Source organism: Equus asinus, chromosome 10, assembly GCF_041296235.1.
Source record: "Equus asinus isolate D_3611 breed Donkey chromosome 10, EquAss-T2T_v2, whole genome shotgun sequence".
Classification (NCBI taxonomy): Eukaryota; Metazoa; Chordata; class Mammalia; order Perissodactyla; family Equidae; genus Equus; species Equus asinus.
The window spans coordinates 72,153,505-72,225,593 of NC_091799.1; the positions used below are offsets into that span (position 1 = coordinate 72,153,505).

Below are 72,089 nucleotides of genomic sequence, written 5' to 3' on the forward strand. Positions count from 1 at the left end.
GGGCCGCCTGCAGCGGAGCACGCGAACTTAACCACTGGGCCACGGGGCCAGCCCCTGAAAGTGATTTATTTTGTTTCCTATTTTAATTGGAATTCCTACAATAATCTTCTGCTAATTATATTTTGTTGCTGACAGATACCCATAATTATACAAGCTTCCTTTTATTCCTAGTTTACTAAAAGTTTGTTGTTGTTTTAATAAAACTTGGATGTTGAATTTTTATCAAATAATTTGAGCATATATACAGATAATTGTATATCTTCTTCATGAATATCAAATAGTAAATTACATAAGTAGACTTGCTAATGTTGATTTATTCTTGTATTTCAAAATATACCCCATTTGACCTGTGGTCTTATTGCTAAATCCATATTCAATGTTTACTTTATTAGGCCTCTGTAAGTATATTTCACAGCCAATAGTTTTAGTGTATTATGAATATTTTTGTTTTCTCTCCTCTTTTTGTTTTTCGTTTGTGTGTGTGTGTATATCCATTGGTATTTTCCTCCACCACCTCTCAGTAGCCTCTAAGTACGATTTTCAACAAGGTCGATCACATCAGGTAAACTTAGACATTTCACTTATTTTCCTGAAACAGCCTTCCTCAAGACTCTCTTGTTCCTCTCTGGGCTGGTTGAACTCTGGGCTTGAAGTACAATGGTCATCCTAGGACTTCCCTTTTCCTTCATACTTTGAATTCCCTTTGCCTATCTTCTGGCTTGGCTCTATTGCTTATGATCCCTGTCTTCCTCTTACTTGAGTTATTACAGATGCATGGGGATGAGAGCCCTCAACAAATCCTACTTCTCCAGCCTGAGCTGATTGTGCTCTATGCTGGCACCTGTTTATCATCCTAGCATCTCCCTTCAACATCATCCTGATGATTACCTTTCCCCTTTAATTTGATTTACTCTGTTGATTTTGAGGAAGACTTTCTTCGGTTGCTTGCTGAGAAAAAGTAGGCAAGGGAGATAAACTTTTTGAGATAGTTCATACTTTAACATGAGTTTATTCCATCCTCATATTTAATTGACATTTTAACAGGGCCTAGAATTCTAGGTTTGAAATATTTTCCTTCAGAACTTTGGAGGTGTTTCTCTTCTGTTAAGAACATCAAAGCCATTCTATTTTCTGACCAGTTCTATATGCCTTCCCCTTTCTATCAAACCTATAGGATTTTGCTATTGTCCACAGTGTTCTGAAATTTCACAATGATGCACCTTGGTGTCAGTCTATTTTCATTCATTTGACTGGGAACTTGGTGGAACATGTCAGCTTGCATTTCCTTCAGAATTAGTTAATTTTTAAATAATTTCATTGTTTATTTTATTCCTCTGTTCTCTCTGTTCTTTCTTTCTGTTACTTGGATGTTAGGCCTCCTGGACCAACCATTTAATATTATCTTTTTTTTTTCCTTCTTACAGCCATCTCTTTGTCCTTCTGCTCTACTTCTGTGAGGCTTTTCTCAACTTTATTTTCCAAAACTTCTTTCACTTCTTCTATCATGTTTTTAGATCTGATCTCCCTTTCTTACCTGTTTCTTTTCATAGTAGCTTTTTTTCATAGATACAGTATTTTCTGTTAATCTGAGGATTTTTACAATAATTTTCTATTGAAATTTTTCCTGTCTGTATATTTTTTACTTATAAATCATGTTTCTTCTGTTATGGTTTCTCTTTCCACATTAAATCTTTTCCTTGGGTGTTTGGTGATCTTTAGCTGTTTATTCTTGTTTAAGATTGTGGGGATTGAAAATTTAATCATGGGAGCCGCCCTGTGGCTGAGTGGTTAAGTTTGCATGCTCCGCTTCGGCAGCCAGGGTTTCACCAGTTTGGATCCATGGTGAGGACACAGCACTGCTCATCAAGCCATGCTGAGGCTGCATCCCACATCGCACAACCAGAAGGACCTATAACTAGAATATACAACTGTGTTCTAGGGGTCTTTGGGGAGAAGAACTAAAAAAAATTAATCACTCTGAGCACATGTGTGGGATTTTTTGACCTTGAGCTTCACTTGAAGATTATCTTAAGCAGTACGTTTTTGGGGACTCTTGGCTTAGTCATAAACCTGAAAATATTCTTTCAATTGCCCATCTGGAGAATAAAGGCAACAGCTCATTAGTAAAGGGTCCTCAGCATTCAGCATTTGGTATGTTTATGGACACTGATCTTCCTATTTTCAGTAAAGTACCCATGTAGCCAGCAATATGGGGCAGACCCAACTTGTACAGTCACACTGAGCCCTGAGAAGGGCCCAGTGGTTTAATTCTCTATTGCAGTCATCTTGAAATTAGTAATTTTTGAACAATGGGCCTGCGTTTTAATTTTTCTCTGGGCCTCACGAATTATCTATGCAGTCCTGAGTACCCACACCCACAAATCTGCAGATCCAAGACCCTCTCTAGTTTTCTCTGAGGGTAGAAGAGGGGCATTTGCCCAAGAACGTGCAATTCAGGTGGGGATTTAGGGGTCTAACTGTTTCTAAATTGGACTTCATACAATTCTCTTTGTTCTAGCAGTGTCTTTCACTCTGCCTCCCTCTCTGTCAAAAAGTAGCTGTGCCTAAAGCTACTTTCCATGGGCACAACCTCACAGCATGCTGGCAGCTGCTTTTGTTTCTACCTCTTCTGTGTGTTGCTAGGCACTCAAATCCAGAGTGCCTGTTGGTAAGCAATCTTTTATTCCTCCACCAAAAACATTGCTTTTTATCAACACTGTGGTAGGGTCCTTCCCCCAAATGCTAAACCTACATTGTGTGTCCAGTAGAGTACTCTGGCCCTAGGATGCCTCTTTGTGTGGTGAGGGGAGGTGTTGAGGGCCCTGTGCCTTTCTTTCTGATGACTGCATACCTTAGAAGTTTTGCCAATGAAATCTGTTCCTTAATCCTTTAGAGTATTTGATCTGAGCCACAGTGCACAAGGCACAGTTCCAAATGGACGCATTTTGCACAAAACTGCCTCAAGAAAAACAATATTACTTTTGTGTAATCTATAATAATAAGTAGTAATAACAACAAAAATCACTACCACAAACATCCACATATTTTGTTTTATAGTTTGAGATGTTGTTGAAACTTTAATTTTCCTCTTTACAAGATTGGCAGATATGTATTATTTCCCTATTTTATAGGAAAGGAAACTGAAGCTTGGAGTAACTGGTTAAGTGGCTATTCCCAAGTTCACAAAAAGATTAAGTGGTAAAGTTGAATCTCAAAACTGTTGCCGCCAAACATCCTCTTAACCAGTGTGTGAATATGCAAGGTTGTCTCTTCCACAAACAGAGGTTTCTCTTTTTCACGTGACATCTCCATTTTCGCTAATTTTCTTCACTGAGGGAAGCTAATCCTTCTGCCCTTCCCTCTTGGTCAAGAGTTCTTCAGCAAACAATACTTAAGTTTATTAACCAAACACTTTCCTTAGCAACCATTATTCTTCCAGAATGAATGCAAAGCTGCTTTGTATCAAAGCCCAAACCAGAGTTGCTATTTACTTATTTATTTATTATGCCAAACCTTCAAAAAGATGTTTACAGAGAAGCTAAGAGATTGTTAAAACAAAGATAGAGTATGCTTTCTCTGTAACAGTTTAATGAAACAGAAACTAGGACATTGCTACAAATGGCCAGATATCTAGGTGTGAAGAGGAAATAACTTTATCCAACTTTTAAATCTTATTTTTTAGAATTTTAATAAAACAATTAAAGTTCATAGGAAATAATATATTGGCTCTATTTTGAGATAAAACTCTCTGCATAAAGTCAAACATTTGCATAAAAATTGAGACTTTTAAATCATTTATTGTGGAAAATTTCTTCCCTCACCACCTCCCCCACTCCCATGTAAAAGGTGAGATAAAATTTTATGGATCAGATCTTTGACAGTTTTGAATTTGCTGTAAATGTAAATTGCTTCATTTCTAAAATGTGAACATAAGCGGGATCCCTTGAGATTCAGTTCAGCTATGAAATCTTTATTTCCATCAGGTATATATTCAGATTACTAAGCATATTCAGATTATTTAATTTTCCTTTCTCACTGGAATGGATGTTAGCTCAGGGCCAATCTTCCTCATAAAAAAACCCCACAAAAAACACTGTAAGAAAACATAGGATATCTTTATTGTTTTTCTTAAAATAATGAAGGCTTTTCTAGGTATGACAAAAATGGAAGCCTTTTTTTTTAAAGACTGGTTAATCTGACTACATAATAAATAATTTTTAGTGATAATGTCACAAGACAAAAGGCAGACTTGGAAAAGTTATTACCAAAAACTAAATAAACAGTGACAAATGACCTAAGCAGGTTTGTTTGCTTCTGAGGGCTCTCTCCTTGGCCTGCAGATGGCCAATTTTTCTCTGTGTCCTCAAATGGCCTTTTCTCTGTGTACACGCACCCTTGATGTCTCCTCCTCATCTTATAAGGACACCATATAGGATTAGGTCCAAGTTTAGTCATATTAGATTCTGGGCCCACCCATACATATGACCTCATTTAACCTTAATTACCTCTTCAAAAGCCTGAATCCAAATACAGCCACATTCTAAGGTACTAGGGGTTAGAGCCTCAACATATGAATTTGGGGGAACACAATTCAGTCAAAAACACCTTTGACCCAGCAAATGCATTGTTTTCCCTCTCTATCAACTTACTTCTGGTGCCGAGTGACAATAGAGCATCAGGATCTGGTCTTTGACTCTTCACCTTTATGCTGGGATGCCCAGAGAGTCCACACAGTCACAATGCTAGGTGAGTTACACAGAGGGACGTGTGTATACTTTTAAGCCATTTCTAAACTGGGTGGCTAGCAATAACTTGTCTCTATACCAAAGGAACTGCAAAACACAAAACTATACTATAATAAATCCCTACTAAAGATATCCTTAACTCAACTTCCTCTTAGCAGGATCCCAAAAACGTTCAGAGTGTGCCATCTGACATGTGGGAAAGTGTGACACAAGAGAAGCTGGAGTAGAAATAAATGGTCATGTTAAGTATTTCCAATTAAAATGCTTATTTTAGCAAATTTTACAAAAACATGTGGAAAACGAACATATTCCTAGCTCCTGTCCTGACTTCCCCTTCTAATATCCCTTTCTGGGGTTCGATGGGGTGCCTAAATTTGAAATGAGTAGAAGGTATATTAAGTTGGGGGAGCATCTGCTTTTGTTTCAAAGAATAAGTATGAAGAAAAGTTGCCTGTCAGTAGTGGGGAGGACTGGAGTGAATATTTGACATATTCAGGGCTTCTAATCATATTTTGAAAGCCCTCTTATATCTGGGGAAATTTTCACATTATAGATCCTGCCTTCCCTCGCAGAGGTCAGAACTCACATACTCAGCCTCTCTTGCAGCTAGCACTCAGGCATGTGCCCTAGCCTTTGACACACCTGGGTGAGTAAGACTGATTTAGACATGAGCAGAGCAGTGCTCCCATTTATGCAGAGCCTCACTCCCATTTGGCTGGTGTAGGTGGCAGCAGGAACAGCAAGGTCAGGTTCCTGATGCCCAGGCAGTATCAGTGATGGAGGCAGGAGTGGATGCGGGGCATTGAGTCCCTGGCATTTCATATTTGATGGAGGAGACGTCAGTGGTATCCACTGTCAGGCCAGTTGACTGCGTGACTTTTGGTGTTCCTGAAAGTTTATCCTTCAATCTGCTTCTTCAATAATCCCAAGCAGTACCTAATAACCTTTAAGAGATTATTTTTCTGGTTGAACTAGCCAGACTGGATTTTGTTGTTTGTAACAACATTTGTACATCACATTTTAACATATAAAAATGCTCGCCGTGACTTATAACAAAAGAAATACAAATTAAACTGTAAAGGCACGCCGTTTTTCAACTGTGAGATTGACAAAGATCAAAAATTTGATTGTTTTCTGTTGATATAGGAAGAAAGGACCTCTCGTTGGTAAGAATGTAAACTAATACAATTTTGAAGGAAAACAATGTGGCAATATCTATCAAAGTTTAAAACACAAATATCTTTTGATGAAGAAATATTATTTCCATGATTATATTCTATATATATATTCTTGTATGAAAGACTAGAGAAATGTACAATGATATTAATTCTTGAATTGTTTGTAAATGGAAAGGATCAAAACAATATAAATGCAGTCAATGAGACCTGGTAAATACATGGCAGAACATCCACAGAATGGAAAAATATTTAGCTGTTTAAAGGGAGAAGCTCTATATGGAGGGAGGAGGCATATTGTTGAAGTAGAAAAGCCTGATGTGGGACATTGAGCACAGAATGCCACGATCTGTGTGAAAAGGCATACACATAAGCCCTTTGCACAGACTTGGAATATGCCTGGTAGAAGGCAGCAACTGATAATCACCATCTCTGGGGCTGGAGTAGGAGTGGGGGACACTCCAGGAGATGGTTACTTTTCAAAGAATATCTGTTTGTAGCTTTCGAGTTTCATCTTTTCATTCATCTCTGCAACAACTGTTTGCTGGGTATCATGGCACACAGGGCACAAAGGTAAAGCAGACCCTGTTTCAGCATTTAGTGTGTTCAATGACAGAAATAAAACATTGATACAGTGTAAGGCATTAAGATCTGGGGTAGGGTGTACACAAGATGCTGTGGGGACCAGAAAAGAAGCCTTTGAAGGGAAACAATCAAAGAGAATTTTCTGCAGAAGAGGGCACACAGAAATCGAAGTGAGAATTAGGCAGTAGAGCTTAGAGGCAAAGCTATGCCAAATATTAAAAAAAAGAAAAGAATCGGAGGTAAAGTCAATGAGGCATACAAGACAGCCAACTTTGGGGGAACTCAAGTATTTCAGGATGAGTTGGATTAGGGTGGGGGAAGATTTGGAGGGTGAGTTAAAGTTATTTAAGGACCAGATGACGCAAAGCCTTAGATATTGGATATTATCCTCGAATCCAAGATGAGTCATTAAAGCTAGAAGGTAGAAAGAGAATCCTGTGTGGAGACAGAATGGGAATTCCAAGGCAAAGTGTAAGGCTTTTTATTTAAAATAAGTCAAGCCACAGGAAGTCCTGGAACAGATAGGAATGCATTCAACTGCCATTAACCAAAAATCCAAAGGTGCTGTAACTAATAGTTATTATTATTTTACAGAGCTCTGGAGGTAGGCACCTCGGGGCTGGTGCAGGAGTTCAGTGACGTCACCAAGGAGCCAGGTTTCTTTTCCTTTCTTCTCTGCTACTCTTGGAAAAGTTGGCTGGTCACCACATGATTGCAAAGTTGCCACCACTGATCCTGGCATCAAGGATATAGTCAAGGCAGGAAGAATGAGTCAGAGAAAGGGGGTAAAAACCTTCCTCTATTTAAGGCTTTTTCTCTCTTTGATGAGGGAAGCCCTCCATAGCAGATTTACTCTCTTTTCTCATTAGCAATGTTCCCCCTTAGACACACCATTGCTAAGAGAATGAGATATACTCATTGGCTTAGACCAATTATGATTTATCCCCTGGGGTGTGTTAGAGGACTTCCATCCCTGAGATCAAAAGATCTCCATACCTTGCTTAAATAATTTGGTATTTTATATGTGTGTGTGTGTGTGTGTATTTTTTTTTTCCTCCTTCCCTTCCTTCCAGAGAAGGACAGCAAATGACTGTAAGTCGGTCATAGATCCCAATTTAGAAATGATACAACCTTCCAAGTAGCTCTGGAACATTTCATTCTTCTTAATATCCAGAGATGACTAAAGCACTTTCTTCTTTTTTCTTCCATATCCACCCCTGATCTTGTTCAAGAATAGAGTCATTTTCTTACAATGTAACTAGAATCACATCTGATGGGCTCCCCTGTATTTGTTTTCTACTGTTGCTTAATAAATTCACATAAACTTAGTGGTTTAACACAAATTTATGATCTCCTAGTTTCCATGGGTCAGAAGTTTAGGCGTAGTTAACTTGGTCCTCTGCTCAGGGTCTCATTAGGCTGTAAATAAGGTGTTGGTTGGGGCTATGACCTCATCTGAGGCTTTGGGGTTTCTTCCCAGCTCACTAGTTGTTAGCAGAATTCAATTTCCTCGGGTTGTAGGACTGAGGTGCTCAGCTCCTGGAGGTTGCTCCTCTCCATAGGTAGTTAGCTCACAATGTCGCTGTTTGCTTCTCCTAGACAAGGATGAGGGCACCTCTCTCACTAGGAATGTCTCCCTCCAGTCTGCTAAAATGGTGTCTTATCAAACGTAACCTAATCAAGGTAGTGACTACTCCAGCCTGCCCACATTCAAGGGGAGCCAGGGTCTGTGACCAGGGGAGCAGGAATCTTGGGGGCCACCACAGAATTTTGCCTATCACATCCCATGACTTGTACTGGTATTTTTGGCTTTTTGTTTGTTTATTTTCTACTAATGGTCAGTAGCAAATTCCCACCTTTATTTTTAGTACTTTACATATCACTGTCTGATATAGTGTTTTTCTCCCATAAAATTTTTTTAAATTAAATATTATTTTCAATAAGACGTAATCCATATCCACATTCCCATTCTCATTTTCACCCCTTCCCAGGACCCTGTCACACACTTTTCACTCAACAACAGCTTATATCCTAAAAGAAAAAAAGAATAAAGATTTTATAGTATTATTTTACAAACACATGCTTTAGGAAAAAAGAAATGTTTTCCCTATACTGATTCTCTCATAAGTAAAAAGCAGAGCACACTAAAAGGACTATTTTTTTATTGAGGCCTCCACAGGTCCCAACCTGTTCACAGTTTGGGGTTGTTATCAGCCTCATGAAGCAAAGTAGGGCATTTGTCTTCTAGGAAGACAAGGTTGTCTTCTCTGAAAACTCCTCCTACATAGTTGGCTTTAGGATCTTCCAGGAGTAGGAAGGCAGGTACTGAAGCCTCAAAGGTCTGGGCTTTCAGTTGAGGTAGAAAGAGGACAGTGGTTATTACTGGAAAGTCCAAAGGGGGTGTAGTTACCTCCAGAACTCATCACTGTTAACCCAGCCTGGGCTTCATGACACTCACAGAAGTGGATTCCTGAATAATAAAATGATGCAGTTTCCAAAAATAAAAATAAATAAATACTATTTTTTTTTAAGATACTGCAGGAAATATAAAGACTTAGAGAACTATTTCCAGGTACTGAAAAGACTTGTAATGTAGTTGGGAAAAAAGATACAATCACATAACGAGTTGAATACCGATAAAATATTTAAATGGAAATTGTAGCCAACAGGGAAGGTCAAGTCACAAGGCTGTAAATTATCCATTGTCAAATGAATCCTATGAACAATGTGAGTTCAGAAGAGAGTGTTTGGATAATTTATTGTGGTGACACAAGCTACTGTAAAATGTAGTGGCTGAAAACAACAATGGCGTTGCCTCACAATTGTGCTGGCAAGGACTTCAGGCAGTGCTGAGCTGGCAATTCTTCTGCTCCAAGGAGCATCAGCTGGAACCATTGCATGGCACTTGTCTGGGGCCTGGTCTTGTCTGAAGGCTCCAAGGAGGGTCCCCCACAAATCTTGCACCTACTGCTCCTCAGCTTCTCTCTTTCCCCATGGCATCTCATCATTCCAGGCCTTCCATGTAGTTTGGGCTTCTTACAGCAAGGTGCTCTCAAGGTAGTCATACTTCTTTGCTGGCAGCTGTCTTGTAAGAACAAGGAGGAAGGAAGTGGATGCTCTTGTGGTTTGGATCTGGAAAAACACAGTGTTACTTCAGCAATATTCACTAGGTCAGAGTCATCACAGAGACCACCCAGCTCGAGGAGAGGAAACACGGGATGCTCTGTCCCCCTCAACATACCTCATGATGAGGACAGTGTCAAAGCATTTGTGGCCATATTTAATTCACCATGGAGGGAAAGGTCAATTTGGAGCAGAAAGATCAGAAAAAGTTGTACAGGGAAGCGAGCATAGGAGCTGGTTTTAAAGGATATGGAGCATTTGAAAAAAATGAAGTGGAGTAGGATAAAGCCAAAAAATATTAAATAGCTAAATATAAAACAGTAACATTGGGGAAAAGACTTTCAAAATGCTTAGCAATGCAAGAATTATAGTTCTTTCTCACTTTATCTTGCTCTAACGACAAAGGAGACAGTGGGAATTGGCCTTAATTTGGGCAAGTCACTTTTTCCTGTTCATAAACATGTTGATTCAACTGAGAAGATACTTTTTCTTTAAATGGGGTCGGCTCATTTGATGAGAGGTGAATTTTTAGCTTAAGGACTTTCTAGAACGAATTGGCGAAGGTCAGTCAGAGTTCAGTTTGTTTTGAGAAGTGGTTACTGTTAAAACGCTCCAAAGGTATAGGAAAATATTTGTAGTTAGTCCTGAGACAGGATGCAGGGCAGAGAGGCGGGGAGTGTAACTTAGCAACCACAAACGAGGCAATTTGAGTTTAACAATTCTGGTCAAGGTCCTAAGAAGGTCATGATGTATAACGTTTAGTCCTCCACGGCCTCTCATAAGGCTTTGTTCAGAAAGGCTTAATCATTATAACCATAATTTTGTGACTGAGAGGAGGCTTTCCTTAGATTTGAGGTCATAGATAAGTAGCTCTTTAGATTAAATAACATGTGTGCCTGCGTGTGTGCATGCTCTTTGCAGTACATGCAGCCTGTTTTTAACACAGTGCCGGGCACTCGGTAGATATTTAATATTGCTTAATGAATTGTATTACTCATATTCTCTCAACTCCAATTTAAGCAATCTACATTCTTTTCGAAAGTTTTGCCTATATAATATTAAACTGGAAATAGAAGAACATTTTAGTAATACATACCAATTAAAAATTAACCATTCCTGGCTGAAGCGAGCATAGCTCTTGAGTAGCACTTCAAGTTTCAAAATTTATATCTAACATTTTCTTTCAATCACCTTTTTTTGACACTGATATATTTTGAATTTATGAATATCAAACCTGACATTCAAAAAAAGAGAGAGGGAACAAGCTCATGAGAAATACTTAATTTAAAAAATATCTTTTAATGTGTTATGACATCCTGGAGAATCATCAGATCTTACTACTCTTTTACATTTTAATGTAGATTTCTCCTCCCCTTTCCAATAAAGCAATGGCTTTCAGCTGTTTCATTTTATTTGGTGGGGAGCACTAGAAATTCCAGCCTACAGCCTCGCTGGGCACGCAGCAGCAATATCTTAGCGCTGGGGTTGGAGGAAGGTCCACACGCTTGCGCCGTTTACACAGTATCTGCTTTCAGTAGTCTTTGTTTCTTGAGCTCTAGGTGGCTCTTCAAAAACTGTTAGGCTAAGCAAACAAAAGGAAAAGAAAAACAGACATACTATGGGGCCTTGGGACTCTGAAACTTTCATCTAGAGAGAACCGGTTAAGCCTTCAGAGACTGGAGGGGAGGGTGTGTGCGATTGGTACGCAGAGCAAAGAAAGATCAGCCCAGGACGCAGGGCCGCTGGATAGCGCCTTCCACCAGCGCAAGGAAGTCTCCTTAACAATCCAGGGATGTACGGGGGGAGCAGAAAAGTGCTCTCCATCCTCTCATCTGTCCCATCTAAGTAAAAGTGAACCCTGTTTCAGATGAACTGCAAAGGATAGTCTGCAGACTTATCTTTATCCTATATATACACTGGGGAGTTTCAACCTCTCCCCCAGGTGATGGGCTAGACATCACCTGCCCAGCGTCTTCAGCCAGCTCCCTCCCAGACCCACCAGGGCCTAGAGGACGGAGGCGGGAGAGGATGCGGCGCCAAGGGAGCCACCGCACATCCGGGCTTGCCTGGAGCCGCCAGCGCGCTGCATAATTGATGGGGCGCCGGGCGCAGTTCTGGGTCAGCCTCGGGCGCGCCGAGAGCGACTCCTGGGAGGAGGGCAGGGCGGCCGGGCCCCTCCCACTCGCCTTTTCTCGCGTATCCTGCCCCCGGCACCGGCACTGGGCTCTGGTCCCTGGCGAGTGTGCGCAGGGACAGGGGCACCGACGGCCGTACGCGGAGAGAGCAGCCTCGGCGAGGACCTCGGCGGCCCGCCGGCCATGCGCGCCCTCCCCAGCCCGCGGGGGCCCCTGGCGCCGGCGCCCCTGCCGCTGCTTCTCCTGTGCCTCCTGGCCGCGGCGCGCCCGAGCTGGGAGGACGGCCATCCCTCAGGTGGGCTGGGTGCAGGGCCGGGGAGGGGGCGAGGGCGCGCGGCCGGGGGCGCGCGAGGCTCGGTCCCCGCGGGCGGAGGGCCCGGCGGCGCGCCGGGGCAGGGAAGATGGGAGGCGCAGGGATGCTGGCGCCGGCGAGGGGAGCGGCGGCGGCCTCTTCTCTGTGGCCGCGCTTGGGTTATCTCGGCTGAACGAGGGCACTGGGGCGGCTCGGGCTCCTCGGCTCCAGGGCGTGAATCTGGAACGCAGCTCGGGCGAGGCAGGGGCGTTGGTAGTAGGGCGGTGACGGGTGTTGCTAGGAAGAGGGCGTTCAGGTGTGAGGGTGAGGGCGGGAGCCAGGCAGCGACTTGGCCTCGGATGAAGTGGCAGGCTTTCCGAAACCCACGTCCCCTAAGGCCACTCCCCTTCACTTGAATCGATAGTAAGGCTTAAATCTCACCTCCTCTCTTCCTGGCAGGTGGATTGGCTTTGAGGATGTTTTTTAGGCTGAGCTGAAAAAACAACACGACAAGCAACCAACTAACCAACCAACCAGAGGCCCACAACTCCTGGGATAGCGTATCCTGTTTTACACGCTGGGCTTTGAAAACGAAGTTTTTTTGTGGTTGTTTTATTGTTTGTTTAAGACACTTTGAAAGAGGAATTTATGTGCAAAACATTAGGAAAACCAACACCAAAGTTGCCATTTTAGCTTCATCTGTTTATAAGTACTTTTTATGTTGAAAGTATTCCATCTAACCCTACTTTCTTTCTTTTTTTTGTTTTGAGGAAGATTAGCCCTGAGCTAACATCTGCTACCAATCTTCCTCTTTTTGCTGAGGCATACTGGCCCTGAGCTAACATCCGTGCCCACCTTCCTCTACTTTATATGTGGGATGCCTACCACAACATGCCTTGCCAAACGGTGCCCTGTCTGCACCCAGGATCCGAACCAGCGAACCCTGGGCCACCGAAGTGGAATGTGCACACTTAACCGCTGCGCCACCCGCTGGCCCCTAACCTACTTTCTTCTTTTTTTTTTTTTTGGAGGAAGTTTAGCCCTGAGCTAACTACTGCCAATCCTCCTCTTTTTGCTGAGGAAGACTGGCCCTGAGCTAACATCCATGCCCATCTTCCTCCAGTTTATATGCGGGACACCGACCACAGCATGGCTTGCCAAGCAGTGCCATGTCTGCACCCGGGAGCTGAACTGGGGAACCCCAGGCCACTGAAGCGGAACGTACCCAGTTAACTGCTGCACCACCTGGCCAGCCCCCCCCAACCTACTTTCTAAAGCAAGTTCCTGTGTTATAAATTTCAGTGTTAGCAGCTAATTAGGATAATAGACCATCTCTCAAATTGGCAAGAATTGTCCATCGGTAACTAAAATCGGGATATTATTCTACACAAGGTTTTCAACCTTTCATAGGGATTCATTTTTATGAGCTTATAGCATGTAGGTTTTTTTGTAACATGCCGTAAAAATGGAAAGATAGGCAAAAGATAAGATTCTTCATTTTTTAATAAATGTGCTTTATAAGGCCTAGTTGTTAACAACTTGGACAAAACATTTTGGGGTGCTTCAGTTTCTAAATTTCCTTGCCCCGCTTCCTGGCCACCTCTTTCTTTTTCACTCATAACACTTATAAAGAATGGTCAAGGCTGTGTTTTTCCCCTGGGCTATCCTGGATTTCCCTATCATTTACCCGAGAATATGGCGAGTCTAGGACCACTGCATTCTGGGTTCGTCGTGGAACTTTGGTTCTCTCCCTGGCTGTATGTTGGGATTACCAGGGAGCTTTAAAAGTACTGATGCATGGGTCCTGCCCTCAAAAATTTTGATTCCGTTGGCCTGGGATTCAGCCTGGACATCAGGGGTTGTAAAGCTCCTGTACGATTTTAATTATGTGATTCTAAGCAGGTGAAGACCACTGCTTTAAAATGATAATGGCCTAGAGAGTGCTCTCTCTTGAGAAGATATTCATTCTGTTGGCATCAAGGAGTAAGATTTAAACTGACATTCAGAACAGGCTTCTAAAGAGAAAAAAGTAGAAAACAAATGAAAGTGGAGTAAATTAACAAATAAAGTTGTAAATAAATGGGATGATGTGTGTATGTATGGCAGATGTGTATGTGTATAGTGTAAGTCCTGTCCTTTTAGCTCCGCTGAAGCTAAAAGTATGGAATAATGTGCCCTATAAAAGCCTTGAAGTTAGCATCTCATTTTAAGGCAGAATTAAAAATTGTCAGACAACCTCATCTCATTTTATAGAATTTGTATTGACCTTCATACGATTCATTTTCCTCCTTGCTAAAGGATGTTCTGAATTTTATTGGCTGTTTTTTTTCTGGGTGCTTTGAGCTATATGGAAATCAGGCTTCTATAAACCTAAGACTTAGGGCCAAATTTTAATAATAAAAATGGTTAAAATTTTTCGTATTTACTATATAACAACCATGTCCCAGGCATCGCATTATGCAGTTTATAGCCCTTGCGTTAGCTTTTCTTATCCCTGACTTTCAGATGAGAAAATTGGAATTGAGGGAGGTTAAATAATTGCCCGCATGCACCTAGTTAGTTAAGCAAAAGAGCAGGAAATTTAGCGTGGTTCACTCTGGCTCCCAAGCCTGTTTTTTTAAACACAATTCTCAATTGTCTTTCTGAGATAAGTGGGTATGTCTGTGGAAGTTTGGAATCGCTGACGGAGAGTACAATGTTTGATTTGAGCTGAAGGGCGTGCTGACACATTTTGAGTCCTGGAATAAAGTTAGGCACAGGGACTCACCTTAACTCTTTTAGGCTGTTTCAATTAAACAAGAATTGTAAAATACCTTTGTAAAGGAGAAATATTACATAAATGAGACTATTTAGATGTCACTGCTATTACTATTACGTGGAACAAATTGACAGAAGGGGTCATGTTTATCTTTTAAAAAATATTTGCAGGGGAGTCATTTGAAATGACCATTTTTAACTTCTCGAGTCACATGGCTTGTGTTTCCTTGATCAACCACCCCCCTTTCTAGACCCCTCTCTGCACCCAGAGGAACTGCTTGGTCCTAAGTATTTGTTGGCATGAATATTACTCAAGCACCTACAGTCTGACATTGTCTTAGTCTATATCTAAGTAGAAAACTTGAGCTGTTTTTCCTTTCAAGGCATTTAAACTGTTTAAAGGGACAGATTAACTAGAAGCCTGTCATTAGTAGGGTTGAATAAGGTGCTTCACAATTTTGACCCTGAATTTATCATCGCATTGAAGATTACATTATGTAAATTTTTGTTAAGAATTAGTTCAACTGGATCTTCCTCTTCCTGGTCTTCTGTCCCTGTCTCTCTTCCCTTCCCCTTTCTTTCCTTCCTGGAATGGGTCCTATAGCCATGAGGTGGGGAAATGCGGGGAGGCATACTCCCTTGCTGGAGGGAGCCTAAGGAGCCCAGATCAGGAAGTTAGATGCTGAGCTGGGTAAGGACGGCGTCCAGGTAAGAGAATGACCCTGTGTGGAGTGTTAGAGCCTGAGCACAGTGAGGTGGGTGCTCCTGCAGAGGGGCAGCCTGGCGCCCAGCCTCAGAGCTGAGCTGAGTGACAAGGGTTTCTATCTAGGGGCAGCCTGACGTGTATCTGTTCCCAGTCAGGGGATGGAGGAAAGGTATGCAGGTGAGCAGACAGGGTGGGACCTCGGAGCCTGAGTGGGTGAGGAAGACGTCTCTTTGGGGCCTGGTGTGGCAGCAGCAGTGAGAGATTTGTTGTATAGAGGGGGATTGATCAAATAAGTAAAGCTAGTGAGGATAATAGGATCCAGGTTTTTCACTAGAAAAGAAGGAAATAAAGGGGGCAAACTAGAATGAAACTTGTGGTATTGGATTGCAATTAGCAGCATTTGTGTGAATTTATGACTTCAAACATCTATCTCTCTCTTATATAGACACATAGATATAAATGTATGTGGAAATATATGTATAATGCATATGTGTGTCATATATATTTATATATGTATGTATATTATACCCATTATATATATATATATATGGGGTGTGTATGTGTATAAATATGCACGCATATATTCTTAGCTCTGTCCACTGAGATGGAACAGTGATTTCCCACTAGTGAGGAGCATACTTACCACCCACATCTTTATTCTAAATACCATTCTTTACTGATCGTATCTAGGACTTCTTGTAGAAATGGCTGATTTCAGGACTGGGGTGAAAAAAGTATAAGATAATCCTGGAACATCTCGTGCCAGAAAGCAATGAAGTGTTCAAAGAATGGTGGTCATGACAAAAGGATACAGGAGTCAGAGTGAAGGGGCTCCCACTGGACAAATCATTCTGGGACAAACTGAGCATCAAAATAAATAATACTACTAATGGATTAGTATCTGTTAGTATCCAGTGAATAATGCCTATTGAATAATATAGGTGTTTGTGAGTACATACTGATATAAATTTATTAAGTGATTCAATTGAAAGTTTGATGAGGCACAAAATATGACATAGTTTCAAAGTAACTACCAACAAAATGCTCATTAATGAAAAGGGAAAAAGAATAATTTTTCAGTGGAGAAGCCTGGCAGACACGTGTCCTCTTTCAACAAATATCAAAGTGAAAATCATCAGTAAAGAGAGAAATAAAAATTGTGTTCCATCCGATAGGTTGCAATGAGAAAATCACAGCATTACCTCTGTGCTATTCCTGCCAAAGGTGTCTACTCCGAATCTAGTCATACTACAACATGACTATCCTGGAACTTTCGTAAGCATCAAGGTTATAAAAGTCAGGAGAGACTAAAGCTGTTCAGAGTGAAAGGGAATATAGGGACATGGCAGCTACTGGTGACATCATGCTTCTGAGCTGGAACCTTTTGCTAAAAAGTACGTCGTAAGGACTGTCTTTTGTTGAAATTTAGATGGGTTGTGGGATGAGATGATAATGCATAAATGCTAATTTCTTCATTTAATGGCAGAATTGGGATGGTGAGGCGGTATCTCCTTTGTAGGAAATATGCAGTAATGTTTTAGAAGGAATGGATCTTCAGGTCAACAACTTGTTCTCAAATGGTTTAGGGGAAAATTTCTTTATTCTGTACTTGAAACGTTTCTGTTAGTTTGAGATTGTTTGAAAAGAAACAAAGAATTTCAACTCTTTCTGAGAAAACTTGAGTTAACTTAGATGTTAAACCATAAGGATAGTTGAGAAATAGTCATTGCTTTATGTAATTAGGCACCATTTTCCAAAGGAGTATTTGTCCTCAAACAGAAACAGATTGTAAGTGTCAAGGCTGTTTGCCCTAGATTGTAATCTTTTGAAGTTACTTTTGTATAGCTGGCCTTGCTTATTTCACAATATAAGGTGAACCTTAGAAATAAACGACTTACGACACACACATTGACATAGAAGAAAAAAACCTCACTATGTTTTATTAAAAATAAACTCTCGACTCCTAATAAAACATAGTCATCATTCACCATAACAAAATATCTCAAATAATATATTGTTAGTATAGAAATAATAGATCTTTATTAATGATAATAAATAAATCAATCTATTTAATCATTTATCTTTAAAAATGGTGTTAGTCTTTTAATTGAAAGTAACATTTTTGGGGCCTTTTTAATGTTATTGTCGTTGTATCATTACTAATGTATTCCTACTCCCAAGATAGAATCTTTTTTTTTTTTTATATAGCCTTGTAATTACATAGTTCTGAGATCCTGAAGGGGAATTTAGGTGTCTCATTTGATTGATCTGGAAGCCCAAAGTGCTTTCCTGATGTAGCCAAGTGGCTAGAGCTATGTAATATCTATAACTCGTTTCCTGGGTTGCATTTTAAAACTCCATCTAGCACTTGGTGCTTCTTTGTAAAAGGTCCTCAAAATAGGCCCCTGGCAGGAAGGTGTGGTTAACAAAGAAGGGTTGCCAGAAATGTTCATGCTTTAAAATATCTGCACTTGAACTATGTACAACAGGACCTCAGGGCCTCAGGGCTATTTGGACATTATTAAAAATCATCATGCTGGGGGGCTGGCCCGGTGGCATAGTGGTTAAGTCTGTGCACTCTGCTTCGGCAGCCTGGGATTCATGGGTTAGGATCCTGGGCATGGACCTACACACAGCTTATCAAGCCATGCTCTGGTGGCATCCCACATACAAAATAGAGGAAGGTAGGCACAGATATTAGCTCAGGGAGAATCTTCCTCAAGCAAAAAGAGGAAGATTGGTACAGATGGTATGTCAGGGACAGTCTTCCTCAAGGAAGAAGAGGAAGATTGGCAATAGTTGTTAGCTCGGGGCCAATCTTCCACAGCAAAAAGAAAAAAAACCATTATCCTGAAGAATCAGAGTTGACGATGTACCTATTTTAAAATCAGGGTTTCTCAACCTTGCATTATTGACATTTTGGGCTCAATAATTCTCTAGTGTGGGGGGCTGTCATTGTAGAATGCTTAGCAGCATCCCTGGCCTCTACCTATGTTATGGATGAATTGTGTTCCTCAAAAAGACACGTTCAAGTCTTGACCCATGATATCAGTGAAAGTGACCTTATTTGAGAGGAGGGTCTTTACAGATATATTCAAGTGAAAATAAGGTCATACCACATTAGGATAGACGGTTAACCCGATGACTGTGGTCTTTAGGAAAGAAAGGAGAGGGAGATGTGAATACAGAGACCCAGACACACAAAGAGGGAAGATGGCCATGTAAAGACGGAGCCAGAGATTGGAGTGATGCGGCCAAGGAATGCCAAGGAGTGCTGGCAACCACCAGAAACCAGGAAGAGGCAAGGAGGAATCTCCTCTAGAGCCTTCAGGGGGAGCAAAGCCCTGTACCTTGATTGCAGGCTTCTAGTTTCCAGAACTAGGAGAGAATACACTTCTGTTGTTTTAAGCTGCCACATTTGTGGTAATTTGTTATGGCAGCCCTGGGAAACTAATATAAACTACTAGATACAAGTAGTAACTTCCTCCAAGTTGTGATGACCAAAATGTCTCCACACATTGCTCCATGTCCCCTAAGGAGCAAAAATCACCCCCAGTTGAGAACCACTGAAGAAAATCTGAGTCTTATCAAAGAATACCCTAATGGGTGAAACATTTGAAAAACTCACAGTGTTTAGAAAGGGCAGAAATCTTAGTCAAACTTTTGGATTTTTAATTTTTTTTGAGGGGGTGGGGTGAGGAAGATTTAAGATTGGCCTTGAGCCAACACCTGTTGCCAACCTTCCTCTTTTTTTTTTTTTTGCTGGCGGAAGATTGTCACTGAGCTAACATCTGTGCCAGTCTTCTTCTACTTTATGAGGGCTGCCACCACGGCATGGCTTGATGAGCGGTGCTAGGTCCGTGCCCGGGATCCGAACTTGTGACCCCAGGCCACCAAAGCAGAGGGCATGAACTTAGCAACTAAGCCACCTGGCTGCCCCCTGGGTTTTTAATTTTTAAGAATTTTATTTGGCATAAGTTTCACTGTTAAAATCTCTTAATGACCCATGTAGAGGTAGTTTGAAATATAAGAGTTTCCACACTGCCCTTCAAAATATATTTCAGGGCTGGCCTGGTGGCACAGTGGTTAAGTTCACGTGCTCCACTTTGGCCACTCAGTGTTCGCCGGTTCAGATCCTGGGCACAAACCCTCGCATTGCTCATTAAGCCATGCTGTGGCAGGCATCCTACATATAAAGAAATAGAGGAACATGGGCATAGGTGTTAGTTCGGGGCCAATCTTCCTCAAAAGAACCAGAAACAAAGCCCCCCAAAAACCAAAATATATTTTATTGCAATAATCCTATTTTAAAGAAAAGATCAATTTATTTATAGTCCTATATGACCAAGTTTTAAAAATAATTTTACAAGGCTGTGTAAAGTACACATTGCTCCTGTCATTAGGCTTTTTCATTGTTCTTTAATTTTTTTTTTTTTTTACTTGTCTAAAAATGGCCTTCTTGTCCTGTAGTTCTCATGCTATGTAAAACATTTGAGCTCCCTATCTGGACTTTTATCTGTCCCTGGCTTGGAAGGCTGACTTATAAATGTCCCTATCAGGAACTTATTTTCTTGCCAAACCTTCTTTTCTCTTTTCTTCTTTCCTTGACAAACTCCCTCCAGAACATGGTGTCTGGGAATCAACATAGTCGTATTCCCCTTTCTCCTCTTTCTACTACTGCAGTTATGGACAGGGGACAGGAGTACTATATTCCTAGACCCAGAAGTAGCACTCTAAATGCATTGTTTATAAGCAATATTGGTAATTAATGCTCTACTTCAGCTATATATGGCTTAAGTGGCTTTTACAGTTTGGCCTGGGGTCTCATGATTATGAGGCATTCCTCAGAGATATTGCAGGTTTGGTTCCAGACCAGCTCAATAAAGCGAATATCGCAATAAAGTGAGTTCCACAAATTTTTTGGTTTTCCAGTGCATATAAAAGTTCTGTTTACACTATACAGTAATCTATTAGTATGTAACAGCATTATGTCTAAAAAAGCACTATACATACCTTAATTTAAAAATATTTTATTGCTAAAAATGCTAACCATCCTCTGAGCCTTGAGTGATTTGTAATCTTTTTGCTGGTGGAGGGTCTTGCCTGGATGTTCATGGCTGCTGACTGATCAGGGTGATGGTTGCTGAAGGTTGGGGTGGCTGTGGCAATTTATTAAAATGCGACAACGATGAAGTTTGCAGCATCGATTGACTCTTCCTTTTATGAATGATTTCTCTGTAGCATGTGATGCTGTTTGATAGCATTTTACACACAGCAGAACTTCTTTCAAAATTGGAGTCAGTTCTCTCAAACTTTGCTCCTGCTTTATCAGCTAAGTTTATGTAGTATTCCAGATCCTTTGTTTTCATTTCAACAATCTTCACAGCATCTTCACCAGGAGTAGATTCCATCTCAAGAAACCACTTTCTTTGTTCATCCTTAAGAAGCAACTTCTCATCCATTAAAGTTTGATCATGAGATTGCAGCGATTCAGTCCCATCTTCAGGCTCCACTTCTACGTCTAGTTCTCTTGCTATTTCCACCACATCTGCAGTTACTTCCACTGAAGTCTTGAACCCATCAAAGTCATCCATGAGGGTTAGAATCAACTTCTTCCAAACTCTTGTTAATGTGGATATTTTGACCTCTTCCCATGAATCACAAATGTTCTCAATGGCATCTGGAATGATGAATTCTTTCCAAGAGGTTTTCGATTTACTTTGCTTAGATCCATCAGAGGAATCCCTAAGTATGGCAGCTATAGCCTTACAAATGTATTTCTTAAATACTAAGACTTAAAAGTCAAAAGTACTCCTTGATCCATGGGCTGTAGAATGGCTATTGAAGACATGAAAACAACATTAATCTCTTTGTACGTCTCCATCAGAGCTCTTGAGTGACCAAGATTGGGTGACCAGCATTGTCAACAAGCAGTAATATTTTGAAAGGTATCTTTTTTTCTGAGCACTGGGTCTCAACAGTGGGCTTAAAATCTTCAGTAAACCACCTTGTTATAAACAGGTGTGCTGTCATCCAGGCTTTGTTCTTCCATTTATAGAGCGCCAGCAGAGTAGATTTAGCACAAATCTTAAGGGATCTAGAATTTCAGAATGGGAAATGAGCATTGGCTTCAACTTAAAGTCACCAGCTTCATTAGCCCCTAAGATGAGAGACAGTCTGTCCTTTGAAGCTTTGAAGCCAGGCACTGACTTCTTTAGCTACGAAGTCCTAGATGGCATCTTCTTCCAATATAAGGCTGTTTCCTCTACGTTGAAAGCCTGTTGTTTAGTGTAGCCTCCTTATTCAATTATCGTAGCTAGATCTTCTGGAGAACTTGCTGCAGCTTCTACATCAGCACTTGCTGTTTCACCCTGCACTTTTCTGTTATGGAGATGGCTTCTTTCCTTAAACCTCATGAATTAACCTCTGCTACCTTCAGACTTTTCTTCTGCAGACTCCTGACCTGTCTCAGCCATCAAAGAACTGAAGTGAGTTAGGGCCTTGCTCTGGGTTAGGCTTTGGCTTAAGGGAATGTTGTGGCTGTTTGATCCTCTATCCAGACCGTTAAAACTTTCTCCATATCAGCAATAGGGCTATGTCACTTTCTTATCATTCGTGTGTTCACTGGAGAAGCACTTTTAATTTCCCTCAAGAACTTTTTCTTTGCACTCACAACTTGGCTAATTGTTGGGTGCAGGAGGCCTAGCTTTCTACTTGTTGGCTTTCAACATGTCTTCCTCACTAAGGTTAAACATTTCTACCTTTTTTTTTCTCCCTGTGGGGGCGTTTTGTTCCTGGCCTTCCACAATCTCCCAGCTGAACCCATGCCACCCATCACTGCCTCCTCCAACCTGGTTTTTCTTTTTTTTTTTTGAGTCAGATTAGCCCTGAGCTAACATCTGCTGCCAATCCTCCTCTTGTTTTGCTGAGGAAGATTGGCCCTGAGCTAACATCTGTGCCCATCATCCTCCATTTTTTTATATGTAGGACACCTGCCATAGCATGGCTTGATAAACAGCGCCCCCAGGAACTGAACTGGCAAACCCAGGCTGCCGAAGCGGAGCGTGCGAACTTAACCATTACACCACCTGGCCAACCCCTTCGCATTTCTACCTTTTGCTTTAAAGTGAGAGACTTGTGACTCTTCCTTTCACTTGATCACTTAGAAGCCATTGGAGGGTTACTGACTGGCCTATTGGCCTAATTTCAATATTGTTGTGTCTCAGGGAATAGGGAGACTGAGGAGAGGGAGAGAGATGGAGGAACAGCCGGCTGGTCAGTGGAGCAGTCAGAACACACGACATTTATCCACTTAAGTTCATCGTCTTATATGGGCATGGTTTGTGGTGCCGCAAAACAATCACAATAGTGACATCAAAGATCATTGATTACAGATCACCATAACAAATATAATAATAATGAAAATTGTGAAACATTCTGAGAATTACCAAAATGTGACAGAGACACGAAGTGAGCAAATGCTACTGGAAAAATGGCACTGATAGACTTGCTCAATGAAGGGTTGCCACAAACCTTCAATTTGTGAAATACGCAGTATCTGTGAAGTGTGATAAAGCCAAAGTTCAATAAAATGAGGGATGCCTGTACGTAGTGTTGCTTCCATGAGGAAATATATTCTGAGTTTCAAACCTCTGTTTTGTAAATAGTTTGTATTATCTATTCCTATGTTATAATGTTTCTGTTTTTGGGTTACACATTTATAATGCTATATATCAGAATGCTAAAATAAAAATTTTTTAAAAATAATTTAATTATGCATATTGATTGCAATCATTGCATTATGTGGATGAGAAAGAGAGAGAGAATGATATTTATCCTAATAGTAGCTTTTTCTTACATCTTTCTCTAAATGAAGTCCAGAGCCTTCCAAGACTTTAAAATATAATAAAGAGATTTTTGGAGGATTTAGAGAAAAGGCTTATTCTTAAACAGAAGTATAGTTGAACTTATTTTCTGATTTAAATAAAAGCAAATCTTAAAACCCATTACAATTTTCTAGTGTTACTTATCCTCTTTTTTCCTTCTCAATTTACTGCAATTAAATGAGGTCCCAAAATTAAATATGTGAAAGTGTTACTTTAATATTTTAAGTAGAAATTATAGCACGTTTCTTTCATATAAAAATGTTAATAGCATAAATTATAAACCCCTCTAGCACTGTCTATTTTAAAATGTAATCTGTGAAAGATATTTAATTTGGTGACCATTTTGCGATTTCGCATGAAATAATAGCATGTGAAAATTAGAATTCAAGTCTTTGTTGCAACACGCTCATGCCCCGTCTCCCCCGCAGAGGGGGAAAAACAAATCTTTTAATGTCTGGAACAGCTATTAGATGTTACTCTTTTATGTGTCATTTTTGTCACTACCTGTAAAAGAATGCTGCGTGGAAAAGTTCCAGCAATGATTAAGAAAGGGCAAATATATTAACTTGAGGAATACGTGTTCTGATCTTGGCACCATCATTCAACATTATACACCTTTTCTGACCCTCCCTTCTTTCTCCATGAAATGAAGCCCCAAGTAACAATTCAGTGGCAGAACTTGGATTAGGATAGAAAACTCTTGCTTCTCCATTCGTCTTTCTTTTTTGTGACAAAGCCTAAACTACATCCGCCTGAATCTCCTGCCAGTTTCCTTTAAATGCCAGCGTCAGCCGAATCAGCCTCCTGCCAGTTATCCTCCTACGGAAAGCAAGAAGGTTTACATTCTCACTTTTGTGATGAAAAAAATTTCTTGGCTAAACAAAGAACTTCTCACTTTGACTATTCTAACACCTTCTGTAGCCTCCCTGCCTTCCCACTCAAGGCGTTTGGGCACATTGCCTCTTAAAGGGACTTTTCCCAAGGGAAGAACCCCAACAGTTACACGTGTTCTTTTGCATGTGGGGCATCTTCAGTGGAATCTGGAAACTAATAAGGCGAATGCTTTAAGGGGGATATGAAGTTAGGGTGCAGGTGGTGGCTGGTTTATGGGCTGTCTGATTAGATTTTTAATGTATGGACTGGCAATGGGAAGCTAGTGTATTCTGATACCACCTAAACTTCCCTACTCTTGAAGCTTGGTTTTTCCTTTTCCTCCTGTTCCTTTAACTTCTATAAGCTTAGATTGTGCCCAAGCCAAGCCTAGACCCCCTTTCTCTTTTTGTTCTAATGCAGGTCCTAGGTGGACTGTGCATCCAGGTCCTGATGATGAGTAGTGGGGAAATAACCCCAGCCTCAGAGCTCATGTCCTCGGCATTGTCTCCACCCCGTCCCACCTCCAGAGTCCTCTAAGATGTGGTTCAGGCTTCATACTCTGTGGCTCCCATGCCAACTTATAAAATACACAGTCTAGTTAGAGTCAATATATGAATGGGTGCTACTCTGAAACTTTAATGACTCTCTGTCACAAATTGTGACAGGCCTGAACCTGTATTATCGTGATCCATGTAGCCTCTAGGGACGGAGTTCACTCAGCTTCATACTCCCCATCAGCATCAAGCATGTATCAGGTGCTCTGTATATTCACTTATTTAAGTGAAATAAGAATAAGAATGACAGCATTTTTTCAGCTTATGTCACTCTCATTGTTGCTGATAGTGTGAATAATACTAATACTAATAAAGACATCAGAGCATCTCGAAAGGTTTACGGGTTTGTTTGAAGGATGAAGAGCGTGGAGAGAACTCTTGATTGCATTCTCCTCTGCAGTAGGCTAGGCCAAGAAAGGAGAACTCCTTAGCAAGGAAGCAAAGATATCAAAGCTCATGTTTTGCAAGCTTCACAGAACAGATGATATAGTAGAACAGCTCATTCCTTCCCATCCGCACCCTCCTGGCTTCTTATTCAGAAGTGAATAGCGTGTGCCTTGACCCTCCTGAGATAGTTCCTCTTTAAGACAACCGCTAAGTGAGCCATGCCCAAGAATGGAAAAACATTTTTTTCATTAGGAAAAGAATGTTGATAGGAGCCTTTCTGGCAGTTTGTGTGTGTGTGTGTGAGTGTGTGCACACACATGCATTTGAGAGTCAGAGAGAGAGAAAGAGACTATGAATCAATGCATATTAAATGTGGGTGGAGGGAATATTTTGTGTTTCTGATAGCCCAGAGAAACTCAGGGCATAATTTCCTATGTAATCACTGTCAGAGGGTGGTATGGTTTAGGTATTTGTTAAAGGATTATTTTATGGAAAAATGCATTCCATCTTCCAAAGCTGCATTAGAAGTGATCAAGCTTTTGGAACAGCTTATTGGGGAGCTAGGTTCTGCTATATAGATTTTTTTTATCAGGCAATATTGTAAAAGCTGTGTGTAAGCTGAAGCAACGAAAGTGCTCGCTGACTTGGATAACATTTTTCATACATATAATAAAAGGAAAGAACTGGAAATCTAGTTTTGCACTAGGAATAACTTTCTGAGCAGAGTATTTAAAAAAGTGAAATAAAAAGGGCCCAGGTTTCATTTAAATTGAATGAAAAGTTTAAAGAATGCAGCCAAGTTTACAATAATAAACCTTTTTCCCTCTCTGACTTTTTTGATGGAGTTGGGGTAGTTCTTGTGGGAGATAAGGTCTGGTGCCTTGAAGTCAAAGAAATAGTAGCCAGTGTAAAAAAAGAAAAGAAGTTTTTGAGGAGAGTGGGAGAGGTGGAAATGCAAATTTTGTTTCTTTGATAAAAGTTTTCCAAAGACGAGAGAAGTGACAGAGGAAAACCGAAAGAAAGTCAGCTTGGTACAGGGCGTACCAGCCTGTAGCCATAGCTGGAAAACAAATAGCAGGGCAAACTCACATTGTGCAGCCATTTTCTCTTCTCTGGCCTCTGGTGCCCAATCTTCTCTATTTTGTTCCTTTTCCGTGTCCTTTATTATGGTCTCTCTGTCCCTCCGTGTTCTCTTATCTTCTCTCTGCCTCTTCATGTCTTTCGTTTTTTTGGCTCTCTTATCTAATTCCTCAATGTCTGAAGTTCATTTATGTTTTATAAAGAAACTACAAACTGTAGGATAAGAAAATGAAAGTTTTTTTTTTTTTAAAGCTGTTTGACATAAATCACTAGGGATTTTTCAGTAAAAAAAAAAGAACATAGAAAATATTGGAAATTTGGTCTCATTTAATAGCCCAATATATTTCTGAATATCTATGGAGCATATAAGACCTGGTTAATCAGAGCTTCCTGAAAACATTATTTTCATTAATAGTATACAATAGCATTTTAGCTCTTTCAAACGAACTTTTAGATAGTCATTTAATCTTGATAATAACGTGTACCCACATGTTCTTTTTCTTACAGCTTCACCTGTTACAAGTCTGCCTGTCCGAGTGGAAATGATGGCAAAATATTCTAACCTTCCTTTGGAGAGTCATAACATATCACTAACTGGTAAATGTATTGTGTTTCAAATAAGAAAATGCCCAAATCAGTTTTTATTTTTAATTAAGCCACTGCTTTTTGCCTCATGAAGTGCTAGCTCCTGCTCACAGTCTGGTGGGAGAAACACACCAGCACCTTAGACAATTATAACACAGAATGGGAGTCTAATGAGATGAGTGTGGTGTGCTGTGTGTGCAGGGAGGAGGCGGCTAGTCCACACGTGGGAGGGCTAAGAGAGGCCCTCTGGAAGAGGGAGGCTGGCAAGAGGGAAGGGTTCACTCTGATTCGCGGAGACTCTTCTGTTTTCATCAGTTCTTGCTGGTACATCCATTCAAATCATTCTGCATTGGGAGGAGATTTCATGTATTTACTGGAAGACCTTTAGGCAGAGAAATTAAAGATGCTATCAATGAGTCAATGACAATGCTATGAAAGAACTAATAAAGAATTGTGAAATAAAACTCAGCTCTGTTTTCCCTTTTTCACAGTCTTGGATTCCAGTGTTTCAAAAGTAATCTCAGAGTTCTTTAAATGAGTAAGAGTAGTTATCTGTTTTAGTAACAATATTAAAAGTATAATTAGAATTTTAAAAATTTTACACTTGTTTGTTAAGTCAGTAACAAGTTTTAACCAATTATGTGTCCAGTCTTTAACTGTCCTCTCGTCTTAAGACTGTTTCTCTGTTTCTGTTTAATATGAATAAAAGGTGTGCTTGCCCCACCCCCCACCGCCATCTGATACCAATGGAATGCTGGCACTGAGCTTTTGGTAGAACATTTTTATGACTGTGCAGCTCCTATTTGTTCCCAGCTGTCCCCATTCCAATAATTGGAGTTTATTCTTACTTATAAAAAGTAATTGGGACACTCTTGTATTGTTTCTTGTTCTTTTACTTTTTGCATGTTCTACTTGTTGGTTTCTTCTGTTAGAAATGTTTCTTTAAGAGAGATTCACGTGAAAAGATCTAAGTTTGCGGATCCTTTGACCAGCCTGGTGATGCTGGCAGCAACACATCCCTCACTTCCCCGGTGTAGCTGGAGGCTGGGAAAAACATGCGCAGATGAAGAGCAGGAAATGGACATTTTGGTTGTTGTCAGGCTGGTTACTTACTTACTTACTTAACCTGTCTGGATGGTTTAACTCCTAACCACTCTTTTATTCTACTACTGCTATTAAAACCAGCACAGTCATATGCCACGTAAAGATGTTTTGCTTAAGGACAGACTGCATATATGATGGTGGTCCCATAAGATTAGGGCCACATAGCCTAGGTGTGTAGTAGTCTATACCACCTAGGTTTGTGTAAGTACCCTCTATGCTGTTCACACCACAAAATCGCCTAATGATGCATTTCTCAGAATGTGTCCCATTCGTTAAGCAGCTCACGATTGTACTCCTACTGTTATGAAGAGACCAGATGTTCACAATTGTCCACTTCTTGCCTTCCGCCTTGGCATGACCAAACTTAAGTCAGGCTTCTCTTCCTCCCGGGCCCCTGAACTTCAGCTTCCCCCGAGTCTGAGCGAGCACTAATGTGTGACCGCAGCCCAGGCATGGGCGGTCCGCTTCCACCCACCACTGATTTGCCTCATTTCCTCCCGAAAGTTCCTGCTAGCTGCTTACCCCTCCCTGTAAAAGAAAAGCCTTTTTCTGTTTGATTTCGAGATGCTTACAGATCCAAAGTTTGGAACATTTTCTTTCTGGCAATAGACTTTTTGAATAAAGTCTCTCCTTATTCAAGTCTAGATTTGTTGTTATTTGACAAAAGAAAAGATTTGACATTAATTTTGAAACACTGGAGTTCTGAGCTGTGACCGAGACGTTTGCATTTTCATGTGGGCCGTTGTTCTGGTTGCCTTCCCATCACAAAGTTTGGTCTTAGAAACTACCTTTGCTGAAATAGAGAATTTAAATCTGAATGCATTGATGGTTATTTGGTACCACAGGTTTTCTTCTTATTGATATCACTAGGATTTTTAATCTAATGGAATCTTAATGGAAGGTTTTCCTAGTGTCATATCATTGTTTATTTGAATTGGGCTTATAACATTTCTATACTGTTTTTATTGTTTTCTCTTTTCGTCTGGCCATTTTAGAAGCTGATCTCTTTGTTGGGATAAAATGTTTCCTGTAAACAGATTTCAAATGTAATACATTAGTTGCAAATTTTGGACCAGCATGGCAACATTCGCCCAGCTCTTAGCACTCTTATTTACCCAAACATGCTTGGGACTGGGAAACACGGGGTCCTCCTGTACATGGGAGAATGAAAAACATGACCTTTGATTCATGAAAGCGTGGTTGTTTACTTATTTTATGTTTTTAAACTGTTACTAATTATTTGCTTAGCAGATACATAGTGTTGCCTATGTACCATGTATATGTTTCTAAATATAGCTTAATTTAATCCTCATAACTGTATGCAGTGGTCCTGTTACTATTTGTAATTTGCAGATGAGGAAAAGAAGGCACACAGGCATTAAGTGAATCGACCAAGGAGCCCCTTTTTAAACCCAGGCAGTCTGGTACCAGGGGCCGTGCTATTAGTCATTATACTATGCAGCCTTTCTTAATGCCCAATTACCCATTTCTTTCAACAGTGTTATTAAAACAATCATACCCATTTTAAGGAAATGTACATTAGTTTAGTAACTATGTAGAAAGCTTCGAAAACAAAGCTATTCTAATTGCCTTATTCTTAAATAGACTTGTCATAGAAATTGCATTTGCTGAGATGAGTGTATTTGTGAAAGCATAATTGATTTGACCAAGAATAGAAGTTTTTTTCCTTTCTGCTGTCACTAGGTTTTTAAAACTGATCTTTTGATAATGGTCTATTTTTATATCACCGTGTGTACCAAGTTTCCCATTGTCAGTATTTGGAATTCATTGTTTGCCGTTACAGCAATTAGAAGGTTTTGTTATTGTTACTTTTATTGTTTTCTTTCCCTCTGTTTATTATAGTGTTTGGTATCTCAATCAGTGTGTTATAGTTTAACTGAAAAGGTTAAAATCAAAACATTGGCTAGCAGTTTTCTTGACCACCTTGGTAATGTTGGCATAAGCTCTCCCCAATGGCACGTGTTGTTTACCGTGGTGAGATGTGAGCCGCTGGCCTGGAAAGGTCCTGGTGATGCAGGGACGTTGGCAGAACAGTCGCTGGAGGAACAGATATGCAGTTAAGGTACGGAGGAAAATTTGGAAGACCAATCAAGGTCAGGAAAGGTAGTCATGTTGCCTAGAGCCAGCCAGGCAAGAGGTCTGGGTTAGGATCACTCGGATTCCAGGGGCAGATGCCTGGGCAACGAGATTGAGGAAAAGAAGCGAGAGTCCCTTACATTTGGCTGATCAGGCACTTTGTTGTCGAGAAGATCCTGGAATGACTCCATTGAGATGCAGATATTTGTGATGTTTCTCAGGGCAGACTGCCAGTCATCGCATCTTGCGTAAAGACTGTTGACGTCCAGGGAAGAAAGTGTTTGTCAGATTATTACTCAATACTTTAACCTCAAATTAAGTATTACATTGTTGGAAACAAGAAGAAATACGCTTTTCTGAAATTCAAATGGAACCATGTACCTTTTAAAATTTTTCTTTGAAATGATCTTAAGTCAGTTAGTTAAGAAAGTAGAGAAATAACCATTAAATGTGATACTAATTAAAGTGGAAGAAAACAGTGACCAGCAGGAACTTTGTTTAATAAAATACAGCCAGCATCTTTTCTTGGCTAATTTTAGCACTTTTGCCAAAATATTGCTGAATCTTTGATGAATTTTGTTTGGTAAACCTGGCTTCATTTGTGTAGAAGCCATCCACATTTTTTAGTATTTCCCTTTCTTTTGAGGATGCCTGCATAAAATTTCAAAAGTTTGAGAATGAACTGTGCTTATATAACACCAGCCACATAGTTCCTAGGTCTTTGGGGCTCCTGTAGGTATATATATACACAGACACTTTTATATATATATACACACACATATACTTTTATTGTATACTTTTATGCTCAAGTTGGGACTACATCCTTTCGGGCTTCTCTGTGTACATTGGTGATTTTATGTTTTAAACTTATGGGATTCGGGAACCACATGTATTTTAGCCTGTAACCCATCAGTATTGCACTGATCAGATGGCATATAAATAACTTGTTGACGGAGTCAGTGAAAAAAATAGGATGATCATGATATTTTATTTCAATAGGAGATTTAATTTGGGAGGGGTTAAAAATTACAAGAACGAAGGAGCGATGTTCTTGTGTTATTTTACAAATTTTGAATGTTAAGTTTAAGATGATGTATTTATTCTTATTCAGAGGAGTTATTTTATAAAGTCAATTCAACCGCATCTGGTAAGAAGCATCACATAAATGGAGCAACAGCATGTTCCAAATAGGATTGATTGCTTCACTTGTATGCAGGGTGTTGGCCTCATGTTAGGGGGCTTCCGTTTCTGTAAGGACTCTGGATGCTCTGTCTCTATTTTAGGATGTAACGTGGGACCCGATTGCCTTCTGTGGTAAGATGAAAGAGAGCTGCATGTTCCCTCTCTGCTTCCGACGTGGTTGTCCCATTCTACCAGGTTTATATGTGGTAGTGCACTTAATTCTCTTTAATATGAGTTTCTGCTTCTAAAACATGTTTGGAAACATTGTCCTCTGCAAGAAATTTTAATTGGCTTTTTTAAAAAAAATAAAATAACAAAGTAGACTTTTATTTCAAGCAGTATAATTCCTAGATGGACCTATTAAGGACTAACTCCTGTCATTTCTCTGAAGACTCCAAATTCTTCAAAGGTTCATATACTTTAAAAATTTTAACTATGAAAATGAGACAGTTTTTAGGCAGATATAAATTATTGTATGATTTTAAGAATAGTCTTTTTAAAGTATAGTTCAGCAACGGAGCAAATGGGTATAGTCTTGGAAACAGATGTCGTGGATGTTTTTGCAACACTTTAAGATAGCAGGAATGCATTGCAGTTGGGGGGTTTTGAGGAAGTTGAAACATTGTCCATTGAGTTCAATGGAAATGTTAGTTTGTTGGCTAACCACAAATATTTTAAAGTTTGACGTAAAACTTTTTACATATTTTTGTCGCTTGTGATTTCCTGATAGGAAAGAAAGCAAGCTGCAGAAGCACCTGCAAAGTATTATAAGAAACAGTGAGATAGCAGTTAGGGCTTGGAGAATGGCCTGCCGCAGAGAAAGGCTACATTCCACTTTTAATAGAAGCATTCAGTTAAAAGTGTGAATGTTTAAAATATGTCCATCACACCATTCATCTGTCATCACATTGCTATGTTACTACATTATACATTTGTTTCATCTTCTATAAATATTTTCTTTCATGTAAAATCTTGGTTCAGGGGCTGGTCCGGTGGTGTAGCGGTTAAGTTCGTGTGCTCTGCTTTGGCAGCCTAGAGTATGCTGGTACGGATCCTGGGAGCAGATGTGTGCACTACTTATCAGGCCATGCTGTGGCAGGCGTCCCACATGTAAAATAGAGGAAGATGGGCACAGATGTTAGCTCTGGGCCAATCTTCCTCAAAAAGTAATCTTGGTTCAGTATTTTGAAAGTGATGAAGAAAATTCCATTGTTATGAAATTTCATATCTTTGAGAGTTGATATATACTGTTGGTCATGAGAATATGGACTCAGCCACACCTAAATTTGAGATTCACCTCTGTCATTTTCTTGATATATTATCTGGGGCAAGATAGTCAACCTCTCTTTGCGTCAGCTTGCTCATCTATGAAGTAGGAATGATAATAATGGGGCTTATCTCATATAATCAGTATATAATTTTTACAAGATACATAATAGCTTTTGTTATATTCCCCAATGAGTTAAATGGTGAGAAGAAGTAAGTGGGCAGTTATTCAGACATTAATATATTACTAAAACTTTCCTTATTATAGCCCATTTAATCCTTTCTACAGTCTCATGATATGTGTTGTCCCATTTTACAAATGAGGAAGCTGAGGTGTCCAACATACAAATACTTTGTTTTGCTCTGTGAGTAACCTTGAGCAAGAAACCCCGGAAGTTGGGCTGCTCCCTTGTGGAATGGGGGTGATAGTTCATAGTCTAACGTCCTGCTGTGTTAGGAGGCTCCGATAAGCCACATCCCTGAAAAGAGCATGGTACCCTAGCATCACCTTCTGGAATATCAATATGTCTGTAACGCCTCCTGCTAGTGTTTTCAGGCTGGGTACCCCACCTGGGGTCCCGGGCCCAAGAAAGGGCCTTTTCAGGAAAGAATTCAAGTGAGAGCCACAGAATAAAGTACAAAACAGTTTTATTAAGTTTTCTTGAGCAATTAAGCAAGACTTAGGTAAGGGAAAGGACAGGCTGCAGAGAGCCTGGGCTGTCTCGGAAAGCAGAGAGAGCAGCCTCGAGCTGGGTTGAAGGGGATTTTTTAGGGGACTTCAAAGGGACGTGGGCGCAGTAGCTGGGGACTGGATCTCGGGATGTGATCAGCTGGCTGATTGACTTTGGAACTGCGTGCTCAGTTTGTGGTCCCTCTGCGAACCGAGTGGTTTGCAGCAGGCATGGACGGGCTGTTGACTTGCTCTAGGTTATAAGGTGTGTGGCAGACTTCAGGTGGTTGTGGCTTCCTGTATGTGCACACTTGTCTCAGCTAGGGCCTCACCTAGCCCACCAAGATGCCTGTCTCACTAGGAGTGATAATCCTGCTATACCTCCTTGCCAGTGCTCCTCCAATAAAGATGGTTTGTCATCAGCCCCACAAGGTGCCAAAGAAATAATGCAAGAGTCAGAATAGACTTTTTCTGGGTGCTCCAGCCTCCAGAACCTCCTGAAATTCCACAACCTGCGGTGAGGCCTGGGTGTCCTCCTTCCAAGCAGGCTGGCCTGCCAGTGTAGACTTGGGCTACTGATGAGCACCACTCAGCTCAGACCTGAGCAAAAGGCTCACAGAAATCTCCAATGTCTGGAGCAATGTCTGAAGAGAGTTTTACAGGATGCGGAAGAGTTTTGTGGAGACTTCGGTGGATGGTCTGTATACCACATACCCTAGACATTTTGACCTTCTGAGGCCCCTTCCTTCTCTGTAAGTTAAGATTTCCTTTCACACACCAGTAAGGGGATAAACCAAACCAGTTCAGCCTTCCCAGGATCTATGCATTGCCAACAAAGACTGTAACTGCTATGAGCAGAGACTACAGAAGTGCAGACCCCTCCATATGGGTGGAGTCATGCCGTGTTTGTCCTTCAATGGCTGGCTTATTTCACTTGTAATGGTGTCCTTGGGGTTCATCCATGCTGTTGCATGTTGCTGTATTTCCTTCTTTTTTTAAGGTTGGGTGATATTCCATTATGTGTATATACCACATTTTTGGGGCCTGTTCACCATCAATGGACATTTAGATTATTTCTATGTCTTGGCTATTGTGATATGAAGTGTCTAAAATAGTCAAACTCATAGAAGCAAAGAGTAGAATGGTGGTTGCCAGGGGCTGAGGTAGGGGGAAGTGGAGAGGTATTAATCAAAGGTACTAAGTTTCAGTTAGGCAAGATGTATAAGTTCTAGAGACCTACTGTACAGCATTGTCCTTAGCGATAATACTGTATTGTACACTTAAAAATCTAAGATGGTAGAGCTCATGTTAAATGTTCTTGCCACAATTTAAAAAAAAGATACTTTTTTGGCAAATGGAAGGTATCTAATCAGAGCAATTAAATAATCTGTTTTGCTTTAGAAGGACAACTTTGGTGTAGTTATGGAAAATACGTGGAGGAAGAGAAACTGCGGCTAAGAGAAGTTAGGAGGTCATTTCTCTGGTCCTGGTGAAAGATACTGAAGGTATAAGGGGGGAAAAAATTTTCCTTGATCCTCTTAGAGTCCCTGACTGGGTCTGAAAATTAAACTCACAAAGACAGATTAATAGGAAAAAGTAAACAAAATTATTTAATGTAAGTTTTATGTGACACAGGATCCTCCATAAGGAAATTAAGGCCTGAAGAAATAGTTAAACCCGAGTATTGTTTGCTAAGTTTGGTGAAGAGTGGACAGTCTTGGGAATGTTTGATAGGTCAGAGAGTATGAGATAAGTGTAATTAACTGGGGGAAACTTAGCAAGGTGAATTTGTTAGGATTCTTCTCCTTGTCCCTTTGTCTTCGGGGATAAGGATGCTCCTTTCCTCCAGGGTTAGGGAAGGCACCTCCCACCTGAGGGTTTTATGACCTGTTTCAGGGGAGAACAGCAGGGGGAAGGTCAGAGTGACCTTTCTACTTCTGTTTTCTCAAACTCCTTCAGCTTCAAATATTCAATAGGGCAAGCTTCTCTATTTTGGCGGTAGCACATCCTGAACACGTCAAAGGCCTATAGTAGGGAGGGTTGGAGCCAACTGAGCAGATTTGATTGGCATCTCAGAGCTGGAATCAACTAAATTCTACTGCATGTCAGTCAGTGTTATGGGTCAGGGGAGGAGAAAGTTAGTGCATTCCTTTGGATATATTGAATTTGAAGTACCAATGGGATAGCTAGGTTTGGATGCCCAGTAGAAACTTAGAGCTATGGACCTAGGGATCAAGAAGGAAGTCTTGATTGGAGCCAAGAGTTTTGCAAATAAAGGGTATTAGAGATAATAGTGGAATCGAACATGGGAGTGTCAAATTGAAAAATGAAGAGGCTGGAGAGCAAAGTCTCACAGGACACCAACATTTATGGGCAGTTGGAAGAGTTGGTGTGGCTACCAAAATGTTAGGATCATGAAACAGAAGCAAAGTAAAGGGAATTTCAAGGAGTAAGTAGTCTTTGGCAATATCTGATATTTTGGAGACATCAAATAAAACATGAGCTCTGAAAAGAGCTCGTCAGGTTAAACAGTTAGGCCATTTTTAACCAAAGAGAAAGCACTTTCTGTAATGTGGTAAGTAAGATACCAGAGTACGCTGTGTTGAAATGAGTATGTAGGTGAAAATAGGGACTGTGTGTCGAGAACTCCTTCATGAAATTGACTAATGAAGTAAATTTCTTTGACATGGAGACAAGACTAAGTTTTAAGGGTACACCAGAGCAAAGGTGAAGTGAAGAAAATTTACAGAAAACAGCAGCTCAGGACTAAATATAGTAAATCTTGAAATATTTTCTCCTGTTACTAGTACCTAGTGTAATTTCTGGCATGTAGTAGATGCTCAGCACGTATGCTGAAATGTGTAAATCCCTTCAGTTTTACTGATTCCATTTTTTCACTATATAAGTGTATCTTGTTAAGGTCTCTCTATAACTAAGATTTTCTTTTTTTCCTTTCTTTTGGAGCATAAAATTCAATTCAGCAATTTTGGAATTAAACAAGCAGTTATTTCAAGCGTGTGCTCACAAAGCACTTCACAGTAGCTGTACTTGACTGTTTGCAAACTTTGCACCTGGTCATTGCTTAAGGAAGCATTTTTGTAAAGTTTTAAATGTAACTAAACGTGATGTTCTGCTATTTTAAGTTCCATTTGTTTTTCTTTCTGCAGTTTGGCTCTGCATTCTACTTTTAGTGATATGATACTGTTGGGCATGAAATTGAGAAATGTATTTACATAAGGCAGTGCCCTCTCCCAATACAACCCTTTCCTCCCCCTTAAGAGTAGCCACCACTTTTCTGATGTTTATATAGTCACTTCCTTGCTCCTTAAGATTACCTTGTTACCCAGCTGTGCATCCCTAAATATTATAGTTTAGTTTTACTTTTTTTTTAAGAGGCGTGTTTTTTAAGTATCTTATTTTTAAGTTTCTCTCTCTCTCTTTTCTAATTTATCTGTTGAAAAAATCAGATCATTCGTCTTGCAGAGTTTTCTCACAATCTGGATTTTGTGGATTACTTTCGTGGGGCATAGTTTAACATGTATTGCCCTCTTCTGTGTTTCCTGTAAAAGTGGTAATTGGATCTAGAGACTTAGTCAGTTTTACCCCCCTCCCCCTTTACGTTTTTTTTTTTGACAAGATTACTTCCTAGGTAGTGGGGCGTTCCTTAAGAGACACACACTTCTGCTTTTGAGGTGATTGCGGCAGTGGATGCACAATGTCTAGATCCATGATTCACTAGGGGTTGCAAGTCATTGTTTTATATTTCTATGATTTCTCCATTTATTAGCTGGAATTCTATAAAGAGAAAGTTTTCCTCCTCTATTATTTAGTTACCAGTGGCACATTTAGTGTAGGAGGAGCAGTGTACTTGTTTGATATTTTCCCTTTATTGACCACTGTTCAAAATAAACAAAGTTGGCTGTATGTATCCTCCATAAGTGGGGGATATCTATATCTATATCTATGCATTTATATATAGAAATATCACCTCATGGCTTTGTACTGGTATTTCAAATTCAGTGAAAATTCAAGACTCTGGAATGTTTATTTAAATTCTTCTGTCTTATATTTCTATCTTTATCCAATCCCTGCGAGTTTTTAAGGAATAAGAAGACTGGGAATTTTAGAATTAGTGTGTCACACGAACCCACATTATACATAATACATTCTTGTGATAGCTGCCAATAACATACTTACTGAAAGCATTTAAAACAGTCATTCTGTTCTCTCTCCACTAATTTTTGTTTGTTTTAACTGTATTGTTTCTACACTATCAGAACATATGGCTCTCCTTTAATACAATACTCTTTTCCCTACATCCTTGTCAGTTAGAGATTTTAAGGAGATTAAGATCATAGCCTTAGGCTTTTGTCATTCTGTTAATGTTGTAACACAACTTTTCTTCAGCTGTGCCTATGAAAGAGAATAATAAAGGGAACCAAATCTACTCCAACAGAGGAATCATTCTTCAAAGAAATGTTACATTAAGAAACTGTCGATAGAAGCAGTATTGTTGATGATTTGAACTGTTTTGTTTATTGGGTTTCTCCTAACTGTAACTTTCATATCTTTTTTTGTCTTCTTTTTGTGGCTAATAGAACATTCTGATGTGCCAGTGGAAAAAAATATCACTTTACAAAGACCTTCTAACGTAGAACTCATATGCCAATTCACAACATCTGGGGATTTGAATTTAGTAAATGTCACTTGGAAAAAAGATGATGAGCTACTTGAGAGTAATTATATGATCAATATAACAGGAAGCATCATGTACACCCTATACACGTGAGTACACAAAATTTTAACCTGCATGGCTACGTTAAATTCTAAATACTTTTGCTGACTGCACATTCTTTCCTTTACTGTCACTTGAATGCTATGCTAATAGTCTAATTTGCATATTTACAGAATTATTTTGATTAATGGCTAAGTCTTGATTTTCATTAAGAAGAGTTTTGAGAACTAAGCCTATATTAATAACCTAAATTGTCTTTAGGGTCACCATCATTAATAGCAAACAGATGGGAAGTTATTCTTGTTTCTTTGAAGAGGAAAAGGAACAAAGGGGCACATTTAATTTCAAAGGTCAGTACTAATAATTTATAGAGTAATAACTTCAGCATTATATTCTTAGAATTCTAATCCCCCAATTTTTAATTATTACAACACTAAACGTAATGCGGCTGAAAGAAAATCATATGCTTTCCATTGAATCATAAGTGGTGACCTTGAAAATGGAGCTTCCCAGTACCTTCTCAGTGGTAGAATTTGCATTTCCCAGTCCACTCCCACCCCTGCCTCCCTCCCCCCATTTAAAGCACAGGTTTAGTTCCAAAGACTGAGCTGCCAGGTTGTGTGTAAGTCATGGCGGTCTCTTGAACTTATCTATATTTAGCCCTCTAAACTCAGAGCTTCGATAATATTCCTCTAGGCGTCTGAGTTGCTGTACTTCTAGACTGTGACAATATGCCTTGGTGTTGTGTGTCACTGGCTCCAGAACTTGGGATTTTAGGGATCCATAAAATTTTAAAATGATGTGGAGGTGTGCAAAAGGGTTGCCTGCTTTTGATCTTATCAAGTTAAGGACAAATCCTGGAATATAATCCACAGCTCTCTCCTGTGAAAACAAACAAATCAAAGTATTTTACATTTACGGTCATTAAATCAAAACTTTAAAGGTCTTGATCTCATGATAAAGACTAGTCATTTGAGTTGGATAATTATCTTCACGAAAAACCCATATCCTCTGATAGATTAGTGAACCCCAGTGTCCGTGCTGGTATTTGGGAAATGTGGTCTGTTGCCATATTAACTATTTTGGGCTTTGTTTCACGTTAATTTCCCAGTGTACATGAGAAATTGTTCTTTACTTTTCCTAAAAATTGTGAAGTCTAGCTAGCTGCTCCGAAAAAATATGGATACTGTCCCCAAGGCCCCATCCACAGCCGAATGGCCTGCTTCATCATCGCCATGATTTAAAATGGTTTGCCCCTGTATTCCTTCTGCACTCACAGGATCACTTCCTTCATGTGGTTTTGTAAATGTTCTTACTTGGTAAATATAATAAATCCTTGTATTTATACACTTTGGTCTCTCCAAAGGCAGAAACGAGTATCATTCTTTGATAATTTTGATCACGTACGTTCTTTTAACCTTCTTTGCTCCTTTTGCCTATTTTAACTTAGTGAAGGATAGATACACATATACGTTTCCTTCTTCTATTCCTTCCCTTTTCCTTTTCCTTTCCCTGTCTTTTTATCTCCCTCCCTCCCTACTTCCTTTCTCCCTCTCTCCCTCCCTTTCCTTCCTAATGAGCTTAAAGGATATTAAGCACATGGCACACATACACCCAGACACACACACACACAATCCTAGTAAACATTCTATCAGTCTCCTTTAAATATGTAAAGAAAGCCTACAGGTCTTGAGGACATACTCATCAAATCTTGAGACTTAAAGTGCCTCCAGGAGATTGAACTTTAAAAATTGCTATTTTTCCTTCTAAACAGCACTGTTTTCTAGAAATATGTACTAGTCTTGCCTGTTCAAAGTTTAAATGTTGAATATATTACATTTTTTCTTATTAGCTCTCTTATAATAAATTACTTACATTATTATTTGGAAGTGATCATTCCTGCCTCTAATGTGAAGATCAGCAGAAGCATTTTAGTTTCCAATATACCAATTCATTTAATGCCACATAATCTTAGAGAAAGCCTCCTGGTTCGTATCTATTTTGAGATAACTAGGCTGATACTGGCTGGTGTCAGAAGCATCAACACAAGGCTAAGAGGTTTGAAATCCAGTGCTTGAGGAATGCAAAGAGCCACTGAATATTTCCTTTTTTTCTTTTTATAGTTTTCTTGAAGCAGTTTAGTTCATTTTATTAGTTTTTAATGCCCATTTAACATTAATGTAACTTTTAAGTATGCACTGTGTCTTGAAGATATTTAGAAAATTAACAAGTTGGGCCCTTCCAGATCTTATTTGGTAAAGTAATAATTCTCTGTAATTCATCTAAATTGAATATTGCTTGGAGAAGTCATTTCATCTGAGTACAATTTAAAGGCATCTGCAGAACGATTCATATTGTAGTTGTTATTTAATTAGATCTGTAAGGCGTATAGAATGGTGTATATTTTTATAAATATTCTATTATACTCTTTCTCCACATGGGTTGCTTATGGTCTTTCCTAAGAAGAAGGATTATCTTCCCTTAGCAGCACTACAATTAAGTGTGGATGAAAAGCCTGTTTTATCTTCTATTTTAAATTGAGGCAAAAAAAAATAGAAGTCCTGCTATTGACTACTTGAGTCAACTATAGTGCTTGAGTCTGAGTCCTCAGAACAATTCATCAGCAAAGTCCCTGCTTCTGCCTTTATGGGAGTTGGTTGATTTATTACTACAAGATTGTAAAAGGGCCTCAACATCGCTGATTAGTATGATGCAGGAGAACCTACTGGCTTTGTGTGTTGGGCTGTTGATGTCAGTACAGGGGAGATAGTAAAAGGGCACGCTGGAAGCTTGCAACTGCTAATATGTCATTGATCACTTTTCCCCCAAAAAAGATGAGTGATGGTCCACAATGTTTCTTAGTAGTGGGTTAGATTTTCTGAAGTAGTTGGTAAAAACTTCCATAATATTCATCAGTGTTAATATCTCTTAGTAGAAAGATGCAAAGACGCAGAAATTTAGTTAGTAAAGGATAAGTAGTAAGACATGGAACTTTTGGAAGTTATGGTGATATTTTGATAGTACCAAGTGCTAAAACTGTCTTGGCCCAGCCATCTGTCTTCACTGGGAAGTACCCAAGGAGTCAAAGTATGGGAGAGTAGCATCATAGAATCAGTTGGAACTTCAGCTTCAAATGCCAGTGTCCCTTTAAGCTGCCTTTGACCATATGGAAGAATCTTTTTCTTAATTTGATAATACCCAGTTATCTTTGAACCAAAAATGATACTTAGGCCAATTTGTTCTAGTCCCTGAGTATACGCATATAAATCTCCAATCTTACAACTCCATAGAGCTTTCCCTTTCACTGGATAGATCCTTGACCCCCGTCTTCCTAGACACTAGTCTAAATCAGCAATTTCACCATCTTCAAACCTGGATTCTTCCAACCCCAAGGTTCTCATTTGTCCTGCTTTATCCAAAGTTACAAAAGGTCAACAAGGCACGTTGGAATACTGTATCACTATCCTTATATGCATAAGTATTTCCAAACATAAGCAGTGGCCCAGAACCAACTGTGACCTTGGAGGAGTGAAAACAAATTAATGTTCCCTGAGCATAGTGCATTTTATAATTTAGACCCACGCTCCTGTTATCCGGCATAGATAGCAGAGCAGAGCAGTGGGTAATGTTATCTTGGCCATTAATCTAGTGGATAGTCAACAAAACAGAAGATATGAAAAGAAAACACAGTTTGGGTTTCAGTTTCTCTGTGGCATCACTCATTCAGTCAGTGTCAGTTATCTGCAGTCTCCGACCTGATCTTATTTCAATGGTATAGTTTAATAGTGTAGGCATGTGTTCCTCACCCAAACCTCATAGAATACCGAAGATTTTCTTGAAAAGCCCCTTTCAGCCACCAGCTGTGCTTCCCAAACCTGTGCCTCTTACAGGCTTACTGAAAAACAGTCTTCTGCCATGTTTTCCCCCCAAATGTTGCCTTTCTTCCACTTTAGATTCTTAGCCTGTGGGTATATTTCAATATTTTGATCATATTTCAACACATGTTTTTCTGTTAAAGCATGACCTAATTTCCAGAAAGAAGCATACTGAGATTGAGAAATAGGATATGTGGGAGATAAACAGCCTGGGAAAGCAGAAACTGTGCCCCCAACTGGTGCCTAATACAACCAGTTTCAAAGTCCGCCTTCAAAGGAGTGCTTGTTTTAAGGTGAGCCTAGCCTGGCTGCAGGAGTAACTTCATCAGAGCTGCACTGTTAAAGAGCAGTGCTAAAGATGGACGTGTTGTACCTCTCCATATGGAATTCAGGAATTATGGCTCTGCTCCGTCTGAGATTTGGAAGGAACCTTGTGGCTTCTGAAAAGAATCCCTGTGTTAGCCCAGCTCAGATCCATGCTTAATCCCCAGGTCTTTAGCTGAAGCCTCTCCTAAAGCAGAGTTGATCTTTCCAAGTGGGACTTTATCCCTCAAATGCCTCTGTGTCCTCATACTTCATTTAAGACTAAAACCACACCAGGTATTGGGTATCTTGGAATGAAGTATCATTAGAAGGTGGTATTGAGCTGATAGATTGATAGTGCTTTGTCAGGAGACCCAAGAATGACTTGGTTTTCACTCGGTCCAATTATTCCTCCTCATAACAAAATCTCAAATATGGAAATATACACAAAAAGGACACACCAAAGCAAAGGAATATTTTATTATTGGCCAGCCTTGGCCACAAACCTTGCTGAAATTGTTGGAAGCCTTGACCACATGGACGGCTTCTTTTTCCTTAGTTGGGTCTTACTAAACCTTAAAAAAAAAAAAAAGCAGAGTCATCTCTTCCTTCACAGCCCAAGCTCAATTTGGTATTTCCTACTCTAGAAGGAGGATACTCTCTCCTGAACCCGAAAAAACATGCTGAGCATGGGGCTGCGTTCTTTCTATCTCCAAATTCCCAGCCCTAGACAACAGGGCCCAATCAGTGCCCTAGAACATGATCACTCCAGGACAATCCTCCTCTCTAGTCTGGAAAATTGGAGAGTTGAATGAGGAGGGAATTTATATCCAGGTCACCAGGGACTTCAGTCCACAGGCCACTGCCCAGCCTTCAATTGCCACCGCCTCCAGCGTCTAGTGGCGAAACTCCTACCATAAGAAAAATGAAACAGAACAAAGTGTTCTGTGGTTCAGCCTCATTTAAGCCTTTAGTATTTTGACATTTCAACTTATTGTCTTGTTTCTCAAGAACTTAGAATATAGTTGTTATATTAATATCAGAACAGATGGTCAGCCTACTCTCTTGGATCCTAGAGTTGCTTCCAATTTTCTTATAGTGGTTATTTTCCTCCATTAGAGAGCTGTCTGGGTCCACAAATGAGCCCTGAAGGGCCGAATACAGACTTAGGAAATCAAACCAAACATTAACAGAAGTAGCTTGACCTAATAGGGCAGAGCACTTATGTGAGAGACTCCCTCTTTACTTTTATACTTAAAAAGACATGTGGATAGCAATTACTCTCTTATTTTAAAACTTAGCTCATGTTTGTATCAAAGTATTAGTTGCTTTATTCTGCCTTTTCTTGTTAAAACCAGTATCTGGTGAATGGGCCATTTTCTTTTTATTCTTACGTTTTATAATAGTCTGTAAAGTTATTATTCCATGTGTTCTTTCTGCTCTATATACTATGTAGGTCTGCAACAAGATTTTCTTTTTAACTTTTTAGCCAATTTCATTTCTTGTTATAGTAAGAAGCAGTAATTAGGCACCCTGATTTAAGTTGTTCTAATTTATGTTTAAATTGTAATCCTTATACAAACAAAATTTTATTTAACTGCTTTAGCCAAGCACTTGAATGTGTGTTTCAAGCTGTGGAATTTGTTTTACAGCTTCACTGAAAAATTGTTTAATAATGTTATTAAAGGATGGATTCGTGCTGTCACCAGCATCTCAAAGCTGCTGTTTCTTCATTCTTCTGGGCCTTGTCTCCTGTAAATTTATTTCCCATTTTTCATCATTTTACCGTTGTACTCCCCTTTCTCAGATGGGCTGGGTGGTCTGTAAAGGCCTCAGCTTGGAACCTTTTCCTTGTTTTGGGTTTCTTTTTTAAACATTCCTATGATTCTGAGAGGTATTCGGGTGAGTTTGCAGTTCTCCTTTTTATTCAAGGTCTGATTTCTTCTCTGTTCCCCATGGGCAGGTAGCCTAGAAATCATTCTTGCACATGATGATAATCCATCCTATTAAGCTGGCTGATAACCACTATGAAGAAAGGCCAGGGGAATTGTAAATTGTAAGAAAGCTCAATTAAAAAAAGCAGTACCAGTACATGATCACAGCAAAAGTTTGAATTTTGTGGTGTATACTGTGCAGCAAGCACTTGATGTATTATGTTCTTGTGCTTAATCCTTTATAACAGCAACACTGTAGGATGAGTTTGACCTACCTATGTCCTCAACACTAGTAACAATGAAGCTGTAATTCTAATTCAGATATTTCCTGAACTCATATCTTTGTCACGTCATTGTCACATTCTGCTGACTCTTTCAAACACTGATGACCTGACCTTTGAAATGGACATGTATTAACCACATGTCCCTTAATGTCCCTCAGCCTAATGGTGATCAGTAGGGAGTGTGGGACACTAGTAGCCTCTCAAAAGGAGTGCTCAGAGTATCTTCTGGTAAGGTCAACTCACCAGTTGCTTCTGGTTGGGAGGACTTCAACCAGGCTAGTCACGTGAGCTCACCTCTCTCCTCCCTCAGGAGCTCCCTAGTGGTACCTCAGTATGTTTTCATAGACTATTAATGGGGTGATTATAAATTTCTGATTGGCAGTTCATATCTTTGGTGAATGTAATTGTAGACCATTCAATTTCATCAAAATGTGTTTCCTTGCTTACGAAAATTGTGAGAACCACTGAAAGACTACTCTGTCATCTTTCTTGTGATTACTTGAAGCATTTTTGCTTTCATGGGTGACATACCTTCCTCTTATTTGCATCTCTTTATTATTAATGATGCCTCAGTCAACACTGCTGGTCAGCAGTACTGATGAAGGAGAGGGTGATATGTGCACTTGTAGTTAGGCCCACTTCAGACAATAAGGAAAAAAGAAAACTTCCATGCACTTCGTTGTAACATTCATCACCTAAGGACAGAACCCATAAAGAAATCCTATTCTCCAGCCCTAATTTTACTCCTTCTTTGGTAGTTATACAAATCAGAATTTCTCTTCTAGTTATTATCAGTTATTTTCCCTTTCCTCATCTTTACAATTCATACATCTAGCAAATGCCCAATTATCTTTGGGTGGCAGAAAGCCAAGAGCACTTGGAAATGTATTTAATCTAGAAACCCAATTTTAGTAATTGAAATTGATCTTTCCATTCCCCACCCTTAACCTCCTCAAAATGAAATCTAAAAATAGGATAACAAGTGAATATCACACAATATCTGTAAAATTTGTCAACATAGTATTAAAAATTTAGACATAATTTCATATATTCTCTCTCTTTTGGCAAACCAAGCAAACAACAAAAAATGGAAAAACAAAACACAAAACCAGAAGTCTGCTAAAATTAGTAAAAGAAAAAGAAAAAAAGATCAACGAAAGTAATCTTTGTTGATCTGTCCACATCTCCAGTGTTAGGGTACATTCTATAATATATTCTTCGAGGTCAATCAGAAGGAACCAGTTTCACCATGGAGGCTGTTGGTTGGCTTTTTATTGTTTTGCTTATGTTTTAATTTTCTTTACCAAGATATTCACATCCTTAAAATTTAATTTTTCTAAATTCAGTACTCATTTTTATTCTATTACTAATGGCATCTGCTTCAGAACTTTCTTAAGAAATTTATCATAATGAGTATTAGTATATATTTTTACAAAACCATATGAGGGGTCGGCCCATGGCTGAGTGGTTAAGTTTGTGCGCTCCGCTGCGGCGGCCCAGGGTTTTGCTGGTTCGGATCCTGGGCGCTGGCATGGCACCACTCATCAGGCCACGTTGAGGCAGCGTTCCACGTACTACAACTAGAAGGACCCACAACTAAAATATGTACAACTATATACTGGGGGGATTTGGGGAGAAAAAGCAGAAAGAAAAAAACAAACAATCAAAAAAAACCACATGAAAGTGTTTTAAATCTCATTTTCTTTCTTACTCCGTCCCCTTAATTTTCCTGTGTTCCCAACTTCTCCAACTCATTGAGGGCTTTTCATAAGTATGTATAAACTAAAGGTTTTATGTCCTGAAAATTTCGTCTCTTCACTCAAATGCCATCTAAGGGTAAAACTTGGAAAAAATATTTGTCTAAAGGAACTCAGTAGGTAGGAAGAAAGAATAGGCTTGAAAACATAAAGTTTCTTTCTTATCCAAAGCATGTAATAGCTTATTACAATACTTGCAATTGTTATTAGGCTCAATAAAAGAAGACCTTTCTTCTATTTCTACATTACAGATAGTTACACCTACCTACTGCTGTTATTATTGCTACTAAACATTCTAACTACTATAAATTAGTTTCATTTTATATAGAACTAAAACTACATTAAAAAAATTGTATATTAATGAGAAAATGAAAGGAGAAATAGTCTTCAACTTGAATACATTCTCCCTTTTCAAACTCTTCCAGTAACATACATTTCTCTTTTCTTAGTCCCTGAACTTCATGGAAAAAACAAACCATTGATCACTTATGTGGGGGATTCAACGGTCTTGATATGTAAATGTCAAGACTGTTCTCCTTTAAATTGGACCTGGTACAGTAGTAATGGGAGTGTACAGGTAAGATCAAGTTTCTTTGATTTGAAGAAAACAAAAAAACTTTTATTTCATAAATAATAAGATTATAACAGACTCAGAATTCCTAGGACTCTTTATACTTCTGTTATCTTATTCTTTAATATGTGTTCATAAGATAGAACAATGATAAATGGAGTTGTCATTTGATGTTTTTAGCATAGTACATTATATATCTGAAGATACTCTTAATGTTTCATTAGCTGGTACTTTGTTTTTTAGATTTAGCAATTTATTTAAATTCTTTGAAAGGAAGTTAAAATTCACTTTTAGTTGATGAGTTTAGAAATAAGCTCAACAAAAAAGATTCTTTTTTTCTTATCATTCCATGAAAGTAACTGAAAAAAAAAGGCAATCTTCTTTTCCTGCTTCTGTCTGGAAACATTTGTGAGAGAATGTAATACAATGGGACCATTTGAGAAAAGAAGGAAAATTTGGTAACTTACTCTTAGGTCTTGGGTTCTCTCAGTAAATGTCATTGACTCCTTTTGGCCTTCCAGAGACCTAAGGGAAGCCAAATACTTTATATTCCTGTTAAAGAATTAATGGCTATTCGAAGAGCTAATAAGAAAAAGATGAGTATTTAAGAAATCATTTCTGTCTCTCTTTCTTCCTCCCCAATACCTCTAATAGCAGGGAAATTTAGGCCATTGTTCTTTAGGGGACATTCTTTTATTGCCCTGGTGCTAATGGGCGTTGAAGTTAAAGTCCTGTAAAGGCAGGATGTACTTCTAGAAGGAACTGTACGAGACGGTGGAGATGTTACAAGGAAATATTAAATTGCTTCTTAGACAAAATCAATGCTATTGTAGACTGTTGAAGGATGACAGGGGAAGGACTTGAAATGGAGAGTGACTGATTCTGTGATAACATTGGTTTGATTTTTCAAAGAAATAGCTCCAAATCACTTAGGAGCAGACTCAAACTGTTAATATTTAGGCTTATCTTCTTACTGATGAGTAGGAAAGGCAGTCATTTTGTGTATATAAATATTTTTTAAAGACGTAAATTTATCAAAACAAAGACGAATCATGGTATTTGAAATAATAGCCTAGTTTATTTATGCATATGTGATAATAGACAAAAAATAGCCTAAATCTAGTTATATTAAACTTTTAGAATGTAGTCTGTGCTTCTCTTCATTTGCTGTACTAGTTTTCTCTCAGTTTGGCCCTAAGCATGGGCCCTAAGCATTAGAATGTGAAGAAAGTGCCAGGAAGAGGGTGCAGGTCAAAACTTTAGGTCAAGTGTTTTTCAAAGTGTAGACCAACCATCTGCATCAGAATCACCTGGAGTGCCCGTTAGACATGCAGTACTTTGATTTATCAGATCTGACTTAGGGAACATATATTTGTGACAAGCATCACAGGCAATGCTGTGCACAGGGAGCCAGGTTGGCATAATGTTATTGGTAGATAATAAGCTCACAGTTCTCTATCAGATAACCTCCAAGATTATTTGTATGCAGGTTAGCGTTTGTTGAATAGGGGGGTTGAGTGATAGAGCAGTGATGCCATCAAATAGCCTGAGAATAAAATTTAGTTTGAATAGATTAAATAAATCAGCTCCCAAATAGCTTAGTATGACTCTTAAGAGGCTGGGGAAAACCCAGTGACTCTCAGGAGCCAGCTTCCCTGAGAGCGAAAAATTCAGATATGAAAAGACAGAAGATGTGCAGACTACCACATAGACCATGCTCACAGGGAATTTCTACCATTCCTTCTATATCAGCTTCAAAGGCCTGATGATTTCATCCTCCATTCCAGTCTGAGGAGCTCCCAGTGTCAGGAGCCAGTGATCTTCCTTTATAACAATGATGAGATTTTGTGGCTTCATTAATAGTGGATGTAATGTTTGTTGCACTAGTGAAGGAGGAAGTACTTTGAACAACTGGCCAGGTATTAGAATGTGAAACCCAGATGTCTGGAATTTTTCTGTATTTTTAATTCTTGTATAATGTTTACCCATGATGATCTACACACTGTAGATTCATTCAGGGCAAAGTACTTAAAGCAAAGTATACTTTTCCTTTTTTTCCTACCGCTGGGAGATCAAATTCTAAGAAGACTTGAGCACTGTTATGTATAACTTCTCACAAATTTTAATCTGCCTTTTTCTGGTGAGCACTTTTCTTGGTACTATCTTATAGCTTTCATTCAAAGCTAGATTATTTAGGATATGTATCTTTTATGCAATATAATAGAAATGGGTTTTAATATCTTCTTATATTAGGTTCCTCTCGACGTTCAAATGAATGATAAGTATGTGATCAATGGAACAAATGCTAATGAAACAAGGCTCAAGATAATGCGCATTTCAGAGGAAGATCAGGGCTCTTATTGGTGCCACGCAGTGTTCCAATTAGGCGAGAGCGAAGAACGCCTTCAACTTGTGGTTCTCAGTTATCTGGTGCCCCTCAAACCATTTCTTGGAATAATTGCTGAAGTGGTTCTTTTAGTGGCTATTATTCTGCTTTGTGAAATGTACACCCAAAAGAAAAAGAAGCAGCCAGGTACAATTTCTTTTTTAGATAATATTCTCGTATTCTGACTTGGTACATTACAGTGGCTTTAGAGTATTTGGGAAAAATCTAACTTTGGTATCTGGAGTGGCATTTATGTTAATATCAATGATGACAGTGAGCTGTGAGCTTGTATTGATGGTTTTCCTGTTTCAACTTCCTGAAAAATTTTAGTATTAAAATGTACCTTTATTTTTTTCCCTTTTCTTTGGTGTTACTGGTACCTACACACCAGTGCTTTGGTACTGGAACATTGGAAAGTTCTGTGGTAGCTTAATATAAAAATTCTCAAAGATAAACAATTACTCTTTCACTTCGAATACTCATTTTAAAAAATATTTTGTCAGACATTCTGGAGTGCTTATAAAAGAGATATTGACCTGTCAATTTTCTATTTTTGTAGCCTGTGCCCCATGGATTACAGGTTGAGAAGCCAATGGTCCCCTAAGAAAATTTATCTTACATTCTGTATTCTTTCCTGGCTTTGTATTAAATTTTTAATAACTTAAATAATTACAAGTCAATCAATCCTGTGTTTGTAAACCCCACGCACTAGACTGTGCTTGATCAAAATCACAGGTCAGGTCTGGAGAGCAGGGAAAGAAGAAGACCTGACAGAGGTGTAGTGTGTAAAGCAGCACGTCTCTCGTTCATTCCAAAGAGGGAAACGGCACAATGCGTTAACTCAGGGGGGAGTTGAATGGAACATCTATACTTTGTAAGAATAATAAAACAATCTTAATAGTTACATTCTTCTTTCGTTACACAGATGATGGGAAAGAATTTAAACAAATGGAACAGCTGTAAGTATTATTTTTTACAGATTAATTTTCACTTGAGTAGAATACAGATAAATGTGAAAGTAAATAAAATGTTTGCAGTTAGGAAAAAAAAGCACAAGAGTATACACATGTATGTTATTTTCTGTACACATCTATCTGTGAAGAATGGCATCTGGAATTCACCTGCCTGCATGAGAATACCCTCCTCCACTTACTTTCATCTCGCTGAGCTTCAGTTTTCTCCTCGACAAAATGGGTTTCATGATAGTATTTACCACATAAGGTTTTTGGATTAAATGATGTTTGATATGTAAAAATGCTTAGCATAGGCTTTGGTGCACAGAAGATATTCAGTAACCATAAGGAAGTATTATTTGTGTAAGCAGTGATACTCCACCCTGTCAATATCTATACGTATATATATTTTTTTGATGAGGAAGATTGGCCTTGAGCCAACATCTGATGCCAGTCTTCCTCTTTTTGCTTGAGGAAGATTGTCCCAGAGCTAACATTTGTGCCAATCTTCCTCTATTTTGTTTGTGGGACTCTGCCACAGTGTGCCTTGATGAGCGGTGTGTAGGTCTGCAAACCCGCGACCCCTGAGCTGCTGAAGCGGAGCATGCAAACCTAACCACTATGCCACTGGACCAGCCCAACCCAGGCTATATTTTTGATCACTTAGGATGCTCCTTAAAAGTACAGGGGCTCAGACCTTATTGGATCTCCTGGATCAGAACCTCTGGGATTGGTGCCTGGGCATCTGTATTTTTTAAAATGTCTATCAGTGATCCTGATATTCTGTCTTGTTGAAAATCAGAGGCCTAGAATTCTTTTAGTCATTATTTTTGAAAGAACACAAACTGAGCCGCTAGCTCTCTTACAGCCCCCTCGTTTAGAGGTGAGTATGAGGAGAGCTGGGAGGATAATTGCCAGGGATGTCGTTTGGTTTGGCGAAGCTGGGAGTTCCTGGTTCCTCTAAGTCAAAGACTGAGTGTGGAGTCCAGTGATGGAGGTGCGCGAGACTGAGATTAAGGTCTGAATAACAGAGCCAAGGGCTGGACCGTGAAAATGAGGCCAGAATAAAGCTACTGAAAGAGACCTAGGAAATGGGAGGCCTGAGCAACTGTTAACAACACAAAATGGCACTTTCTCTTTCTCAGCCAACAGGAATTCTGGGGAGCGGTTTATAGCCATGGTTAAAGAGCGGGAATGGGGCAGAATGTTGTCATTTAGACTCATAGACATTGTTCAAATAGTTATTTTTACTCAGTCCACCTATGGCAGGTGAAATAAATCAACATGATAAAAGCTTCTAAATTAAAGTCGTAAAATAATTATATCAGGAGTTCCGTAACCCCGGATAGGAAAAAGACACTGTTGTCTTAGAATCATAGACTCTCCTAGTTGGAAGGAAATTGCACCTCTTTCTGGAGATCTCAGACATCTTGTTTATATTGATTTGTGCTTTGTATCTTCCTGGTTCCCATGTATCGATTCCCTTTCTTATACTTGGAGTCATATAAAAAACACAGCAGTCATTAGGATATTTCAGACAGTTACAGCCTTGCCCGGGTTCTTCCGTTCTCCCAGCTCAGCCTCCCCAGTGTTTGCAGCCATTCCTTTACAGTCACATTTGGAGGTTGCTCTGGTCTCAGTGCCTTCAGGTTTGTTTAAGACACACTCTGAGGTATGCCAGAACAGTGTGGAGTGGACGATCAATTCTTCATAATTTAATTTTCACTTATGTAGCCTACCCTATTTTAAAAATATTTTTTTAATATTTTTTTCTAGAATAGCGTCAGAGCAATGTCAAACGGATTCAATCTGTAGTATAATCAGTTAACTTTCTTTTCGTTCATTGGTAATTGGGATATTGCCCATGGTTTTCTGCATCCTCTACTGTTCTACAGAAATCACTGACAGTGTTTCAGTTTTCTCTTCTTTTGGTTATTTCAGTATCTCTGGATTTAATACAAAAATCAAGAGCACATGAACTCATTTAGAGCAACCTTTTACCGTGCTCTTTTAGAATTTTTAGTTAGGAGACAAATTTTTCTTGACAGACAATAAATATTATTTATCAATACGTTTTATATATACTGTTTATATATGTGTTTAGATAGTGATTCTTAGAGTTTCTGGTGAAAATGATTTTTAAAAATACTGCTAAATGTCTAACATCAAAAAAAGCTAGTTACTTCAAATAGTGCAATGTGGAGCTCACTCTCACTTGTTTGATCTACTCAGATATTTAATCCACACAATCTCACCTACCTGCTCCCCCCTCCAAATTTTGACATAATTGTTTAGGTGGTTGAATTTATTATCTGGGAGTCATAGCTTAATGTGCTAAGCCTGCTGGGTAAGACTTAGAAGGGTGTTCATCACACACCACTGTGACCTAGTTTAGTCATTCTTGTCTTAAGAATCTGAAGCCCACTTTTGCAGTCTTGCACTGATGCACAATGGATAGATAAAGAACCAAGTTTAGCCTCTAATTCAATGTAGTAAACACGTCCAGTTGCAGCACCTGTATCTCACGTGTTGGCTGAGCTGATTGGCCATTGTCTTGCATGTGTCAAGACAACATGTAAGTTATAGCCAAATACTAAGCCCCTCTTCATGCTTGGGGAGAAGCAGTTCTCCTAATGCATAAAATAAACAGGCCTTTGTCACTATCATCTGTGGCAACAGTTCCTCTCCAAGCAATGGCATAAAATCAAAATCCACATTATGAGGAAAACATTTTTAGGAAGAACGAATTCTGTCTGTTTTGACCTTTTACATTTGAACCTGATGGCCATGATGTAAATGGTGTACTGACTTAATTATAGGCAGTGTAAACATCTGGTGATTTTTTTTTTTTTCCGCACAGGAAATCAGATGATAGCAATGGTATAGAAAATAATGCCACCAGGCACAGAAAAAATGTAAGTTGCTTCCAAATGATATTCCAAATAAAAGGTAAAATTCAGTATACAAAGGCTATCTATTAATCCAGCTCCTTTTTTTTTTTTTGGTTTCATAAAAGACCTAGTCATTCACTGTGCTTGAATATGCTTGTTTACAATATTATGGGAGAAAACATATAGTTATACAAAAATAAATGCCATCTTTTTTTCCACCAGAGAACATGTGGCAACCAACCTAAAAGTAAATCTATTGCACTGCCTATATATTGTGTTCTTTTGTCACCACAGGCTAGTTTCTTTTACAGCTTTTCATGTAGTCTCATTTTTGTTCTTTCTCAGTTTTTCTGGATTTTCTTATCTTATTCTCATATATTCGCATATATTTGGTGCTATGAACGAATCCACATGAGCTTATTTTCTTTACTGATCAGAATCAAAATTTTCACGATTCATCCACGTATTTTTCCTGAGTATTGAGAATAGGAACTTTTGGCTTGGGCAGTAGTTTGGATCACCCGCCCAGCACCTTTTGCTTTGCTGAAGTGATCATAAGTTACTACAGAATAATCAGGACATGCTAATTATGTCTCATTATGCTTTATTTAACACAGGAATCTGTGAGCCAGTGAATGAGAAGCATCATGTCAAGACTCACGGGAAGATACAGTTTGTATTTCAGCTTTGTGTATGCTTCCTGTTAAGAACATCTGAGTTTTTATTTTTAAAAGGATGGAAAATTTATGCAACATGCTCAGCAGTAGCTTTGTAAATAATCTATGCTATCAGATCTAAAGATATATTTTCATTCTGTAATTATTTTACATTAAAGCCAGATAAATTGTATTAAATGTATTCTATGAGCTGCAACCCAGGATAATTAATTTCATCCTGATCCTGAAAGGACACAGAGCAGACACCAGCAAAACCAGTTACTAGTACATAGAGCTAATGTCTCTCAAGACCTGTTTATAACCAAAGATTCATTAAAGAGAAAAACTTTGCCATTTATCTTGAAAGTTTTTTTTCCAGTCATGCTTACTATGTCTAGAAGTATTTGTAATAATTTTCATCCTTCTGTCATATTGAAAACTGTGTTCATTAGGAAATGAATACTTTCTACCTTTGCTAATGAAGCTCACTCTACAATCTCCACAAGAAAAACGTACTTTTCCTCCAAAAATATTGGTTTAAGGTAAGGAAATAAAACCATACACTTGCCCCAAATCTCCATCACCACAAAAGCAGATTTCCCAATCTTTATTCTACTCATCTCCACTGCTTTCCCACACTAGGCTAAAGTGATTCTTAGTCTTTATGCAGAGCATTTTTTTTAAACCCATGGCTTTGGGATATCTTAAGTCACACCTGGTGTTGACGTTGTAGAGTGCAGACCCATATAGCTATAATATAGCATTGCTACAGGGATGGTCCTGCGAGTCATGGTTTCCTGGTATCTGTGGCTTGATATCTGGTTTCCTGGTATCCAGGGCTGGCCAAACATCTAAAATATATTATTAGAGCTTCACAATACTAGTTCCTTTGTCTGAAATTCAGGACTAAAGTCCTTCTGCTATGTTGTTGCAAATGCCTTACACTTTTCTTCAAAAATAGAATAGTTTCTATTGCAAATATAACTGAAATATTTTACGAAATCACTGTAACCAAATCACATGGAATCTGAATAGACATGCAAGGTTGTCAGTGGCTTTGAATGGAATGTTAAAATCATAGTGCAGGATACTAGATTGGGTTGAAGATGATGACATGAAATCTGCGGGGTGTCCTTGGTGCTGGAGGGTCCTGTGCCCCACCCCCCACAGTGCAGCAGGGTTCAGAACAATCAGAAGCAAAGAGGGAAGAGTTTGGGATGGGAGCAAGGAGCCCAGAATTCTTGGTAACTAGGAGATTACAGCTGGGAAAAGAAGAGTTCAATGATTTGGAAAAAAATATAGAAATTTACATGATATACTGGCTGAGAAAATTATAATAAAATTCTGGTAGTAATAATTTTATATGGCATCTTAACAAATGTTAAAAATATTACTAGTATGAATAATACACATAAAGGAGTGACTTGGAAGCTGCTCATTATTTTGTTGCAACAGTATTTTGTGTAAAGCATGTTAACTATATGTACAAGTTTTGTTGAACTAGAATACATCCTTTAAGTAATGGCAGATATTGTTTTATTCTTGGTCTCAGAACCATGAGCCATGCATTTGGTTTGTTTTAATTCATTATTAATTTGATAAAATTATCTTGGGTGATATCTATATGATGACAACAACCAATCAGTTAACTTAATTAATCGAAACAGTTTGAATTCAGTGATAAATTAGTCAGACCTTCCATTTAACTATGTCCAATTCAAAACAGTACATTTATGACTGGGTTATATACAAAATCAATGACAATTCGCAGCTCATATGAAGTGTGCCTCCTTCCCATTTTGCCACCACTAATTAGGCTAAATTACTTTTTAAGCAAGAAAAATTGCTGCCCCAAGGTAAAATAATCTGAAATATTTATATAGTAAATCAAATTTTTAAGTGGCAATAATTGCTGTTTTTCTTAGCAAAGTCAATTCATTTCAGTAACTTGAAACAGAAAAAGTACTCGGAAAATTAAAGTTGAATTTTGCCTTTTCAGAGTCTCTCTCTCGAGTATTTCCAAAAACTTTCTTCACCACTGTTAGATTAAAAATGGCATACTTCCCTTAGCGAACCTCGTGGAGATGATAAATGGATTAACTAATAATGACCAATTGTAAATTGACTGAAAATACTAAGCAAGCAGAAAAGGTGAAGTAGGAAAACTACTCCACATTTATATATGACACCTTGAGAAATTCTACTAATCTTTCCAGCTAACAGGGTTTGCAGCATAATAAGTAGATTTCATGATGTCTTAAAATTCCCAGATACCTTCCTATTCAGTTTGTGCTCTAATGTAAATCTTCTCCCTTTGTAATCTTTCTCTTTTTCCTCAGTAACTACTTACTCAGGCCAAAACCTAGAAAGTTGTGATATTTTCTTCCCCTCTATCAACTAATACTTATTGTCATGAATCTCTGTTCCTCTGGTCTTCTTAAGAGTTCGTTAATCCACCCTGTGCCTCCCCGACTCTACCCTCGCCAGCTGCAACAGCTAAGGTCTTGATCTTCCTACCTCAGTCTCATCTTCTGTTAATCCTTATGTTCTGCACTGCTGCCCGAGTTACCTTTCTGGAACACAGATCTCAGTATGTAAGTTAATGTGGCAGCTTCCATGCCAAAACTCTGCAGGCTCACCTTTGCCATTTCTTAATATTGCAGTTTTCCAAATTGCTCATCTCTCTCCGAAGTCTTGACTTAGCCTTGACATATAAAGATTCATGCAGAATGCTGTCTCCCGTGTTCCTCCCCATGGACTAACTCAAAGTTTAGCTTTCAAGACTTTAATCTGAAGTTACATCTTGGCAGATCCCTCACACCCAGTGGGCTCTGTACTGTCTTATGTGCTCGAATAACTCCACATTTCTTTGTGTTTAATACCCTGTATTATAAATATGCATTTATTTGTCTCCTTCCTGGATACAGGTTTTTATTTCTGTGTCCTGTACCTACCACAGAGGGGTACGTTAGACATGTCCTGAAATGTGTGTTGAATGGATAAATGTGTAAGTGAAGATCAAAATTTCATAAATTTGAACAATCTAAATTGTGACATCAGAATTGAAACAGAATATTTGAACAGAGATAAGCAAGCTTTTATAGCTTGTGTTGCTCTATTACTTTGAAAAACACATAGTAAAAGAATAAAAAGTCCTGTCAGAGTTTAATAATGCATCAATATCTAGTGAACAAAGGGAGTTCTGATGCCTGAACTACTATACAGGCTACGTCGCTTTCAACTGATGTAAATTCCTGTTGTCTTCTATTTTCCTGGGCAGTACAAATGTTAACCATATTTTATCCTTTATTTTAATAAAATAATGTGTTGACTTTAGGAATTTTAGCAATTGGAGTCCTTTGCACAGCCCTGTAGTGAGTGTTGATATTTGTGCCCACTCCACTAACTTTCTCATTCCTCCTCCCCACCAATACCTTCTAGTCCTTTAGAACATCTCAGAATCCAACTCAAAATTTTATCTTAAACAAAAAAATTTTTTAAAGAGCTTTCATTGTTTAGTTTTGATCACTGAAAGTTTGTCTTTAAACAAATTCATCAAAAGAAAAAAATGTCGGTTCTGCTTGCTTTTTCCCTGGGTCTTCATCTTTGAGGCATTTAAATCAATTTATGCAAAATGAATTACTGAGTATCTACTCTACTTCTTTATAGAAGATGACTCTTTCCTAGTTGAAGAAGGCTATGCAATGAATCAGGGCCTTACTCCCTGTTAGCATTGCTAATCTGTAGGCGGGAGTAAGTTCCAGTATGTGTTCCAGTATTCATGAAAAGGCACAGTGACCTACTTATGGCATGTTCTGAATTAATGTGTATTAAATGAGTGAAAAATAGGTGAATGATTCAATTATTTTGGAGTCTTAAGTTATACATATTTACGTAATGTCTGCTTTGATTGTGATTAATGAACTGAATTTATCCTACTCTAGTATAGATAAAAAGAAAACTGGAATTATGCATAAATTCATGATGCATTCATGACATACGCATTTTTTTCATTTGATATTTACAAATGTGTTTGCACTGAATCTAGAAGGTCGGTTACATGCTCAGTTTGTCAGTTGAGCTCTTTATTGAGGATATATCATATTACTACATAATAATAACTGACATTTGTTGAGCTCTTAGCATGCTGAGCTATATGCTTCGAAACGTGTTCTCTCATTTAATCCCCACATCATCTTATGCTCTAGGAACTCTTCTCATAGACTCTTTTATAGACGAGGAGACTAAAGCTTAGAGAGATCAAGTGTTGGGAGCTGGCATTGAAATCCAAGGAGTCCTTCTCTAGAGTTTAGGTTTAACAACCATGTTGAACGGCCTGGGCCTGCTACTTACATGCTTCTTAAAAAATGAGGCTATTATCTATCAACTTTTTTTTTTTCTAATTTTACTCCTTTATTTGGTCAGTTAAATAATCATTTCCATAATCTTATTCTTAAAGCTCATTGGACCTATGCTATGGCATACTTATGTCCTTGCAGTGGTGCTGGGGAATCAACACACTTTTGAGAGTCTTTTTCCCCTCCCCCCTTTAATTTTACTTCTCAGTAGCTAGTGTGCCCATAAAATTATCATCCAGATGCTGAGAATGAAAGAAGGTGCTATTTCTGATTTCACCAGGACACCAGGCAGAAGTGGACTGCGTGGTCACACTTTTAGCCTGCAGAGGGGAGCTAAGTACTTTCCGGATGCTCTAGCCTACATATAGCAGTAGCATCTGTGGCAAGTTTAAATGAAAAACAGAAATTCACTTTCAGGGAAAGAATTACTTTTAGCAAATGCCAGGTGAGTCTAACTATAAAGAAGTGCCTATAATGAGACAATTTAGTAATCTTAAAGATTTATTACTTTCCAAATGTAATATGATTATGATTTATTATTCAAAAGTGTGATTCACAAATTGTAAGAGAAGCTGGAAAAGAAAGTCATGTTTTTCATGGCCTGTGAAATGAACTGGGCAGTTCTCTCAACTTGCTTATCTTCTTGATTAATGTGTCACATTAATAATATCTGTGTGATTCTCAATGAATCAGGAATGCCTGATTATGCTTTTGCAATAAAATTTACTTATGAAATTAGTGAAGATCACTCATGAATAACATTGTAAAAATTACTTTTAATCACATGATTAACCTTTACCATCTATATTTCTTGCTCTTTCATTTCCCAAATGAGAAAATGCCAGGGAAAATTATTTAGGGTATTAGTTGAAATCTGTATATTATTTTGGTGTGTTATCTATTATTTTAAAGAAATTTTGTTCATAAAAATTGACTTTATTTAATTTGCAATTTATACAAATTCAGACAATGTAACTAACTATAATGGTATTTAATGTTACAATATCATAAAAATATGATTATATTAATTGTTTTTGAATCTTTTAAGATAGAAATTTGCCCATAAACTTTACCTATTTTAAAGTCAAGGACCAGAAATTTATTATGACATATTTCCTAATAAAATTTTTCTTTTTTTGCATATGTGTCTAAATTCTCATTAATGCCTTTCTGTATTATGTAATAGCACAGAAAATGTCTGTATTGGAATGTTTTAAAAGACATTTTTTGTTGCATATAACTCAGGATATATCTAATATGCAACCAAATTCAATAAAAGGTACTCTGAATTAAAGATTTAAGTGAGTACTGGAAAATATATTTTCAATTTTCCATTTTTAATAATGGTTTAAAAGTGAATTTAAAGGCACTAGATAATAAAAAGTAATGATTTTTTCCCTTTGTTATACTCATAACAAATTCAAGTTTTGTAAAACAATTCATCCTTCTCAAGCCCAACAAAAAAGTGTGCCTAAAGTGGGAATCTTATATTTTGACTCATCAAATAGGAAGTTAGAAAGGAATTTTCAAAACATACCAAAATATATGTGGAAAATTTAAAAGACAACTATGGCCTTTACATAAATGGACCAAAAAAATGAATAATTTCAAAAATGAAATTAGTGCATAGAACATATTTGCTTGTTGTCCTGGGTAAATTTTTATTTCAACTTTGCAGTGTCATTTTAAATTGATACAGCAAAAATAGTTACAAAATATTTAAAAATTTGCATTCTGTGAAAACGTCTGTGCCACAAAAGAGAATCCGCATTCCAAATAGGGCATTTTAATGATTCTAACCATCAAGGAAAAAGAAAACCATGAGGGAGGATAATAGAATATTTCAGTATGTGTTATATTTGACTCAATAAAAACTATTAAATATATATGTTAAAATGAGTAATGCCCAATAAAGAAGTGTTTGTGTTCTAAAGCATGTGAGGCCAATTTACAGCAGTGACTAATTGTGTTTGGGCACTGACCACATTAAATAACAGTGGTTAGGGAGATCCACTTCTGGCAAGATGAGGTAGACATGTTTTCCCCTATTCCTTTCCCTACTTACAGCTAACAACCTTGGGCCTTATTGAACAAACACTAAGAGATTCTCAAAGGTGAAGAGAAGAATTCAGACCAACTAGGGACTTTGGGACATGAGGTGTGACACACCAATGAGATTACTGATTTTTTTTTTTTTGCTTCACATGTACCAGACTAGGTGCTGGGGAAGCCAACAGCCTGGAAAATGCTAAAGCGTTCAGATACAGAAAGCTTCCCCAAAAGCCTGCTCTCTTTAGCCAAAAAACCAGAAAAGGACAAATCTAGCAAGACAGAAAACATTAGATAATAACTATTCTACTCTGGCCAAACACCACCACTGTGGACTTACCTGCACGACCAGCAGCAAAGGCTGAGTGGGGAGCTGAGACTTTCACCTCTGCTGGTGGTAGTGAGGTGCACTCTTTCCACTGCTGGTGGGAAGCCTGAACTCCCACTTCCTCCTTTGAGGAAAAAGGTACCCTTCCTCCCCTGGAGCATCAATGGAGGCAAAGTAAAGAACATGTATTTCCAAATCCATGTGACGGTAATGAGACAAAATACCTCTTTTCCCACCAAAGTGTCTCATAATACCTAAAATATCCAGGTTCTAATAAAAACTCACTCATCATACCAAGAATCATGAAATTCTCAACTTGGGTGAGGAAAATACAATCAACAGATGAAAACACCAAGATGAAACAGAATTATCTGCTGATGATTTTAAAACAGAGAACATCAAAATGCTTCAATAAGTAATTATGAACAAATGAAAAAATAGAAAGCCTCTGCAAAAAATAGAAAGTATCGGAAAATAAATACAAGATATTAGGAAGAACCAAATAGAAATTTTAGAACTGAAAAATATAAGAACTGAAATTTTAAAAACTCAGTAGATAAGCTCAACAGCAAAATGGAGATGGTAGAAGAGCAAACCAGTGAAACTGAAAGAACAGTTAGAAATTGCCCAGTCTGTGTACAACAGAGATAATAATAGAGCAAAGAACATGGGCAGAACCTTAGAGTCCTGTGGGACCATAACAAAAGGTACAACATTTGTGTCATTGAAGAAGAGAAAGGGTGAAAAAGTATTCCAAGAAATAATGGCTGAAACTTTCCCCAAATTTAGCAAGGGACGTAAACCTACAGATTCAAGAAACTGTGCAAACTCCAGACAGTAAACCCAAAGAAATCCATGCCAAGACACATTGTAATCAAAACCGTGAAAACTAAAGATAAAGAAAAAATCTTGAAAACTGTAATAGAGAAACACTATCTATTGGGAAAAAAATCAAATGACAGTGGATTTCTTATCAAAAACCATGAAGGACAGAAAGAAGTATCACCACATTTTTCAAATGTTCAAGGTACTGTAAACCCAGAATTCTCTGTCTGGTGAAGTGATTCTTCAATAATGAGATGGAAATCAAGACATTCTCAATGAAGGGCAACTGAGAAACTTTGTCACCAGCACACCTACCCTAAAAGAATGGCTAAAGAAAGTTATCTGAAGAGAAAGGAAATGATAAGAGAAGGAATTTTGGAACATCCTGGAGAAAGAAATAATAATAGAGTAAAAATATAAAAAAATACAATAGACTCTTCCTCTTGATTTTTCTCTATTATGTTTGTTAAAGCAAAAATTCCACCATTGCTCTGGTTGTCAATGTAATATAAATATTTAATATACTTATATAATAAATGGGGATGGTAAAGAGACATAAAAGGAGGTAAGATTTGTACACCTCACTCAAACTGGTAAGATGTTGACACCAGTAAATTATAATACATTGTGTGTTATGATGTGATACCTAGAGCAACCACTAACAAAGATATACAAAGACATGCAGTAAAGACATTATAGATAAGACAAAATGGAATTCAAAAAAATGTTTTGGTAACACACAGGAATGCAGGAAAAAGAAAATAGAGAAAGGAAAACAGAGAAAAATTAGTGAAAGGATAGAAATATATGCCATGTAAACTTTAATCAAAGGAAAGTAGGAATGAGACTATCAATATCAGATGAAGTGGTTGTCAGAGCAAAGAAAATTACCAGAAACAGGAAGGGACAATACATAATGATAAAAGAATCAACCCACCAAGGAAATATAGATCAAACAACAGATTTGCAAAATATGTGAAACAAAAACTGATAAAGAAGAAATTGACAAATCCACAACTATGGTTGGAGACTTCAGCATCCTTCTCTCAAAAACTGATAGATCAACCAGACAGAAAAATAGCAAGTTTCTAAAATAATGACACCATCAGTAAATGGCATCTAATTTACATGTATAGAACACTAACCTAAAACACTAGAATACACATGTGCCCATGGAACATAGACCAAGATAGTCTATATTCTGGATCATAAAACAAGCATCAACAAATTTAAAAGAATTGAAATCAGGGTATGTTTTTTGACCAAAAAGGAATCAAACTAGAAATCAGTAACAGAGAGTTAACAGGATAATATCCGTATTTAGAAATGAAACAGCACACTTGTAAATAAGGAAGTGTCAAAGGAAATTTAAAAAGTACATTGGACAGAAAGAAAATAAAAATACAACATATCAAAATTTATGGAACACAGCTACCACAATGCTGAGGGATATTTATAACAATAAATTCTTTTGTTAGAAAAGAGGAAAAGTCTCAAATAAATCTAAGCTCTTACATCAAGAAACTAGAAAATGAAGAACAAAATAAATCCAAAGCAAGCAGAAGGAGGAGAATAATAAATATAAGAACAGAAATCCATTAACTTGAAAGCAAAAGCAACAGAGAAAATCAATGAAACAAAAAATCTGGTTCTTTGAAAAGTTCGATAAAATTGACAAACCTCCAGCAAGACTGACAAAGCAAAAAGAGAGAAGACACAAATTACCAAGATCAGAATGACACAAGGTGCTATCGTTACAGACCCTGCAGACATTAGAAGGATAATAAAGAAATAGTATGAACAACTCTACACACATGAATTTGATAACTTAGATGAAACAAAACACACAACCACCACACAAACTATGATGAATCACACAATGTACAAAAGATAATTAGATAGCTCTAAAATTATTAAGGAAATTCAATTCGTAACTTAAAACTCTCAAAAAAGAAATCTCCAGGTCCAGATGATTTCACTGGAGAATACTACCAAACATTTAAAGAGGAAGTAACACTAATTCTACACAATTTCTTCCAGAAAACAAAGGAGGAAATAACATTTCCCAAATCATTTTTATAAAATCAGTATTACCCTGATACCAGAACCAAAGATGATACCAAAAAAGAAAGCTACTGACCAATATCCCTCACAAATATAGAGCAAAAATCCTTAACAAAATATTAGGAAATGGAATTCAGCAATATATAAAGAAGAGTTATACCCCACAACTGAGTGGAGTTTATTCCAGGGATGTAAAACTGGTTCAATACTTGAAAATCAACTATTGTAATTCACCATATTATCAGTGTAAAGAAGATAAGTCATAATATCATATCAACTGGTGCAAAATAAGTATTTGACAAAATTCAATACCTAATCATGATAAAAACTTAGAAAACTAGGAACAGAGAGGAACATCCTCAACTTGATGAAGAATATCTCCAAAAATCCTATAGCTAACATCTATAGTGAAAGAGGAATGCTTTCTTCTTAAGTAATTGGGAACAATGAGGTGGTGTCTTCTGTCCCCACTACTATTCATCACACTACAGAAAGTTCTCGGAAACTCAATAAGGTGAGAAAAGGAAAAAAAGACATACAAATTGGAAAGGAAGATATAAATGTGTACCTACTTGCAGATGACATGATGGTCTACCTAAAAATCCTAAGGAATGTAACCCAAACTCCTAGAACTGATAAGTGAGTTCAGTAATGTCTCAAGATCCTAGGAGATCATACAAAAATTAGTTGCATTTTTATATAAAAGCAATGATCATGTGGAAACTGAAATTAAGAATTTAAGAATGATACCATGCATAAATCTCTCAAAATAAAAAATGAAACTCTTAGGTATACAGCTAACAAGACATACAGAGGACTCCTATGCTGAAAACTACAAATAACTGTTGAAATAAACCAAAAGAGCTCTAAATAAATAGACATCCTGTGTTCATGGATTGGAAGACTCAACAGAGTTAAGATGTGAATTCTTCCCCAAAGTGATACACAGATTTAATGCAATTATTATAAAAATCCTGGCAAGATTTTTCTGAAGATAAAAGCAAGATTATTCTAAAATTTATTTTAGGAAAGGAAAAAGAAATCACAATAGCTGAAACAATTTTGAAGAATCAGATAAAGTTGGAGGAATCATTTCATTTGCTTTCAAGATTTATTATACCGCTACCTGTATAATCAAGACTGTGTGGTACTGGCAGAAGGATAGATATACAGAACAATGAAACAGAGTAAAGAACTCAGAAATAGCTGCACACGAGTACCGCCAAAGAGTCTTTTCAACAAATGTTGCTGGAGGAATTGGATATCCAAAAAGATGAACATCATCTTAAACCTCACACATTTTTCAAAAATTATCTTAAAATAGATCACAGATTTAATTATAAAGCTTAAAACTATAAATCTTTCACACCCATGTTCATAGCAGCACTATTCACAATAGCCAAGAGGTGGAAGTAACAGATGAATAGATAAGCAAAATATAGTATATTCATACAATGGAGTATTATTCGGCTTTAAAAAAGAAAGCAATCCTGTCACATGCTACAGAACTTCGAGGACATTATGCTAAGTGAAATAAGTCAGTCACAAAAAGAAAAACACTGTATGATTTCACTTTTATGAGGTATCTTAAGTAGTAAAACCCCTAAAAACAAGGTAACATGGTGGTTACGAGGGTTGGGGAGGAGGGGAAAAAGGGAGCTGTTTAGTGGGCAGAGTTACAGTCCTGCAAGATGAAAAAATTCTGGAGATCTGTTTTACAACAATGTGAATACACTTAACTCTACTGAAATGTACACTTAAAAATGGTTAAGATGGTAAACTTTATGTGCCCTTTTTTTGCCACAATAAAAAAGGAGTGATAGGATAAAAAAAATAACCTATAATCCTTTAGCAAAAAGATAGAAAATCTTTGGAACCTCGGCCTTGGTAAAGAGTGCATGCATGACACCAAAAGAATGATCCATGAAAGAAAAAATTGATAAATTATCAATTTTAAATCAAAATTTAAAACTTTTACTCTGCAAAAGACCCTCTTAAGAGGAGGAAAAGACAAACTATACACTGGGAGAAAATATTTTGCAAGTCACATATCTGACAAAGTACTCCTATTTAGAACATATAAAGATCTTTCCAAACTCAACAGTAACAACAAAACCAACAATCTAACTAGAAAATGGGCAAAAGACATGAAGAGACATTTCACCCAAGAGGATATATAGGTGGCAAATAAGTACGTACAAAGATGTTCAGCATCACTAGTCATTAAGGCAATGCAAATTAGGATCACAATGAGCTATCACTACATAGGTTTGAGAATGGCTAAAGTAAAGAATGTTGGCAATATCAAATGCTGGCAAGGATGCACAGAAATGAACTCTCTCTTACACTGCTTGTGGAAATATACAGACATCCTGAAAGGCAGTGTAGCAGTTTCTTAAAAGAATCAATATACGCTTCCCATATGACCCAGTAATCACACTCCTAGGCATTTATCTCAGATAAATGAAAACTTATATCCACATAAAAAACTATGCATAATTGTACATAGCAGCTTTAATTATAATAGCCCCAGAGTGGAAGCAGCCCAAATGTCTCACAATAGTGACTATTTAAATAAACCATGTTACATCCATACCATGGAATATAACTGAGCAATAAAAAGGAACAAACTATCGATACATGCAAAAACTTAGGTGGAGTTCAAGGACATCATGCTGAGTAAAAAAAGCCCAACTCAAAAGGTATGATTCCATTTATATTAGATTCTCAAGATGACAAGATTATAGAGCTGGAGAACAAATTAGTGTTTGCTAAGGGTTAGGAATGCTGGGAGGGAAGAGGGGGTGGATGTGACTACAAAGAGAACATTGGGAGATCTTTGTGATGATAGGTTAGTTCAGCATCTTAGTGGTTATGACCCGACATATGTGATAAAAGACATGGAACTGTACATACACATTAGACCAATGTCAATTTCCTTCTTTTGATATTGTACTATAATTACGTAAGATGCAACCCTTGGGGGAAATGGGATAAAGGGTAAATGGGACCTCTTTGTACTATCTTTGCAATTTCCTATGAATCTGTAACTTTTTTCAAAATAAAGTGTTTAAAAAAGTTTGAATCAATTGAGCAGTCTAAGGATTAAATGGTTAGAATTAAAAAAGAATATGGTAAAGATTTTTTTCACTTTTTTGTATAGGTTCAAGTAGAAAATCAGCCTAAAAGGTCGCCTAAAACCATTGGTAAAAGCAAAGGATAGGTACATTACAAGCCCATGTGCTCAGATTATAATGTCTTATCAGATAGTCCTTGCCAGAAAAAAAAAAATCTGTTTCTTATTCTTATTTAAATGATTGTTTGTTTATAAGTTCCACCCCATCATCAAATGATTGACAATGTTTGTATACAAACTTGAGAAAGATCATCTGAGCATAAGGATCTTTATTTTGTGCTATTGTAGTTACATAAGAGATGGAATTTATATTAAATCTCTCATTGTAACTAACCGTAACTACAAGAACCACTTAACTTTATCTGTCCAAGAAAGGTTATTTTATTTTGGAAATAAATCCATAATCAAGGTTGAATCAAAACCTTGCACATTTACAAAAATATATCTGCACATACAAAATACCAGAGTAGACATTAATATTCATGTCACTTCCCTATCAGAACTATATTTACTCATATATTTGTTTCTTTGAATTGGGGTTCTGGAGCCATTATTGTCGCTACCATGTGGAGCAGGAGATAAGGGTGATCATTGGGGTCCACAATGATTTGCAGCGGCAGGAGACTGTGGCTAGAGATACCATTTGGCAGCCCGTGTTTACAAGGGAGACACATCTGCCTCTGATAACACCATGAGCCAGCCTTTTTGCTCTTCCAGCGGGGATAGCTCAGAAAGCTTTAAAATTCATGCGTTAAGATATATTCTATGCTTTTAAATCTTCTCCTGTAATTCTGAAAATGATGATCAAATTATCCTTGGATCCTGCTCTTAGTGATGTCCTGAAGGTTCCTGCGTTGGGAGAAACAAAAACTTTTAGTTAAATACAAAATAAGATAGTTTAAAGCAAAACGAAAAATATTTTATCTAAAGAGAAACCAAAATTTTGTGTTTTTTAAATGTTATGAAAGCCCATGAAGAGATGACAAAAATGATACAAATCTACTTATAGAGGAGAAACCACAATTAAGAAAATTAATCCTCAGCCATGAAAATTAGATTTCCATTCTCGTACCTATTAAGTAGTACCTTGCTATTTTCTATGGTATTATTTTGAGCTTAGCAACTCACAATGAAAGTACAGTTTGAGTTGATGATCCACAAACTTGTCCATTAAAGTCAGTGGTAAAAAGAAATGATGATGTTCTCTTGTGAAAGGGCAATAGACATCATCTTATTTGGGGCTCTAATCTGACTTTAAATCATGTGAAATTTATCTGTCATTCTCACTTTTCTGTTCTAATCATAGGAATTTGCCAAAGTACTAATCCCTTTGTATCTGTGTCCCCACCATTGTGCACACAGACTAAATGGGCTCCAATTACTATGATAATATGTTTCAGAAAAGTAATCAGTATCTACAGGATTGAGCATAGCCTGGAAGCTTCTCAGCCCAAATGACAGTTGTCAAAAGACAGGAGCTGAAAGGCCTTGCATTGGGCTGACTTGAGAAAGAACATTGCCAAACAAATGAACTACGACAGTTGAAAATTTGCAAAATCCTGGGAGCTGTGGAAAAATGTTTTACTTTCATGAGCTTTGAACCACTGAGATCATAAATAAGAACTTACATGTTCATTTTCTATCAATTTTCCTTTTACACTACACAGAATGTGGCGGCTTACTAAATTACATATGGCAAAACTGTTGCTAACTAGTATCTGTAAGGGAGAAAGTTGGGCCTCAGCCAGCCCTTTCTTTTGCTTCAGTCTCAGAAATCCCAAGAACTTACATTTGGGGAAGGAAGTTAAGGTATTTAGAGAGATCATAATTTGAACATGTGCTGTTTTCTTGGAATTAGGTCACAGTTGGGCTGAGAGGAAAGGACCCTTTGACTCCCATGTGTCTTCCCTGGCTCTTCTCCACCCCAAATGCTAGTTTTGTGTGTCTTGAAAGACAGAATAGGAATTGCAAAAATGTGGGAATGAACTTCTTGAATTAATTAATTTATATATTTATTATTATTATTATTTGAGGAAGATTAGCCCTGAGCTAACATGTGCCACCAATCCTCCTGTTTTTTTTTTTTTTTTTTTTTTGCTGAGGAAGACTAGCCCTGAGTTAACATCCATGCCCATCTTCCTCTACTTTATATGTGGGATGCCTGCCACAGCATGGCTTGACAAGTGGTGTGTAGGTCCGTGCCCGGGATCCGAACCGGCAAACCCTGGGGCCCCAAAGTGGAACATGCAAACTTAACTGCTGCACCACCGGGCAGGCCTCAACTTCTTGAATTTAAATCATACAGAGCATTCTTCCACTTCATTTCATCCCCTCTTCTATGACAACACCCAAGTATTTTTGCAATAAGAGTATACTGAAATTTTCCTCACTCATTTTTTTTAGCATTTTTTTCAGGCCCTTGCCACTACTTAAGCTTCAGTTAACATTATTATGACAGATATTTCATATATGTTATTTCATTCACATTATAGGAATGACTGTAAATGCTATTAGAAAGTCTTGTTTATGCCTTCCCCAATCAATCACTGAGGGCTGAGTTTGCTCAGCAGTGTGCTAGCCACTGGGAATACATGGATGAAAGAAGCAGATACTAAAGAATTTACAGGCTAGTGTTGGATAGAAAAATAAGCAACAATTTTCAATACAATGTGAAAAATGCTTTCTTCTTTGCTAAATAAGTTCTGGAATATAAATAGAAAAGTGCCTATAAAAGAGATCTTACCTGGGGCACTTTTGTTAAAATGGGAAGACCTCTCCACAGGCTTTAGTGTAGAAATGAACAGCTTTTCAAATTCTCTGCTGAGGTGGCAGCTGTACTTTCTGGGTTGATTGACTCTGTTTTGAGCACGGCCCCACCCTTGGTGAGACCAGCACCCTGAATTTTGGAAGGTCTCTGCTTTCTCTCTGACTGCTTCATCCTAAAATGTGGAATAGTTCCTTTCCCTGAATTCCTCATGACAGAGAGAGCATTTATCATGATATTACTGAAGGCTTGCCCCTACTGGATTACAGCATAGAAAATAATTTACAATTATTACACAGTTGCAGCCCTGTACTACAGAGTTGTTACCAGGCTCTGTTCCTGTTTGAATCCAGGCTGCTCCACCAGAGGGAGAACTCCCAGAGTCTCACTCAGGGTCCAGGCCACATGTTCAAAGCGCTTAGAGAAAACGAAGGCTTTTCACACTTCTCAGCCTGTGGGGCATCTGTAGAGGCTCATCCTCTTCCCCAGGATTCCCAGCTTTCCAGGGTGATTGACTGTGGGAATATCCATTGATGGAAAATTCCACTCCTGTCCATAAAACAATCACACAGCCAAACAATCCCACACAAGTGTGAAATGAGCATGTTTCCTGAATTCGGAATTGTATGATATTAGGTGACACCTTGTGGAGTCAAAGAACAGTCCAGTTCAGAATGGAGAACACCAAATTCATTGCATTTCCTTTTCAGCCTCTTCTCATGAAATTAAAAAAACAAAACTAAACTAAACGTAGGGTCTAATCTCACCAAGGTTATTCTTATTTCCTGTGTGTAAAAATTAAACCAACACCATGATAATTCACCAAGTGGTACTTTGAAGGAGATCTTTAACAAAAACACCATCCAAAAAAGGCCAGTGTCACACCAGTTTATCACCCTAACTATCCTGGGTATAAAAGATAGAATATATACTTCATGACACTATAAGAAGAGTATAGATGGATGATTACATGTATAAGCAATTATTCATGCATTCATACACTCAAGAAATACATATCGTGCAACTGTGCCTAGAATGGTTCTTGGTCTGGGAGATGGAGTGGCAAACCAAATGAAGTGCCTTCTTCGTGGAACTCGCCTTCTAGTAGAGAAGACAGATGAGCAAGCAGGCAAACAAAATATATAACATATTACCTGGGATTAATGAGTGCCATAAAGAAAAATACAGCAGACAAAGAAAGGCTACTTGTGCTTTAATTTAAGATATAGTTGTTAGAAGGATTTTCTGCAAGAGGTCCAAGCAAGAGCTAGACTAAAGTTATGTATATATCTAGGGAAAGAGCATGACAAGCTGAGGGACAGAAAGCATGTGGACCCTAAGATAACAATGTTCTCAATGTGTTCAAGGAGCAGCAAGAAGTCAAGTTCAGCTGAACAGAGTGAATGAGGATAGAGGGTAAGAAGTAAGGGATACAGTTAGCCAAGGGCTGAATCATGGAAGAACATGCAAGCCATGGAAAGGATTTTAATTTTATTCTCAATCATGTGGAGAGTTAGAATTAGGTACAGCTGGAAGTGATGAAAAATTTATTATTTAGAATTGTTTAAGAAAGAAGATTAATTCTCTGTCATATAAAGAAATCAAGATATAGGCATCCTGTTCAGCTTCAAAAGAATGTCAGGGACATGGCTCCTTCTCTCTTGCTGTTCAATCATCCTCTGAGCCTGGCTTTAACCTCAGGGGCTGAGAAGGCTGAATGAGCTCCAGCCATCAATTCTGCATTTTAATCATGAGAAAGTACAAAGGAGCAAAGAAAATGCTTCTATTTACAAAATTATATCCCAGAAGGTGTTCAAGACATTCATACTTATATTTCAACGAATACAACTTGGTTTTATGGCCACATCTGGCTCTGAGAGAAAATAGAAAATGTATTTTCCATTATAGGCATTTGTGAATATATTGGGGGGCTAAATTCTGAAAGAAAAATGGTAAATAGGTATTGGTAGAAAATGAGTAAGATCTGACATAAGAAGCCATTGGGTGATGTTGAGCAGAAGCATGGCATGATCTGATTTACATTATTTAGGGATCATTTGCAGCATGGAAGATCACCTTACTAATGGTTTAATAGATTTGTAGTTGTAGGGTCTACTTTGGAACAAGTCAAATACCAGTTTTTTATGGTACTTCTCCAAATTTACCCTTCCTTGATTATTCACTTAATATTTGTTTCAAAAAAATACAAAGTCAATTGCCAGCATAGAAGCTTTTTTCTGTACTCCTTTTCCGATGAGGTACATGTCAAACCTCACTGACAAGAAATTCTACCTGTATATTACATATATAAACTCCTGCAAATGTGACAAAACAGATTAGCATATGTTTAGTGATAATAGCAACCTTTAAATAAATCATTGAAATCAATGTGATTCGGTGCACAGCATAATTTCAGGACAAAACATGTTGCATGTTGCCGTCATTCTCTTGCCAATCCAGGTGGATTAGACTTTGAAATATAATTTCCATTTAGTACAAATCTCTTCCCAGTGAGAAGCAAGACTAAAGTTCAAAGAAAGAAAGGAAGAAAGGAGGAAGGGAGGAGGGAGGGAGGGAGGAAGAGAAGAAAGGAAGAAAGGAAGGAAGAAAGGAAGGAAGGGAGGAAGGAAGTGGGGGAAAGAGAGAGAGAGAAAGAGAGAGCTAGAGAAAGAAAGAAAGAAAAAGTGGAAGTCATCGTTATGAAAGACCACAGTTGAAGCAGCAAGAAAATAATCTGGTAAAGTTACTTACAGTTTTGACTGACTTCCTGTGATTTTTCATATCACCTATCCCTACCAAATGTTTTTTTTAATAATGCATGAATTTTTTCACCAAGAAAAGAAAAAGTAATGCTTTGTTTCTGAGCAGATGTATCTTCCACCTTGGCTATGAAAAGGCAGTTTCTGTTGTGCATGCTTGAGGGTAAGGTAGAGGGAGAGAAAAACACAAGAATAAAAAGAAGCCAGGAAACAGGTCATGAGTTTTTCATTAGCTAAAGAGCATTAAATTTGATTTCCA

General features: G+C 38.2%; 1 protein-coding gene across 1 annotated transcript; it reads left to right on the top strand.

Annotated features, from left to right (window-relative positions):
• Positions 1-11,214: 11,214 nt before the first annotated feature.
• Positions 11,215-55,706, top strand: EMB (embigin). The gene is made up of 9 exons (XM_044778153.2): positions 11,215-12,058; positions 26,806-26,895; positions 37,801-37,987; positions 38,199-38,287; positions 46,540-46,667; positions 48,915-49,194; positions 49,973-50,006; positions 52,861-52,915; positions 53,509-55,706. The coding sequence occupies exons 1-9, from the start codon at positions 11,947-11,949 to the stop codon at positions 53,524-53,526; spliced, it is 993 nt and encodes a 330-aa protein (XP_044634088.2). The 5' UTR covers positions 11,215-11,946; the 3' UTR covers positions 53,527-55,706.
• The last annotated feature ends 16,383 nt before the right edge of the window (positions 55,707-72,089 follow it).

Coding starts and splice junctions, on each gene's coding strand:
- EMB (XM_044778153.2), top strand. CDS start 11,947: ATGCGCGCCCTCCCCAGCCCGCGGGGGCCCCTGGCGCCGGCGCCCCTG. Junction 12,059..26,805: donor GGAGGACGGCCATCCCTCAG/GTGGGCTGGGTG, acceptor TTTTTCTTACAG/CTTCACCTGTTACAAGTCTG. Junction 26,896..37,800: donor TCATAACATATCACTAACTG/GTAAATGTATTG, acceptor TGTGGCTAATAG/AACATTCTGATGTGCCAGTG.